The following is a 72,089-nucleotide window of genomic DNA, read 5'->3' on the forward strand; positions in this document are numbered from 1 at the left end:
AATAATCATTGTATCAACAAAACAACATCATGGCATCACCGAGAATAACCATGGTATCAATGAAACAACATCATGGTATCACCGAGAATAACCATGGTATCAACAAAACAACATCATGGTATCACCAAGAATAACCATGGTATCAACGAAACATCATCGTGGTATATCACCATGGAATTAACAAAATATCATCATGGAATCACCGAGAATAACCATGGTATCAACGAAACATCATCATGGCATCACCGAGAATAACCATGGTATCAATGAAAATCACCATGACCAAAGTACTAACAAAACATCATCATGGTATCATCAAAATCACTATGGTATTCACGAGAAATTCTCAATAAAACGACGTAAACTATATCTCTAAAAGAATAATTATACGAGAATCAATGAACGAGTATATCATATAACAAAAGATCATGTACCAACAGTAGCTCGATAGAATTTGGACGATCATCAATGGCTCGACTGAATCGGAACGATATGTAACTGGCTTCTGCAGCAAAGCTACGTCAGTAACAAATATATGATTGATGAAGAAAAAATATAATTGAGAAGTTCTCAATTATGAGAAAAATCAAAAGCAAAAAGTAAAATTTTGCTTTTCAAACATATTCGCAGTCCAAGACGATAACCCAAAATCGGTGCAGAATTTAGAGAAACTTTCTTCTGTAAAGTTATCGACCACATCGATTATAATGGCTTAAGCAAATAGTTTCTCATCGATTCCGATGCCTGCAGTGGCTAGTTTCTGCAAAATCGTTTTCAATCAGGAGAAAAATAAAAAACAAAAAGCGAAGTTGGTTTTAAGGCATGTACGCAGTCTACGAACGATAACTCAAAATCGGTGAAGAATTTGAAAAAAAAAATCTTCTGCAAAGTTGTAGACCACATTGGGTATGTACGCAGTCCGCGAACGATAACTCAAAATCGGTGCAGTATTTGAAAAACCTTTCTTCTGCAAAGTTGTAGACCACATCGATTCCAGTCTCTCTCTAGCGAGTAGTTTCTGCAAAAAAAATTTCAATTAGAAGAGAAATTAAAAACAAAAAGCGAAAGTTGCTTTTCCGGTATGTACGCAGTCCACGAAAGATAACTCAAAATCAGTGCAAAATTTGAAAAAACTTCCTTCTGCAAAGTTGTAGACCACATTGATTCTGGTCCCTCTCACGAGTAGTTTCTGCAAAATCGGTTTTGATCACGAGAAAAATCAAAAACAAAAACGTACTGCTCTGATACCATGTTGAGAGAGAGAGAGAGAGAGAGAGAGAGAGAGAGAGAGAGAGAGAGAGAGAGAGAGAGAGAGAGAGAGAGAGAGCACATGAATAGAACCTCAAAGTGTGTAGAATAAATACATGAGATGATGTATATATAGAGGGGACCTGGGTTCCATATATAGAGAAGCCATATATTGAGTGGCTTCACATATAAGATCAACATTGAATATGTGCATGGGATCCAACAGGTGTTGTATTTTTAAGTCCTTCCAATATGGAAGCCTTAAAAATATGGAATATCTCGACATAGCTTTTCATAGAGGACACGGAGCCGGATTTTTATTGTGGTGTTCCTCCCAAATGGTTGCCCAATCTTCCATTGTGAGCTTTAGAGGAGTCTTCCCATTTGTTGGACCCTTGTTCTTGATATGCCCTTGGGGTAGGAAATAGTGGTTGTTTGGATAGATTACCTTGCACAAGGAATCCAGCCTCTCCATCAACAACAATGGCCCGCAAGTAGGACATGCATTGTGGCCCGATGTGGACAACCTTGCATACATATCATATGGTTAGAGAGATGAGTGAACTAAAGTGAGCTAAAGGGAGCTAAAGGGAGAGAGATAAAGAGAGAGAGAGAGAGAGAGAGAGAGATAGAGGACAGGGGGTTACCAGAAATCTCTCCCAAGCCCAGGATAGTCGTGCATAGTCTACATAAGGATTCCCCTCACTTGAGCCTCTCTCCCCCCCTTTGCAATTGAGACATTGACAACAAGAATCCTCTCCATAACTCCTCCAACTCCTCGATGAGGGGCTCAAGGTAAATGTCAATATTTGACACTTTGTACTTCCCTGGCACAAGTAAGGAACGAAGTATATTGCCCTTCTTGGTTGTTTCCCATGGTGGAATATTGTAGTGGACGATCACCACAGGCCAAGTGCTCAATTAGACTTAGTGCCGAAGGGGTTGACACATCACTTGCTAACCCAAGCCTCAAGTGTCAAGGCTCCAACCCAAACTCTGGCCATTGAGTTTCGATGTGCCTCCATGTAGGTGAATCGGCAAGGACACGTATCATTCCATCATTTGAGCAATGGTTTGCGTGCCAGGCGAGGAGCTTCACAATAGACCTGCTTTTAAACATGTGTTGGATGCAAGGAATTAATGGAAAATGTCTTAATACCTTGCGGGTTATGTGAGATCCCTACCCCTTTTTGAGAGGAGCGGAGTACCTTTGATAGGCCTCCAATCCTGAGAAAGAAAAACCAACGGACATTACCTTAGCTACTACGTAGCCACGGGCATGAAACGTTAGTGAAGGATTGGTCCTATCTCGCTATGGCGGAGCGTGACCACCATAACCCTATCTAAAAACTATCTATAATCAATTATACCTAAAAGTATAAATCTTAGAGTGACCAACGTGTGCGCTTTTTTCCCCATGTTTTAGAAGCACAGCTGCCAAGGTTTGTCTCTTTTAAGATTTATGACTTAAAAAAAAACAATTTCTAGCGTTAGAAAGTTACCCGACTCATCGGGTCCACCCGTCCATAGAATGATACCGTCGGTGTATCATTCTCCCACTTTCCACACCACACTCACCCTTCTTTTGTTATCTAATTACTACCACACCGTTTAAACATACATGTTCCTTTACTTTATTTATGATATTGGTTCGTTAAAACAGCCCTTCAAACAATATTACAAACAATAGTCAAACAAGAAGTCGTCCAATTTTAAACCAACAACCCTTGGATAAGGTTCACTCAAGAATCTCTACTGGCACTATTATGTCCGATCAGTGTATACATTATTCATAAAAACCCTTGTACTCATGAGCGTCCCATACCGCTCGACAAGTACTCATTGTGCTAATCTGGACATACTCCCACCACAGCAACAACGGTGCCAATCTCGGCGTCATCCTCACGCCACGGCAAAACAAAACTGCAGTATCCAGCTGGGCTAATCTGGGTGTACTCCCACCACAGCATCAGCGGTGCCATCCTGGACGTCATCTCACGCCTCGACAACTGCCACATAATAACAATGCTAATAAGTAGACAGACTTGAGAGAAACCATACCGAAGGTTTTGGACAAACATTCTTTCTTATAGCAACCAGTTTAACCAAACATTCTTTCCTACTTGTCAAACATATGCCGAGTTTCTTGGGGTTAAGCCCCTTGGTTTCGGTTCGTGTTTTCTTTTCATAAGGTAAATAATATATTCCTATGGTCTCGCATATGCAATGATACATAACTTGAAACTGCAATACTAACCTGTACCATAGATCCGATTGGTGGAGACATAATATGTTCCGTAGGAGTTCCACCGTTACTTGTACCAGATTCATGATCATTAGCGCAATGGGTTCGAGCACGCTTTGGAGCCATTTTTTTGTACTACACTTATGTTATACACTTAGAACTTTAAATTGGTCAATTTTTCTTGTAATCTCCTTGTTTCCAAAGAGAGTCTGTAATTTGAACCCTCATCAACTCGGATTCACACTTAGTGTTGTTTTTCTACATCTAATTTCTATACATCAAATATTTGCTAATCGGAATTGATCAAAATTTAAGTGTATAAACTATGAGTGAAAGTTTAGGAATGCATTACTTTTATGCTTCACATTTCTAATCCAATTCTAACTTCAATTTCTATACTTCAACTAAATCAATTTTTAGTATTATTCAAAATTCTACTTAATCTAATTGACAATAAAATTGGTGAATGAGAATTTCATCATGTATAATAAGAATATGATGAGTTCTCTTATGTATTAACTTTCAATTAACTATGTATAAGCTAATAGTGAAGGTGTACTAACTAGAGAGAGTACGTATACTTAGAGAGATTAGAGTAAGAGAAAACATACACACACATCTTTTCTAAAGTTAATTGAATCTTACTAATCCATTAGAAAGATTAGAGTAAAAGAGAACACACACACATCCTTCTGTAAAGCTAATTGAATCTCACCAATCTATTAGAGAGATTAGAGTTAAAGATAGCACACACACACACAAATCCTTCTTAAAACTAATTGAATCTTACTAATCTATTAGAGAAATTAGAGTAAGAGATAGCACACATACACACATATCCTTCTTAAAACTAATTGAATCTTACTAATCTATTAGAGAGATTAGAGTAAGAGATAGCACACACACACACATAGCTAATTGAATCTTACTAATCTATTAGAGAAATTAGAGTAAGAGATAGCACACACACACATACACATAGCTAATTGAATCTTACTAATCTATTAGAGAAATTAGAGTAAGAGATAGCGCACACACACACACACACATAGCTAATTGAATCTTACTAATCTATTAGAGAGATTAGAGTAAGAAATAGCACACACACACACACATAGCTAATTGAATCTTACTAATATATTAGAGAGATTAGAGTAAGAGATAGCACACATACATCATTCCTAAAGTTAATTGAATGCTTAATTAATACGCACTTTATTAGTCCACTAGAGTTTTTGCTCTCTTAGTGGTTTGTGGACGCCTTCTCTCTAAGAGAAGTGGCAGTACTTCGTGAGCGTTATAGAGACAATTTCTATCTCTAAAGTGTGAGCATGGATGCTCTATTTATAGCAGAAAAGAAAACGGTCAACTTTTTTTTCAATAAAATTTTTAAAAATTTTATTTTTTTTAAAAAAAAAAAATTCCCCCAAAATCATACCCGCATTTTTGGTACCCTTGTGGTACCCATCAGCTTGACCACTTTGTCATTATCATCAAAAGATAAGGCCACACATGTACAGGTCCCCCTAATTAAGATTAGTCAAGACTAGTCTCTCCTTTTTATGTGACAGTGTGTCCCACTTTGTTCCCTCCTATGTGAGTCCATGTGCCTTCATTTGTCATCCCTATGTATTCTTTTGTCTTTATAATTATTTTATTTATTTCCTTAATGATAATTTACTTTACATTTTTAAGTTAAACTTTACAGTCTTATATTAACTTTACAGTAGTAAAAGAAAATTCTACAATCAGTAATAAATAAGACTTGCAATAAGTTAGTTAGTGATTCATATAGCTAAACATGTCTGAATTGTGTAGCGTAAGTTTTAAATTCTAGGTTTTCTCAACCTACGATTCATAATTTTAACTTGAATATCTTAAATAATGAGTGATGGTTAAAAAAAATTCAACTGCGTAATAGAACTTGTGTGAAATTCAAAAGTAGAGACCTTACAGGTTATGTGTGCCCCGCTCACACCTGTCTTGTATCGTGCCTCCCTGCACACGGGACATAAGGTAGCATGTGCATGCTCATTGCGGTATAGCATGCAATCGTTGATGCACACATGGATGCGCTCATACTCCATTCCAAGTGCAATGACATACGATCTAGCTCGTCAACGATCTGGAGGCATGTGGTGATCAGCTAGTAACATTTTGCCCATCAGACTACAACAAACATGCATATTAGTATAATTCCTAGAAGACAACACCATAGAGAGAGAGGGAGAGAGTATGTAAAAGCCACATTCTATACTTACAGAAGTAGTGCATCGACACTTGCATTACCCCAACCGAATTTTTCTTGCAAGTTGAGTACTTCCAACGATGCTCAGAGCACCGAGTACCGTGCACCGTCGTAAAGAGGTATTCGGGCACTCGTTATCAATCTATCCTCCGTATCGGAAGCCCGTTTAGTGCAGGGCTGACAATCTTCTTCGCACGCCTCACGCTTACGAGCTAGTAACTCATCACACATGTCGAACATGTACTCATCCTCTACCTCAAAGTGTGAAGAAGACGACGTAGAGCCAACGGCAGGATCACCATGTGGTGCACCCAAATTGCCCCGTCGCTCTTGCCTCTGCCGTTCATCCTTGCGCGTCGGTGCACCACCACTGAACAGAGACCAATGGGGCACCTCCTCAAGCGAGGGGCGAGTCGTGCTATCATCTCTCCGAGCGCTTTTTCGAGGATGCCAAAGCCCTTCGTTCTCGACGTGCTCCAAAGCAATGCGCCTCAAGCGAGGAATTGCCCTTTTGCACTTAGCGCAAGGACAAGGTAGTTTTTCCTTGAGCCAACGATCTTGCTTTGGGCCTCCAGAAGACCACGATCACCCTAGTCGATGTCCTGCACACACGAAAGGTTTTTTAATTTAGTCATGTGTCGTAAAAAATAAATAATTGAAAAAACACTTAATTCCATTAGAAACATTACATATAGTTAAAGTCAAAGAGAATAAATGACAATGAGTGTTAAAATTATTTTTTAACTAAAAGAGAAATTAAAATTTGAATTATTAAACATCTAAAAGTACTACAAAATAAAGTATCCATAAAAAATTAAAAGTCTTCATAAAAAAACTCAAAAGGCTAAAAAATGAAATAATGTATAGCTAAGTGTAGGGGGGGTGGCTTGTACCCCCCCTTTGCAACCTCGGATCATATGTATCTGTTTGCAATGACTGGCTGCGGTAATATGGGCGGTAGCAATCACAGCAATAGTCGCGGTAATAACTGGCGCCTAAAAAAAGGAAAGAAGACAGAGTATGCCATGTTTTTGCAGCATACCTATCTTCCTTGTGTTTCTTGCTCTCCGCTATCTCTCACAAGCTTCCCCCTCCTCCCCTCTCTTACTCCCCATCTCTCTCTCCTTCAACAAGCCTCCCCCCCCCCCCCCCCCCCCCAACTCTCCCTTCCCCCTCTCTCCTTCTCCAAGATTCTCAAGTTTCGTCGAAGAGGGTTTTGTGCAAGTTTCGGCAAGGGGGTATTCCACCATCTTCTTTGGACACTCAACCTATTCGAAGCTCAACCGTGCTACAAAGAACAGGTAAACACAAAAGCACACCTTCCCTCTTCCCCTTTTGTTTTCTACTACACACAAACATACACACACACACATTGAAAAAAAAAGAGAAAATAGAGAATCCATTATAACATACCTCGTTCATTAGGAAACGGTTGTTTCCCATGGCTTGTTTGAAATGGTTTTTTTGCTAAGCACGTTTGAAAGTGGTTGCTTTGTTACGCATGTTCGAAAATGGTTGATTTGTCACGCACGTTTTGGAAATGATTGTTTGGATAGTGTTAGATGAAATAGAGAGAGAGAGAGAGAGAGAGAGAGAGAGAGAGAGAGAGAAAGAGATAAATGAAGAAAGAGAGAGAGAGAGATTTAAGGAGAGGGAGAGAAATAGATAAAGAGAGTGAGAGAGGGAGAGAAATGTTAGATAAAGAGAGGTAAATGTGAAATAAAGAGAGAAAAATAGATAAAGAAGGAGAGAAATGTTAGATAGAGAGAGAGAAATAGATAAAGAGAGTGAGAGAGAAAGAGGGATAGAGGGTGATAAATAGAGAGAGAGAGAATTAATGAGAGAGGGCGATTTAAAGAGAGGGAGAGAGAAATAGATAAAGAGGGAGAAAGATATTAGATAGAGAGAGACAAATAGATAAAGAGAGTGAGAGGAATAGAGAGAGAAAGAAAGAGAGATAGATAAAGAGAGGAAGAGATAGAAAGAGGGAGAGAAAGAGAGAGATAGAAAGGGGGAAAGAGAGGTAGAGGTAGAGATAGAGAGAGATAGAGCGAGCGAGGGAAAGAGAGGAATAGAGAGAGTGATAGATAAAGAGAGGAAGAGATAGAAAGAGGGAGAGAAAGAGAGGGATAGAGGGAAAGAGAGGAATAGAGATAGAGAGAAAGAAAGAGAGATAGATAAAGAGAGGACGAGATAGAAAGAGGGAGAGAAAGAGAGAGATACAGAGGTAGAGGTAGAGATAGAGAGAGATAGAGTGAGAGAAGGAAAGAGGGAGAGAAATAGAGAGATGGAGGGAAATAGGGATATGGAAAGAGAGTAGAATAGATAGAGAGAGAGGGAGAGAGGGAGAGAAAGAAAGAGAGGAATAGAGATAGAAAGATGGAGAGAGAGAAAGAGAGGAATAGAGACAGAAAGAGAGAGATAGAGAGGGAGAAAGAGAGGTAGATGTAGAGATAGAGGGAGAGAGGGAAAAAGAGAGAGTAGATAGAGAGGGAGAGAAAGAAAGAGAGAGATAAATAGGGAGAAAGAGAGGTAGAGAAAGAAAGAGAGAGAGAGAGGGAGGGAGAGAAAGAAAGAGAGAGAGTAGATAGAGAAGGAGAGAGGGAGAGAAAGAAAGAGAGAGATAGACAGGGAGAGAAAGAAAGAGAGGAATAGAGATAGAAAGAGGGAGAGAAAGAGAGAGATAGAGAGGGAGAAAGAGAGGTAGAGGTAGAGATAGAGAGAGATAGAGGGAGAGAGGGAAAGAGGGAGAGATAGAGTGAGAGAGGGAAAGAGAGAGAGTAGATAGAGAGGGAGAGAAAGAAAGAGAGGGAGAAAGAGAGGTGGAGAAAGAAAGAGAGAGAGATAGAGGGAGAGAAAGAAAGAGATAGAGAGAGAAAGAGAGGGAAAGAGGGAGAGAAGAGAGAGATAGAGGAAAAGAGGTAGGGAAAGAGAGAGAGGAAGAGAAAGAAAGAGAGGGAAAGAGTGAGAGAGGGAGGTAGAGAAAGAAAGAGAGGGATAGAGAGAGAGAGAGGTAGGGAAAGAGAGAGAGGGAGAGAAAGAAAGAGAGGGAAAGAGTGAGAGAGAGAGGTAGAGAAAGAAAGAGAGGGAGAGAGAGAGAGAGAGAAAGAGAGAGAGAGAGAGAGAGAGAGAGAGAGAGGAGAGAGGGAGAGAGAGAAAGAGAGAGAGAGAGAGAGAGAGAGAAAGAGAGAGATAGAGGGAAAGATGTAAAGAAAGAGATGGAGAGTGGGAAAGAGGGAGGAAGAGAGAGAGAGAGATAGAGGTAGAGAGAGAAAGAGATAGAAAGCGAAGGGCAGCCCATCTCCAAGCTTGGAGGGTGTAGGTAGAAAAAAATGGGTTCCACTTGTAAAAGATGCTGATCTATGTTTCGCAATAACGGGATGAAGCGGCTGCCTCACTTTGTGAGGCAATTCTATGACATGGTGGATGTTCCTGGGGTCGCTCTTGTGGATGTGCATGAAGCTCGAAAAAGTGGTGTCCAAGTCCAAAGCCACCATGACCTTAGGCGAGATCACCATGCCTCCGCAAAAGATGTCGTCCATGTTTGGCTTCTCATCTCTCTGAGTGCTTGATTTACATGGAGGCGCAGACACGACTATCGGATGGACAGAGAGAGATAGAGTGAGAGAAATAGAATTACTTATTGCATTACATTAGAATTGTAATGTTACAATCAACTTAGATGTTGAATTTAGGTACAACTCACACAAAACGATGGCTACATTTACAACCTTAACATATATATATGTGTGTACATATATATCTATTTATGCATGTATGTAGGCACTAAGTATGGGAGCATAGCATCCAAAGGTTAGACGCTTCCTCTTGGGTATAGTTCTTTTTTTAACATGGGGTTGCGGTCATTGATCCACTCATGCATGGATTACTGCAACGTACCTTTGGTTTTACCACAGTTGAGAGTGCACTGATATCTAAAGAGGTGCAGTTGACTTTTGGCACTACTAGCCTCTACTTAGGTCTACTAGTATGTGTATGTATCTACGTGTTTGTATGCTAATATATATATCCTCTGGGAGAAAACTGTAATGTTACGATCAATTGATCACTTAGACATTGAATTTAGGTGCAGCCAACACAAAATGATCGTTACATTAACAACCCTAACATATATATGTGTGAACATTCTGTTTATGCATGTATGTACTCGAAGCCTGAGAAAGTGGTGCCCAAGTCCAAAGCCACCATGACCTTAGCCAAGACCTCCATGCCTCTGCAGAAGATATCGTCAATGTTTGGCTTCTCATCTCTGAGAGTGCTTGCTTTACATGGAGGCGCAGACATGACTCTGGGATGGAGAGAGCGAGATAGAGTGAGAGAAATAGAATTACTTATTGCATTACATTAGAATTGTAATGTTACGATAAATTGATCGCTTAGATGTTGAATTTAGGTGTACCGAGCACAAAATGATGGCAACATTTACAACCTTAACATATATATGTGTGTACATATATATCTGTTTATGCATGTATGTAGGCACTAAGTACGGGAGCATAGCATCCGAAGGTTAGGCGCTTCCTCTCGGGTATAGTCCCTTTTTAATCATGGCGTTGCGGTCATTGATCCACTCATGCATGGATTACCACAACAAACCTTTGGTTTTACCACGGTTGAGACTGCGATGATATCTAAAGAGATGCAGTTGACCTTTGGCACTACTAGCCTCTACTTAGGTCTACTAGTATGTATATGTATCTACGTGTTTATGTGGTAATATACTTGTGTACGTATATTTAGATGAGTGAGTAGGGTGGAAAGGTTAATCTTATAATGCTCTTCGTAATGTAGATGTCTGACGACAAAAAGACTGGTGAGGAGCAGCCATCTGGCTCTTCTTTTGGTTGGTTCAAATCTCAGGTAGGCTCCCACTCGGGGCGGACATCGCCTCCAGTGGACCCGAGTCTTGAGTCGGTGAGAACAAGCAAAGAAATAAATAATGTTTCTACGTAGTTAACCATAAATCGTGAGTGTCATAGGTTTTTTTTTTGTTATTTGGGCATGGCCATCCTACACCTACCCTGATCAGATTTCTGCACCGGTCGTAGATCGTGACTTACAACAGGCTATCTCTTTATGTGAGCAGTACCTTTGTTCGACGAAGGATTTTTTTGGATGCTACACTCCACAGTAGCTTGCGACCTACATAATTTCTCTGCAGACTACACCATGGGGGAGCCAGGGAGGGATTCCTTACCTATAGAGCCTCGCACCGACGGCACCTTCCTCTACTCTCCCTTCCATTCATCCTACTTCTATTCCATTGCAGGGTCCTACTCCCCTTGCATCACGGGGTCCTACTCCCATGGCATCATAGGGTCCTACACCACTCCATTCCACTCCGGCTTTGCCAGAACATCGTCGACGGACTTCCTCTGGCAGTGCACGTCGACGCTCGTCTTAGGGTAGCTAGCACCGTGAGAGACGAAGCGGCGGCAGATCTTGTGGTTTTGCATGTTTTGGTAGTGGCGGGGGAACGGAGTCCCCACTTTTAGTGCGTGCCGCACCTGACGCAGAGGACAAGGATACTGATGCAGCCGTGCCAGACACGCATGGGTGCTACTACAGGGTTAAATATGGCAAGGAGGTTGATTTCGTCACAGCGCATGGCAGGGCATTTCGATGCCATCTACAAATTCTTATACATTCAACATATAAGACTTGTTTTATAAAATTTAGAGACCAACTGCCCGATCATGCACGGTACATTGAGGATGCTCTGTTAGGTAGATTTCCAAACGCCCTCGATCAACGTTTTTCACAACAATGGTTGGAGGGCTACATAAAGACATTTCTAAAAAACAAGCAGTCCAGTGTGCGGTGCACAGCAGGCAAATAGGTCAGAGATCCAGATAGGAGTTACCGTGGTGGCAACATGGCAGACGTGGAGTGGGAGTAGGCAATTCAAGAGAAGAGCGACCAAGCTGCGACGGGCTCATCATATAGACAACAACGCGAGGTCCGCGCAAGACAAAATCCCACGCACTATAGCTCAGGAGGCAAGGGAGATTGAAAGGATAAATATGTAAGATTATTTAATTATAACGTCGATCATTGATTATAAAGATTGTAGTTGATAAATTGGTATCGTTATTGCTAACTTAGGAAAATGTCACTCTCTCTCGACCAACCAAAGAGATGGTCAAGTATCGGGAGCAACATACAGAATTTGATACTTGGTGAATATGGTTGTTTGAAAACAACCACATCTCTCGCGAGCAATTCAACGCGGTGGTTGAACCACTACAAGCGGTAAGTTTAAACAAGTAATTTTGTATCAATTTTTTTGAGCTGTGGATAATTGTTTAATTTTGTTTGGGTTTATGTAGAGTCAAAGTGATCCAACATACGTGCCTCTGGACAACGACGAGGATTAGATAAAAAAATGTTTTGTCAAAACTTTTGTAAAGTCCCAATGTGGCACAATGTATATACAACTATTTACTTTCTATTGTAACTTTTTTAAATAGTTGATCTTCTACATTTTTAATTGTTAAGGTAAAGTAATTTCAATTTCAGTTTTTTGGTATTTTTTATACTTTTCCAAAAAACAATTGATGTTTTATTGCTTTTATGCAGGTCAAAAAATAAGGTGCTCATTTGGGCCACCCAAATTTGGGTGGCCCAAATGAGCACCTTTATTTTTGAACTGGCATTTAGCGATAATATACGCGGTAATAGTAGCGGCAAAGGTCATGGTAATAGCAGCGGGTATATTGCCGCGACTATTACCGCGCTTATTGCTAACAAACCACTACCACATTCATAGCCGTGGTTATTGCCGCCCACACAAATTTTTCTCTCTCCTTTTTCCTTTTTTTTTACGCGGCAATGTTGGCGGTTTTTGACAACTCCTCTTATAGTGTGAAACCTTGTTCACACCATCAACAATGGTTGCAATGCCAATAGTAGCATAGTCCGTCAACAAGAAGGTGCATGCGACATGCCATAGCCAAGACGAGCGATCTTTAAGTGTCATCAACTTTGGATGCGAACAAAATCATAGCAGTGACGGCCAATAGTGACCATATCTCACGGACATTGATCGTCCCCAACATTCTGTTGGCGAGTGAGAGAGAGAGAGAGAGAGAGAGAGAGAGAGAGAGAGAGAGAGAGAGAGAGAGAGAGAGAGAGAGAGAGAGAGAGAGAGACATAAGACACCACTAACTGCATCCCCAAAGTGTGTTGAATACTCACACTAGATATACATATATAGAGGGGACCCAGTCTATATATAGAGTATCTCCATATATAGCTCAACACCCCCGCTCAAAAAAGGGTCCCCTGTTGCGGATGAAAAAACCCTCGGGGACTCAAGGAAAAAATCCATAGCTCTATATACAGTCATCATTTTATTAAAATATTGTTGATTGTACACAAATTGTTCATCAAGAGCTACATAACTCTTGTTATATACAAGGTTGGCCTCAAAGACTCAATCTAAAAGAAATAATAAAATCTCCAATATAGTTTGTTAATCTTCAACTCGTCGTTTGTACTGTTAAGTATAGAACCTGATTTACCCTTGTAATTTTCTGTGGTAAAAACGCACATTTGTAAGGCCCCCATTATGAGGAGAAGCCATCGTGCGTGAAGGAAAATCACTCACCGGACACCAAAATTTTCACGGACAAGAATCGGGGGCAAAAACAACCGGTCGGTTGGTTGGTGGCCGGTAGTCAATGGCCGATGGCCGGTGGTCGGAAGTCAATGGCCGGCGGCCGGTGGCCGAATTCAATGGCCGGTGTCCGAATTCAAAAGCGGACTTGTCTTCTCAAGCGCGGCCACACATGGGCGGATTGGAGGGTTTGATTTGGACTTATTCGCACAAGGGCGGCTACACATGGTTGTCTCTCATAAGAGAGGGCAACCCTTTTGGCCTATAAAAGGAGGCCATTTCTACACACATTTCATAGTGTGAAGTTAATGCAACAAGGTGAGTGTGAGGTGGTGAGAGTGAAGAAAGGCGGGAGCTCTATCAAGGGTTTAATCCCTTTGTAAACTACTTCTTCTTTTGAAGTGCTAAAGTCATTGAGTGGCTGCTTTCCCGTGGACGTAGCCCACATTGGGTGAACCACATATATCGTGTGTACTCTCTCTCTCTCTACTCTATAATCTCTTGTGTGTGAAATCTATCTCTCTCCATTAAGTAATCTACTCAAAAATCTATTTAGCTACGTCTTATTTTCTAACATGTTCTTCTTTCTTGTTTCGATCTTTATCGATGGTACTTCTTCGATGATCTTCATCAATTGTACTTCTACCTTCTTTGCATCTTTGGAGATTGTACATGATGCCATATCAATAACTTTATCTTCTTCTAGATAAGTGAAAACTGATTGTAATCCTGCTTTTATCACAAAAATCAACATTAATATATAATCATAAAATATAAGATATATAAATGATACGATGAAGTGACAACATTATGATGAAGTAACGATGACGATGACGAAGATAATGTAATCATCATAGAGCATCCGCTCAAGATGATGTAACTAGAACCTTATAAGAATGACGATGACGAACGAAATATAATCATTATGGAAACGCATCATGGCATCATGGAACTATAACTCCATGGAATATAGCCATTTTAATTATGAATGAATAGTAGTAACCAGCTTAATTATAACAAATGAACAGTATGAATGATTTATGATCATCAAAGATGAAACAATACAAAAATAAAACCAATTAAATCATACCACATGCAAGATGGGACATACCTTATAAAATTTGATACAAAATAAAACCAATTAATTCCTACCATAGGTAGGATAGTGCATACCATGCAAAGTGTCCCAAGAAATAGTGGCATGCTTACAATGCCACTCAAGTAGTCGTAGCATGTTAAGCATCAATAAAGTCCACAAAGGGATTACAAAATTTTATATGGAATAAAACCAATTAAATCATACCACAGAAAAGATGGTACATACCTTGCAAAGTCTCCCGAGAAATAGTGGCATGCTTACAAAGTCTCTCAAGTAGTAGTAGTATACTAAGCATCAGTAAAGTCCACAAAGGGATTGCAAAATTTGATACGGAACAAAACCAATTATATCTTACCACAAGCAAAATGGTGCATACTTTGATAAACCTCCCGAGAAAATACTAACATGCTTACAAAGCCTCTCGAGTAGTAGCAGCATGTTAAGCATTTCTTTGAAACCATAGATTAAGCATTTCCTTGAAGCCATAGAAAGAGTACTTTGAGACCGCTTTTTTATGTACAAGTAAAACTTCCTTGAAGTAATAAAAGGACAAAACATAACTTCCTTGTTGTGAGAACAATTAGATGGGAGACCAACATCATCGAGATGACGATAAGCAACTAATTGTAGTCTTGTATGAAATATTAGAGAGAATGAAATAAATTCAATGAATATGATGAGATCTAAATAAATCAATCATCACCGAGAGTATAAAAAAAATTCAAATAAATATTATGAGATCTAAATAATGATATCATCACCGAGATGACCATGAGAAAGTAGCTTTAATGATTTTGAAGTCATGAGATAAACAGATCATAACATCAAGATTACGACAAGCATAGAACTGTAGTCTATTCGAAAGATGATCATAACTAAGAATGAGATGACCATCATGGCATCATGGGACAACTCCATGGGATAATAACCATCTCAATAACAAAGAAACAATTTCATGGATTAATAACCATCTTAATAACTAATAAACAATACGAATGATTTGAAATCATCATGAAAATACATCATGGAAACGTACGAAATATAATCATCATGGAAATGCATCATGGCATCAAGGAACAACTTCATGGAATTTATAGTATGAATGAAATATAATCATCATGGAAATGCATCATGGCATCATGGAATAACTCCATGGAATTTACAGTATAAAAAAAATATAATCATCATGGAAACGCATCATGGCATCATGGAACAGCTCCATGGAATATAATCATCTTAATAATGAATGAACAGTGCGAACTAAATATAATCATCATGGAAACGTATCATGGCATCATGGTACAACTCTATGGAATAAAAATAACCATCTTAATAATGAATAAATAGTACGAACAAAATACAATGATCATAGAAACAATCATAAGAAATCATTATGAGTAAAAACCATAAATCTTTGACGTTTATAGTTGGAAAAAATTTTAATACCGAATGTAACCTAAACCTTATAGCGATGATGATCACAATAACGAACAAAATATAATCATCATGGAAACGCATCATGGCATCATGGAACAAATCCATGGAATTTACAGTACGAAAACGAAATATAATCATCATGGCATCATGGAGTAATTAACTCCATGGAATTTACAGTATGAACGAATTTAAATCATCATGAAAATGCATCATGGCATCATGGAACAACTCCATGGAAAAAATAATAACCATCTTAATAATGAATGAATAGAACGAACAAAATATAATCATCATAGAAACGATCATAAGAAATCATTATGAGTAAAAACCGTAAATCTTTGACGTTTGTAGTTGGAAAATCAAAATGTATCTCTTTGATGAATCATCAAAATTTTAATGACGAATGAATAGTACGAACAAAATATAATCATTATAGAAACGATCATAAGTAATCATTATGAGCAGAAACCGCAAATCTTTGACGTTTGTAGTTGGAAAATCAAAATGTATCTTTGACGAATCATCAAAATTGTAATTCTTCAACATCCACAAATAAGGAATAAAATAAAGCACTAAACCATAATGGTTTGGGCTACTTCCATGACATCTTTTTGCACACAAAACAAAAATCTCACATAAAATATCATTAAGTAAACGGCAAACTAACTGGGAAGAGTACTTACCTATACTAGAGTTTGCATATAATAGTGCCAAATACTCTTCCACTAGATATAGTCCATTTATGTTAATGTATGGGTTCCAACCTAGAGCTCCCAATGCAGTAGGACTACAAAAGGAAAAAGTACAGGCAACCAAAGACTTTTTAGAAGATATGAATGACATGCTTAAACTTGCTAAAAACAATATTAAGAAGGCTCAAGATAGAGCAAGAACATATATTGACCTACATAGAAGGCCTCTTACCTTTGAGGAAGGGGAGCAAGTTTATTTGAAAGCACCTGAGAAGTCTAAAACCATGAAGACGTGACCATGTACAAAGTTATCACCAAGGTATTGTGGACCTTTCACAATACTAAAGAGAGTTGGAGATATGGCTTACAAACTCCAATTACCAGAGACAAGTGGTATACATCTAGGATTCTACGTAGCAGACTCAAAAAGAAGTTGGGTCAATCTGATAATCTTATTCAAGATTATTAGATAGTGGAACTCATAGATACTCAATCTCTTCCACATGAACCAGAAAGAATACTAAACACCAGGGCCTAAGGGCACTTGTATTAAAAGAAACCCACATGGGTTAAGAGGGGTAAGTCGAGTAGTGGTGTGAGGTGGTTCCAAAATAGATCTCGAGCTCTGCCTACACATGAGTGTGTGTGTGTGTGTGAGTAGCTAGATTCTTACAATCTAATAAGAAACAACAAGAAGGACAAGGGGAGAAGCAGGGAGTAGGAAACACAAATGAGGGGGAGAAACAAGATGCACAAGGGGGACAAGAAGAGAGAGAGCACCCAGAGAAAGAGCACCATAGAATTTTTGGGGATTTGTAGAATATTCTAAATATAGGTGGTGCCAACCTCATGGCAATATGCACTCCTCTCCCCATTTTCTCACTTTGTAAACCTACACATGAAGAAGAGAACCCTCGATGGGTGTTAGATGAGTAAAAAATGTTGTGAGAAAGCGAGGAGGAGAGAAGACTAGCTGCAACAATGAGAGAGGAGCATGGCTAGAAACATGTGCTAGAGGACTTACGAAGGGAGGAAGAAGTTTTACAAAAGACCCAGGTAGATATAGAAGAACATCAATGGGTCAAAGAGGGGCTGAATCTGAAGGTAGCACAGGAACTTTAGAGCGAGAAACATGCCTCTCAAATGGCCAAATCCTAATCTGCAGAAGACGATAGATAGTAGCAATGGCAAGGGTAGAGGAAAGTTTTTAGAAATGACGTGCCACCTTGGGCCCGTAGAGCATAACCCTCACCACCCCCTCAAGTAAAGAAGAAGAGAAGGTTATGACCATGAACAATTGCATTGAGAGAAATCTGCAAGTACTAGAAAAGCATTGAGCTTATCATAAGTAAAGCTCCATTGTCTTATCTTCTTAGGGAGACAATGGAGCAATTTAGCGATCGGGTGGAACGCCTCAAGGCACTACACTTGAAGCATGCAACAGGCTACGGAGGACATTTTGGTGTAGCTATTTCAAGACTTGGTGCTTTGCCATATACATGCAAAGCGAGTGACCCTGAAGACAAAAGATATGGCCTTAGCAATGGAACTATGTCAAGATGATATTATTAGGAAGTCTAGACCCAATAAGTAGACCTAATTATCTAAATTTTTAATCTTGCTCAAACCAATCTACTTTTGATGTATTCGAAAGTTTAAAATACAATTCTCTTTTCTCTCATGTCTTGAGATTTGTCTATTTTAATCAAAAGTGTAATCTTTGCGGTATTTATATTAATGTCTTCACATACACACGTTGTCTACAAATTTGTAACACATTGAATACTGATGTCTGCATAAGTGTTAGAGAGAGAGAGAGAGAGAGAGAGAGAGACGTGCACCCCAAAAAGTGTATGTTCTACACACAAGATGCACATATATAAACAAAGGTCCCTAACTATGGATGAAAAACCCCTTGGGGACTCAAGAGAAAAAAACCACAGCTCCATATATACACCTCGGGGGGTTCACTACTAAGGAATTTTTTTTATAATGTGCGTTTAGAGGGTTATTTAAAAACCCCTCTTTTAACATGTCTAGATTTTTCCATTTCTTCTAAAAATATTGATTTTTTTCTAAGATGGAATAAAAAACCCCTCCTACTAATGTATTCTATTATTTTTTTTTAAAATTTCCAATTAAATAATCCCTCCTACTAAACTCACGTGGTAAATTAACATGATTGGAAGTGCACCCCACGAGATATACACATCATTATATTAAAATATCATTGGGTTTTACAAAGAATATTATTCGGGAGCTACATCACTCCTGTCAATACAATGATGTACAAAGAATGTTGTTGGGAAGCTACATCACTCATATCACTCCTATCAACACAATGATGGCCTGAAAAGGCATATCGAATAAACGCAATTGACCTTATCATCAAAATTCTCCACTAACTTTACTTTTTCATGTTCCAACAATGTGTAATTTCCAAAGATCTCAAAATCACAGAGCACAATATAGAAATTATTATATTGTTAGATAAATATATGAGCACAATGTCTTTGGAGAAGGTTCACAATGCCGCTCTTTTGACAACATTGAAACAAACGAAACATAACATTACATATAAACCAACACAATATGAATATCCAATGCATGTAATATATGCACGCATATAATGTAATATATATGCACGTATATAATGTATACTTGAAAACAATACAGTGGGGCCCCTAATGTGCATATGCTCTCAATATAAAAAACCAAATATAATCATCATGGAAAAGCATCATGGCATCATGCAACAACTTCATAGAATAATAACCATCTTAATAACAAATGAACAGTACAAATGATTTGTAATCATCATGAAAATACAGCATGGCATCATGGAACAATACAGTGGGGCCTTAATATATGTATGCTCCCTTCAATATAAAAGACTAAATATAATCATCATAGAAATGCATCATGGCATCATGGAACAATTCCATGTAATAATAACCATCTTAATAACGAATGAAAGATTTATAATAACCTTCTAGATCCAATACATATCTCCAAAAATGATGGGCAAATACTATGGGAACACTTGGTTGGAGCTCAGGACAACAAGAGAGCTCGAAGTGATCTACAAGAGACAAAGATATTGCATATGCAACCATATTGGCCTATAATAGGGGATGATAAATCGGTCACACTCCCAACAGCACCTTGGGTGTTGACTAGAGAAGAGGAAAAGAGGGTGAAGAAGGTCATAGCCTCTTTTCGTACACCAACAGGTCACATACATTGCTTAAAGGGTGCATTCACAAAGGATAACAAACTAAGTGGGCTGAAGACTCACGATTGACACAAGTTCTTGCAGTATATTCTCCTAACTTCAATAACAAATTGTGCAGCACCTGAGGTTCTCCAGGTCATCTACCAAATATCTCATTTGGTAAGGTGGATATCTTAAAAGGAGATCACACTAAGGCATCATGGAACAATACTGTGGGACTCTTAATATGTGTATGCTCTCTTCAATCTAAAAGAGGAAATATAATACTATGGAAATGCATCATGGCATCATGGAACAACTCCATGGAATAAATAATAATCATCTTAATAGTAACAAATGAGCACTACAAACGAACTATAATCATCATAGAAACACATCATGGCGTCATGGAACAACTCCATAGAATAAATGATAACCATCTTAAACAAATGAAATTGTAAAAATAACCGAATTGTCAAAATGTACCTCTTTGATGAATCATCAAAATTGTAATTCTTCAATATCCATAAACAAGGCCCACCATGGCATATCATAGCTAAGTCTTCTTGCCACCACTAAGAGCCAAATGAAAAGTTAGCGAACCAACTTTCCCAAGAACTACTTTTCATGCATGACATGCCTTATGACGGAAAAGATATACAAACATTATCACCAAACAAATATAAAACTTGAAACTTTTTGCATCTATAGCTAGAGGTAAAGATCTGAAAAGCCTCTTGATATTGGTGTTTGCTTTGCTGTCTCAACTTTAAGATACAAAGTTTTGGTTAAGTGTATATTGCAACTCATGCTATCACATAAAAGACAAGTTGTAAGTGTTTGACTTGGATCAAGATTTAACACTAGGTTGGTAACCTAACAGGACATAAAAGTGTCCTTTCAGGGTTTTGAAAAAAACATCCAAAACCATAGTAGATCCACTCATTTTGTAAAATCCTTTCATGAGCTTATAGTTCAAGGCTTACTACACATGTAAAAAATAAGAAACTTGTAAAATTTCTCATCTTTTGGTCACACCAAGCCTCCAAAGTTGATGGACCAGTACATTTTCATCAAAACAGTCATTTCTTGCTTTTTATTGTTGAGCTTATATGTGAAGCTACTCAATATATGGCTTCTCTATATATGGCACCACCGAAAATAACCATGGTATCAATGACATATCATCATGGTATCAACGAAAATCACCATGACCAAAGTATTAACAAAACATCATCATGGTACCATCAAAATCACTATGGTATCAATGAGAAATTATCAATAAAACGACGTAAACTATATCTCTAAAAGAATAATTATACGAGAATCAATGAACGAGTATATCATATAACAAAAGATCATGTACCAACAGTAGCTCGATAGAATTTGGACGATCATCAACGGCTCGACTGAATCGGAACGATGTGTAACTGGCTTCTGCAGCAAAGTTACGTCAGTAACAAATATATGATTGATGAAGAAAAATATAATTGAGAAGTTTTCAATTATGAAAAAAATCAAAAGCAAAAAGTAAAATTTTGATTTTCAAACATATTCGCAGTCCGAGACGATAACCCAAAATCGGTGCAGAATTTAGAGAAACTTTCTTCTGCAAAGTTATAGACCACATTGATTCCAATCCCCATAGCGGGTAGTTTCTTCTGCAAAGTTGTAGAACACATCGATTCCGGTCTCTCACGCGGGTAGTTTCTGCAAAATCATTTTCAATAAGCAGAAAAATAAAAAACAAAAAACGGAAATTGCTTTTTAGGTATGTACGCAGTCCGCGAATGATAACTCAAAATCGGTGCAGAATTTGAAAACACTTTCTTCTGCAAAGTTGTAGACCACATCGATTTCGGTCTCTCTTGCAGGTAGTTTCTGCAAAATCGTTTTTAATTAGCTGAAAAATCAAAAAACAAAAAGCAAAAGTTGCTTTTCAGGTATATACGCAGTCCGCGAACGATAACTCAAAATCCGTGCAGAATTTGAAAACACTTCCTTCTGCAAAGTTGTAGACCACATCGATTCTAGTCTCACTAGCGGGTAGTTTCTGCAAAATCGTTTTCAATTAGCACAAAAATGAAAAACAAAAAGCGGAAGTTGCTTTTCAGGTATGTACGCAGTCCGCGAACGATAACTCAAAATCGGTGCAGAATTTGAAAAAACTTCCTTTTGCAAAGTTGTAGACCACATCGATTCTGGTCTCTCTCACGGGTAGTTTCTGCAAAATCGTTTCCAATTAGCACAAAAATCAAAAACAAAACGCGAAAGCTGTTTTTCAAGTATGTACACAGTCCGTGAACGATAACTCAAAATCGGTGCAGAATTTGAAAAAACTTCCTTCTGCAAAGTTGTAGACCACATCCATTCCAATCCCTCCCGCGGGTAGTTTTTGCAAAATCGATTTTTATCAGGAGAAAAATCGAAAACAAAAACGTACTGCTCTGATACTATGTTGAGAGAGAAGGAGAGAACACAGAAGTAGAACCCCAAAGTGTGTAGAATACACACATGAGATGATGTATATATAGAGGGGACCTGGGTGCCATATATAGAGAAGCCATATATTGAGTAGCTTCACATATAAGCTCAACAGTTGGTAGCTCTGACAAAATGACTTTAATGTTACAAAAGTACTCTTCAAGCTCATCAGACCATGCAAATTCTACTTGTTGTGTCAACTTTTGCAAAGGATGAAGCAACTCTGAAGCTAAGTGAATAAAGTGTGACATATACTTCACCTTTTGAATGAATGAGATGACCTCTTTGAGATTCTTGGGTGATGGGAGCTCAATAAGAGCCTTTGATTTTGAAGGATCCACCTCAATGCCTTTATAGGAAACCTTGTGACCAAGCAAGATCACTTCATCCTCACCTATGTGACATTTGTCGGGGTTGAGTTGACCTCCCATGTCGTAGAGCTTCTTTAAACCTTCTTCTACCCTTTGTAGATGCAATGATTTTGAGCTATAAATGCAAAAATCATCAATAAAAACCCTAATCGACTTTCCAAAGAATGCTTGAAACACCATGTTCATGAAACGTTGGAATGTTGAAGGAGCATTTGTCAGACCAAATGGCATGACTCTAAAAGCATAACAACCCCAAGGAGTGATAAAGGTTTTTTTCAACTGGTCCTCCAATGCAATCCCTATTTGAAAGTAACCTGAGTAGCCATCACATTTGTTCTAATGTCTACCCTAGTGGTGTATCAATGCCTATAAACACTTTGCCTTTTGGAAGAATCTCCCCACGCCACTTGGTGGAGTCAAACAAATCATTTTTTCTAGTGAAGAGCTAGACGATTTTGAATGTTATTCTTAGCATCTGGGAATTGGATTTTATGAAGAGCAAAGAATCATCAAAAAATAATTTTACTCTAATTTTTCGCCTCTTGGCAGTGAGAGTACTTGAATCTCCCCTTTTGCAATGCTATCCTCGAGAATCCTCACTAGTAGATGAGCAAAGAGTAGAGGGACAATCTTGCTTGACTGATCTCTTTACTTATAAATTTCTCAAAACCCTATTGTTGAAGAGGAGCCCACCCTTTTTTTGAAGGAGAGATGCATGCAGATGTATGTGTGGGAGAGAGCCGACTACATGTACTGCATATGGTTGGTTGGCCATTCATGCAAGGCAGACCAATGTTGTGCGGTTGGAAAAGAGAAAGAGTAAAGCTCCAAAAGATAGCATAATGCCCAATTTTTGGACTCTTTCAAAGGTATTTTCTTGTGTAGAGAAAGTGGAACCCCTCATACAATGTATTTTTTTGTAGAACTCATATCTTGAGCCTTCCTTAGCTAAAAATGGCCTTTTTTTGCTCCTAGTTTGTCTCATCATCTCCTTTGTGTTATCTATATAAGGTTGTGAAGAATTGTGTCCCACAAGTTTTGTGGGTGTATGCACACACACATAGAGATGAGAGAGAGAGAGAGAGAGAGAGCGAGTGAGCATGTTGAATGAGTGTGTGTGTGTGTGTGTGTGTGTGTGTGTGTGTGTGTGTGTGTGTGTGTGTGTGTTTGGTACTATGATCATGCAAGTGTACAATATGACTATAATTCAAGTTTTTTGGTGTTTGAGAGTTGAATTTTGAGAGGTCGGCTATGTGTGTATCTTGAGTTATAGAGAGGTGTTGTTTATTGTTGGGTATAATCCTTTATTCCCCCATCCATCTTCTAGTGTCCCCACTGAGTAGCCTTTGATGTCTCCTTGGTTGAAGAAGAATTAGGTTTCAAAGGTGGTAACAATGTTTGTGCAAAGTTATGGGCAAATTTTCACAAGTGAGGAGAACCTAGATGAATGGATAGTAGATTTTGAGCTTTACATGCTCTATTTGCATGTGAAAAACATTTAAAGAAAGTACAAATGATGCACTTTAAAATGTGAGGTGAAACCAAAGTTTGGTTTGATGCCTTGGAAGGTGAGCCTAGGCAACCATGACTACCTCTGCAAGCACAATTTCTACATTATCTTTTCAAGGAGGCCTCTCCAATGAACATGGATGTGAAGTTGAAGGCCCTCAAGCAAGATATAAGTGAAGATTTCAGTATGATTCTTGATTGGTTTGGACAAAATTGTCAACATCTATATGCAATTAAACAATGGAAAGTATTTTGAGCTAGACAAATTCATGGCATGGTTGCATCCCAAGGTGGATGAAAAGGTAGATTTTGATAGCACAAAGAACCAAAATGGAATTGTGGTAATTTCTCAAGCAAAGAGCCGCAAGATTAAGAAGAACATTGAGTAAGGTGCTCTAGGCTATGAAGTGGTGGCCTCTACCCAAGCACAAAGTCCACATGGTGAGGCTCATATGGAGGATCAAGCAAACAGAGATATGGCAAGTGCTACGTAATAGTGGTTGCATACTATGTATGACTTATCACAACATATGCAAGGGTTGTGATTAAGTGTTATGGACAAAGGTCAGCCAAGAGGAGAAAGAGGTAGAGCTAGGTCTTTTCCTAATCATTTTTACAACTACAAAGAAAAGGGGCACTATGCTCCTGAATATCCACATGCACAAAGAGAAATGGAAGGTATGTATCTCATGTTGGATAGAGGCAAAGGGCAAGGGCCACTCAATGGTCCAAAAGAGCACCAATTTGAAAATCAAGCACCACCACCTCCTCTAGATAATGAAGATGTGTCTTGTGTTAATATTTCTGGAGTTGATATGTAGGATATGCATGTACTAGGAGAATTGGTGGAGAAAGGTCCAGAAACTTGCAGTTGCAAGGGGAAGGAGAAGGTAGATGCAAGCAAGGAGAATGTAGAGACTAGCAAGAGAAGAAGGCACCACAAGATCAAGCAAGAGGACTTCCAACTAGGTCGAGGTCATCTCAAGAATATGATTTGGTAAGTGACACCAAGAGTCAAAGATCAAACATCAGGGTGAGAAGATAGTGGTCTACCAATGTTGGTACCAAGATTCCATGAGCCAAGAAAGGGGTGAATGTGGTGCATAACATGGCATTGAGGGTGGGAAATCCCAATGATGTGCTTCCTCTTATTGATTCCCTTTTTAAGAGGAAGCACATCATTGGGATTTCCCACCCTCAAGCCTACATTAATGGTGGAGCCCATATATGTGTGATGATGGTGTTTTCTATGAGAGATACAAGTGTTAAGGTGGTTTCTAGGTCTAATGTGTGAATGCATGATTTGGGTTCATCCTATACCTTTGAAGTCATACTAGTTGTGCATGTGGTATCCGATATTTGGCATACCTCAGGAAGGACGCCCTTCAAATATGTTTCTCCTAGGCAAAAACATCCTGACACATTTTAAAACCCTGCTTAGATTTTTTAAAACTCTAATTTCAAAGGCTTATTGATTTTTACCATCGGAGAGTCTACTTTTGAACTTAGATTCCACTCCTCTATTTCTTGGTTATCTGGTAGTAACTAGTCTTGTCTACCCCCCCCCCCCCCCCCCCCCCCCCCCCCCCCCCCCCCTCCCCCCTTTATTTTCCAATGATTCATATTCTTTCTCTATATGTATATCTACTAAATATTTATTGAAAGGATTATCCATGCTAGCTAGATCCTCCTCTTGATCAAATTGTATCTTATTACACCTAGGTATATCTACATTTTGTTGCCTATTACCCATGTGCTCTTCACCTAGTCTAACCTCCCTAGTAGTCTAGTTTTGTTGCTCTCTAGAATGTCTACCATCTAGATTCGCTAATCCTTCACCCAAATTTGAGTCAATGAAGTTTTCTGCACACTTCTATATTTGCATTAAGGCCTAAAAAAGGTTTATTTGTTAACCCATAGATTAAGGAATACACCCATAGGCATTTGACATGTATACAAAAGTATGGCTTCTTGTGTCCTCTATCTTGGGATTTTATGGTCCTATTTCGGTGGAAAAATGGCTAAATGTCTAGGTCTTTTACTTGAAACTACTATATATGGTTGTCAGCATTGTCCTAGCATCAAATTTTGAACCCAAAGTATTGGCCTTTTGCTCTATTCTATATTACACAAAATCGAGATAGAAAATATGAAACCTTCCTTTTTCAGGGTCTAAAAACAACACCATTAACACTAGAATGGTAATCTAACAGGACATAAAAGTGTCCTTTCAGGGTTTTGGGAAAAAAAATCCAAAACCATAGTAGATCCACTCATTTTGAAAAATCCTTTCATGAGCTTATAGTTCAATAACTACTGCATATGGAAAAAATGAGAAACTTGTAATTTTTATCATCCCTTGGTCACTACAAGCCTCCAAAGTTGATGGACCAGTGCATTTTGCCCAAAACAGCAATTTCTTACGGTTGATTGCATATAAATAAGAGTGGAGATTTTTGTTGGACATGAGATAAAATGCCCCATTAACTTCAATGGGTTGGTGGCCAAAACATATGGTTGCTTTTACCTCGCTAATTGTTTTTTGGGCAAAAAAATAGGTACAAACAAGTTGCATTTTTGCCATTCTGCGGACCTATCATCAAAGTTTCTATAGTCATGCTCAATACAGATACTATATACATGTTTTCTTAGTTCCCTTTGGGCTTGTGGATTCAAAAGGAGCCATGGAGCATATCAAAAAGATAATAGATCTCTTACAATTGGAACCTTGGGGGCAATGATAAAGTGCTAAATACAGCAAACATGAAAGAACTGGGTTTAGCATTATGACCTCTAGAAACCCATAGAAACTACTCAATATCTAGCCAAGTTTGTAGTCTATGATTAGATATGGTTACTACCTACAAAATACACACAATTGGCCTAAGAAACTAGCAATATTCAGAAAGTTATACTTGCTACTCTAAAATGTATCGTATTCTTCAGCAAAATCAAAAAACTCAACCATCATCATATACTATGCTATATAGCATATTAGGTCCCCCAAAACTCGAGGAAGATTAGCTTTATGTTATACATTACACTTACACAATCAAAATTGAATTTGGATATCAAGAAAGCCACCAAAAAAATCATAAAAGTGCTAATTTTGGCCAAAAATTAGGATTATGCAATTCTTGTAAATTGGTCATAACTTTCAATTTTAACACTTAGCTCTCCCTACAAGAATCAAAACATGTTGAGAACTATGAAGGCCTGACCTCTAGCCATCTAAACCTCACAAAAAATGTTGTGCAGGAGTAAGGTTAATGGTGAGATCGATAGTAAAAAAAAAATGCTGAGTTTTTTTCAGCTCATAAGGCAACTTTGTGGATATATAGCACCTAGAAATTCATTTTCATACACTTCAAATAATTCAAGCAAAATGATCACTTAACAGGACACAAAAGTGTCCAAGGACATAAAAGTGTCTTGTTACCATTCTAGTGTTAATGATGAATTATCAGTTTTTTTCAAATGTTTACTTTTTTCCATTTCCCTACATTTGGTGAGATATTTGTCTATTTTGTTGCATTTTCACACTCTTTCTTTCCGCTCTCTAAGTTTTCATGGCATCCTTTCTAACATCTTGTGAAATTCATATAATCAGAGAGAATCAACTTTGGAAACTTATTTATTTACATGTATTGACTAGATAACAACACCCCCTTCATGCAAAAGTGCACACAAAGTGAATAGAACCAAGAAAGATGAAGTGAAAAACCATTGGAAATGTCATGCTCTTGATTTCAAAGTGATTTATAGTGGCTGGCTAGCAAAATTTCAACATGTTCTAGATGAACATCCCCTGGTCCATTCTTATGGCAAGGAACACAAAGTATTATCTATTTGATGCAATAAACTTAACACTCAACCATTGTTACGTATTATTTCATTCATTTTTCTCTCTAATTTCAGTTATCTTTTGGTCAAGAGTTGTGGAGTGGAAACATGTGTAAAGCCTAAGTCAAGCCTAAGTTGCACATTGAAAGAAATTCACAATCTTTTACAAAACAATGGGTTTATTTGTTTATTTTGCAGAATACATGATTTCATCAAGAGAAGGTGTACATGGGGACCTACATGCTTTGCATGTCCCCACCACCAAATCAGTGGAATGGTGAGGCCCTAATGTATGTATCATAGCAAGCTTCAAATCCAAAATCAAAGAAGATTTCCCGAAAGCAATGACTCAACAAGGATATATGTTCAATGGTTCTTGATTATCCATGTATTTGTGGCTTGTTTTAAACAATGGATTTTCAAAGGACAAGGAGCACATGACTTAATAGAAGTTACCTACTACAATTGAATTGGACACTATACTTGGAGATGGTTGGGTATCCAGAAAACTTTCCATATTGGGGACAATATCACTTGTAGAGTAAGACCAAACTCTATGTCTACCTCATACCAAATAGTTCAATAGTCATTAGTTTTGGGGTAAAAGCATGTTAATATTGTCGAGCGATATGGGGTTTGAAGGCTAAGCTAGGACATCGCCGGGCTGCTAGCTTTGGGAAAAGAGACAAGGGAGAGATGCACAACACCGCACAATACTTTGCAATGAAAACAAAGCACAAAACTATTGAAACTGATAGCATAGATATGTTTTGATGCACGGTTGCCAAGGCGGGTCGCTAATGGCACCATTAATTGGACTAAATGAAATTCAAGCCTGTTTAAGCTCCTTTATAAAAGTGAAATTATGAAAGCATAAACTAATTGAGTGCTTGATGAAGACAAAGGAGCGCTCAGTGATGATGATGAATCTCTCCTCCTATGTATTCCTCTCTCTCTCTCTCTCTCTCTCTCTCTCTCTCTCTCTCTCTCTCTCTCTCTCTCTCTCTCTCTCTCTCTCTCTCTCTCTCTCTCTCTCTTTGATTTCCAAAAGGAAGAAAAGAACTCTCACAACAAAAACAATCCCCTAATTGCCAAAAAATTTCCATGTTCTTTTTTTTCTAATACTTTTCTCTTATTTCACCTTGCATTTGAATGTGAAGAACCTCATTGTTATGCTGGGCTAGTCTGAGCCTCAAGACTTGCATGGTGTCATCGGTGCTCCCCCATTTTACCTTCAAACGTTTTTGGCCCTTAAAAGTCGCATTTGGTATACATTTAGCATAAATGTGCTTGTTCCCGAGCCTTGGTCACTGCTTTTGATAAACATATAGCCTTCAATTAGGCTTAACTCGCATCCTCTGCTCTTTTTCCCATCATGGAAGCAGAGAGGCATGACATCAACGCCTTCTGAACGTGCACAACCTTTGATCTTTGCTAAATACACTTAATCAACATCATCAAAAGCATCATCACACACATCAAGAACAATCATGCCCTCCCACTTCTTGAACAATTTAATTCTAGGACATGAAGATGAAGATGATGAACGACAACATCAAACAAAGACAAAAACATGAAGATGAATCTACTACAAAAACAACATCAAGATATGGCAAAGACAACAACAAAAAAGTACAACAAGTTTTGCGAATTTGTGCGGGGGAGAAAATCCTCCAAAACAACAACAACCCAATAACCATGGGAATCTGTGTGCACTCAGCTGTGTGTGACCCCCATTTGTGTCAAGGGAAGGTTTTTGTATCTACCCTTGTTATTGGGATACTTGTGTGCTTACCCTTTTATGCCAGGGGAGGCTTGTCTGTGTGCCTACACCCCGATGTTTTGTGTGCATACACCCTTTGTGTCTAGAAGAGGAAAATTTTTGTTTGAGGGGAGATAGTTTGTGTGAGTGGAATAGCTTTTGTTGTATGCACACCAATGCCCTTATTTGTGCGGAACCTGTATGTCAGCCATATGAACCAGAACACATGAAGTCTTTGTAAAATCCCAAGTTTGTCTTAAGGGGGTGATTATAAAGCACATTGAGGTGAGATATCACTTCATACGCACACTTTTGACAGAGGGATAACTAAAGCTAGGAAAGCTGCATCCAAGTGAAAATCCTGTTTACAAAGGTGGTCAACAAGGAGAAGGATAAGAATCTAGGATGAAAAGAAACAAATTTTCTTTGAAGTCTAGAACCATATATAATAACTTATCCAAGTACATTGGTAATGGAGAGTTTATTAATGCTTCAAACCAATCCTTATCATCTTTTTTCATCAAGGGTCTCTCATAGTGTTGTTGCAATTGATCCCCCTAAACATCTAAAATACTATCATCTACATTCTAATTCGTTTGGTCCTTCTGCACCTATTTCTGAACCTATCCTCTGATTCCTTTTTGTTCCTTCCAATCAATAGGACCTTTAGCCTTAGACATTCTAAAAACCACCATTACATCTATCTCTTGGTTCTTCCCACACTAATTACAATCACAAGCCTATTCATCACAATACTCTTGATATGGAGACTCCATATTCTTACCAAGGAACACATCTGATGTTTGTTGCTCATCAATGTCAATTATGATGACATTTTATTGAGTTGGTGGTTGATGTTGGTGATGCTGTTGTGGGTTAGCCTGCTAATTATCTTGATTGTAGGGTACAACTGGCATCCCTCTGTCTTCTCTATGCTTGACCCGCAAAGCACAATTCAGTCCAACCCAATGATCTGGTGTTGAACAATACACACATGACATGATGCTTGGTGATCTTCTCTGATTATTATGTTGATTTCTCCAAGGTGGTCTTCGAGGTCTCTGAAATGGTGGCCTCCCTCTAAATGGAGCTATTTGATTTGTTTTAGCATCATTTCTCTCTCTGCCTACTTGTGGAGTTGATCCACTCATATTATTAGGGATGTACCAACACTGGGTTGTGTTATGGCCTTCCCTTCCACAAATTTGACATTACTACTTTTCCTTTGGAGCTACAACATGATATCCAATTTTCTTCAACTGACTAATCAAATCTTCTTCTTTCTCTTTTTTATCTTATTTCTTCTTACCACTCTACTTCTTCTTCTTCTGTTTTCCTTTCCTGCTTTCAACCTCACTATCAAAGGATACCTCAGAATCAATATCTTCATCAATTCCAGACTCAACATCTAACTCTACTTCTGATTCAGAGCTATGCTTGGTCCTAGATTTTCACCTGGTCATACCAAGTCTTTTTTCATTCTTTGTTGTAGTTGTGAACAAATTGTTGAAGCCACCTACAATGTTTATGCTGGCCACAACATTCTTCAATCCCTTTCTTAGACCTTTCAAAAAATAACCTACTAACATCTCATTTGTGGGTCTCTTATTACCCTATAATCTCTCCACCAAAATTCTGAATGTCTGAGCATAATCTTCCACCAACATACTTCCCTGTCTACTGTCTCTGATTTTCTTTAGAATATCAGTTGGAGCTTTATCTTTTCTAAATATTTGTAGAAACGCTACTGTGAGTGCAGCATAAGTTGCAAAATGTGCAATTCCATATTGGCTAAACCAACTCATTTCTTTACCTTCTAGTGTTGCTACAAATTGTTGCAATTTTATATCATTACCATATACTGCCTGATGTCCACTAGCTTGCCACTTGGTCTCAAATTGAGCCACACGACAATCTGCATCTTCACCAGACTTGTCTCTAAATTTTTCTACTTTAACCTTGGGATTAGGAGGTGGAGGTGGTTGAGCCATAGGGGCTGAGGTACTCTCCTAGGTCTTTTCCTAGTAGATACCTGTAGTGGGTCAAAGTGGAGTCTTCTTCTACTTCTTGCAAATCCTGCTGTCAAGAGTAGAGCGTCGACAAATTGGCCCATCTGTCTTCTTGCTGATGATCTTGAACCCTCCCCTAACTAATTTCCTAGTTGCACTTTTGATTAGACATCCACCTCTACTTCTTCCTCTATTGTATCTTCATAATGGAAAGGATCTGAAATATTTCGTGCTTAGGCGTGAGCCCTTGTGTAATAGACCCTAGATACCCTTATTGGTTGCTCTGACATACATCATCAGTTAATGAAACAGAGATACCCGCAGCAATGCTGACACTGAGAGAATTTTAACCAAAGTCTAACAAAGTTGTAAGCACAACAAGATTGCCAAATGCGTTCGGGTTCAGCAACACAATGATCAATCTCAAAAAACATACTCTCAATAGAGAATCAAAATTCACTCCATGATCAAACTCATTAAAAAAAATAGTTGGACAACTTCAGATAGAGAAAATTCAAAGCCAAGAGAAGAAGATTAGACACAGAAGATCAGACACAGTGAGAAAACTGCATTGATCAAAGCTTGAATACATCTCTACTCTTGTATGTTTGTTACTCGTGACTTCTACCATAAAAAGAGTTACAACTGTCTAACTGAATGTTCTTGGCATACATATCCAACTGAGCAAAATCCGACCTAACCATATTTCCGCTAAGGCTAATTCGGACCAGCATGACATAATCTATTACCCTTTCAACCAACTCCATCATAGGTTTTGGATCTTGATAATCTACTCTCTCTCAAACATAAGGACGCAAGCAAGATATAAACTTTTCGAGTTTAAAATATCCCGCATTGGTTGCTTGGGTAGCACCACTCAAAGCCCAAGTAGCCAATCATTGGCCATTTAGAAAGCCCTACCTATAAAGTCACAAGCCTTATTTTGAAACATCATTATGGTTATTATCTTTTGTAAAAAGAAGAGGCGTTATTGTATGACTATCAAGCAGCTACTGTACTCCAATGTGTAAATCATTTTTCTCTTGATTCAATAATCCAAATTCAATTTCAAGAATTGCATTGTGTTTCTTGTCTCTTGGTCTTTCAATTAAGTGTAAACATTTTAAGTTTTGTCGTGGTTTGTGACTACACATTTGTGAATCTTATCTTTAGTTTTGAGTGCTTAAATCACAAATTTATGACATTTTGATTGTAGGAGAGCATTATAAACCTTAGGGCGACTTGTTATGCTATTTTGTTGCAATTTATGTGACATGCAAGGTACATGATGGATAGTGATTTTGGTACCTTTTCATATGGACACCAAACTTTGTAGAGTTGTCTCCTTATACCTAATATAACTTCCCTTAAAGTTTCATGATGATCCGAATCCGTTTAGTCATCAAAATGGCATGGTGACCTAGAGCATTGAGACACAACATATGCAAATTTTGTGATCCAAGAGTAGTGGTTAGCTTGTTAAGTTGGTGTGTCTTGTTGTTAGGTTTATTTTGTTGAGGATTGACAACCTCAAAGAGTGTTTGTGCCCCATTCGAATCACTTCCCTGAGTATTGACATTATTATGTTACTTTTAGATAGTTATGATATACACGTCCATTGCGGAGACCCGCTAACATTGATGCCATTGCTGGGGAATGATACTTAGGTGGTGAGTGACCTAGTGCATATTTAGAGAATTCTTTTTCAAAGATATGTCATCTATCCCATTTACACTTTAGCAATAAAGAAGCTAGAAGTGGGCTTAGTGCTTGATAGAGTCTAGACATTAGGAAAAATGTGGACTCTCCTTGGGCCATATAGGATTAAAGTTAATTAGGCTCCAGCCAATAGGAAGAGAGCAATGTATATAAGTCTAGAACCTAAGAAAGTAGAGAGAATAATAGGGTTGTCCACTCATTTATTGCTTTGTATCCTAGAGGGAGGTGGATGGGTAAAAGAGGGAGGGGGAAAAAGGGAGGGGGAAAAAGGGAGGGAGGGAGTGGTGGGTCCACAGATACGTTTTTGCAAAAACCCTAAAATTTCAAAATTTTCAAAAAAAAAAAATTCAAAATATTCCATCCAAAACTCCCCCCAAACCTACCCTATGATCAAAAAGTCATTTTCTCACTCTAGAACCTTTTTTCCAAGACTCCCTTCCTCCATAGCCCCTTTCCATAACACAAAGCTCTCACTCTCTCTCTAAACTCTTACACCTTCCTCCTTCTTCAAGCTCTCCATTGCAACTTTAAGCTCCCACTCTCTCTCTAAACTGTCTCCCTCCTCCTTCCTCAAGCTCTCCATTGTAACTTTAAGCTCCCACTCTCTCTCTAAACTCTGTTTCCCTCCTCCTTCCTTAAGCTCTCCATTGCAACTGTAAGCTCCCACTCTCTCTCTAAACTTTGTCTCCCTCCTCCTTCCCCAAGCTCTCCATTGCAATTTCAAGCTCCCACTTAAGCATCCATGGCAAACAATGGTCAAAATAGACGCCCCAAACCCATCATTCAAAGTATGGTTCTCCACAACTCAAAGAATGAGGAGCAGCAATCACTACAAGAGGCTCTTCATATTAGCGACGCTCACACAGCGACGCTCAAAAAAAATTTCCCGGCGTCGCTATGAGCGTTGAAAATTTCTTTGTAAATTTGCGACGCTCATAGCGACGCCGGCTGGGGTAAAAAAATAACCGAGCGCGCCCAAAAACTCAGATCTCAGATCTGAGTTTTTTGGCGCCCTCAAGCAAGGAGCAGGTAACGCTCTCCCTCACTCTCTCTCTCTCTCTCTCTCTCTCTCTCTTTTTCTTCTCCACACACACACACACACACACACGAGGAGAGGAAGGAGAGCCAGGTATGCTCCTTCCCTCTCCTCGTTCTCATGTTCCCTTCCCCTCTTTCTCTCTCCCTCTCTCTCTCTCTCACACACACACATACACACACACACATAGTGTTTTTGAGAGAGAGAGAGTACAAACAAAAACAAAAACGCACACACACATACATAAACAAAGAATGCACACACACATTGAGAGAGAAAAAGAGAGAGAGAGCATGCATAAACAAAAAACGCACGCATTGAGAGAGGAAAAGAGAGAGAGAGAACATGCATAAACAAAAAACGCACACATTGAGAGAGGAAAAGAGAGAGAAAACATGCATACGATCCAAAAAAACGCACACACATTGAGAGAGAAAGAGAGAGAAACTAATTTAACGTCGTAGGAAACTAATTAAAATTAAAAGACCTAAAGATCTAGCCAACGAGGAGTTGAACTCAAGACCTATTATTCAAGAGGGAAATGGCATAATCAATCTATCATACTTGGCATGGGTGATAGAAAGGTTATACCATTTATCTCTTTTTATTGGCACACACATCCACACACGCGCACACACACAAGAGGAAGAGAGTTATAACGTCGTAGGAAACTATCTTAAAAGACGTTAAAGATTAGGTTATATGTAGAGTTACATTAAATTAGATTTAGGTTTATTTTTAACTAGATTTACGTTTATTTAAGCTAGATTTAGATTTACGTTATATTAGATTAGATTTAGGTCTCCATAGACTGCGATGCCTGCATGAAGCGGGTGAAGAAAGCCCTCAATGGAATATAGGGTATTGCTGCCTTCACTCATGGTGGGCTCCGTCGATCCAAAAGTACTGGTGAAATGTGTTCAGAAGATAGGGAAGAAGGTGGATCTTCAGGGCGGCAAGAGTCACTACATCCCCGACACAATGACCATCTAGACAACCTCTAGTCATTAGACTTACGTTAAATTAGATTTAGCTATATTTTTAGTTAGATTTACGTTTATTTAGATTTACGCTTATTTACGTTAGATCGAGTCCACGCAAGAATTACTTACGGTTTAGGGTTTAGAGTTAGACGAACAGTGAAAAGATGTTAAGATGAAGTGAAGTGCTACAGCTAGAGAAGAGGCAAAGGGGTTTTGTCCACTACATGCAGTATCATGTAGACGTGGGTGTGTAGATTTCTTGTACCCACAAATATAGGTATTGACCAATAAAGACGAGATTATAACCCGGTGGTTCTGATCTCCGTGCACCTCTAGACCGAGGTGTGCGGGGATTGGACATGACTAGAGAATGTGAGGTAAAGAGAGAGAGAGAGAGAGAGAGAGAGAGAGAGAGAGAGAGAGAGAGAGAGAGAGAGAGAGAGATAAGATGAAGAATGCCAATAGAATATTAAATTTGTTGTCCAGGTTATAAGTTTTTTATCCTCATTATGAGTAGCGACGAGGATGTGGGACCGTCCAACCGAAACACCTATCTCTCAACGAGGGTCTTATGTCCTTGTAATCAATGCAAGCATGATGTGCGACGGACAAGACGTGTTTCTTTGCAGCACGTTCGCGAATTTGGCGAGTTCGATCCATCTATTATAGATCGAGTTGTTGCCAATTATAACTCGTTGGACTCTAACGCTGGCCAACAAGCAGCAATCTTGCAACCCAATAGATGTGTTTGCAGGTGCTTTGGTCAAGCAGCATATGTGAGGCCACAAGATGTAGCCTCTGACAGCTCGGGGGATGATCATGCAGAGCACATTCCCAACGAGGCAATGTTTGAGCCCGAGATTGATGAAATGATCGAGACGATCATGGATTCAGAAAGGCTTATCTATGATGATATGAAAAGTGAAGCCGATACGCCATTGTATAATGGAGCACGTATGTCTAGATTGAAAGCACTCCTGGTTCTTCTCAACATGCAGGCAAAGTTTGGATGGAGTGACACTAGCGTCACAGCGCTTTTCAGGTGATCTATTACAATTAGTTTCCTTGAATAGAACTCCAAATGTACAATGATCTGATAGATTTTTACACGACTGTATCATATTTTTATGTTGTGTAGATTGCTGAAAGAGCACATACTACCAGCTGACAATGTGATGCCAGATTCTCGAGATGAAGCAAGAAAGATTTTGCGAAACTTGGGGATGGATTACAATTCTATCCACGCTTGTCCTAATGACTGCATTCTTTTCAGAGGGGAATACACAGACATGGAGAAGTGTCCGAAATGTGATCCCGAAAGATATCGAGTAGATCTCCACGGGACAAAAATTCCACAAAAGGTTTTGCGACATTTTCCTCTGCTTCCTCGCATCAAGCATTTCTTCGAATGTAAGTCCATGGCCGCCCTAGCATCATGGCATGAGGAGAATAAATCTTCGGATGGTGTGCTACGAATTCCTGCAGATTGCGCATGGAACATGGTCGGATTTTGCCAGGGAAGCTCGAAATTTGCGCTTAGGCCTGGCTATGGATGGCGTAAATCCATTTGGTCAAAGATCAACATCTTACAGTGTATGGCCCGTTGTCATCGTCAACTACAACATTCCCCCGTGGTTGACTATGAAGAAGGGGCACCTATGGCTAAGCTTCATTGTGCCAGGGCGATATAAAGTGGGGAATATGGATGTGTATCTTCGTCCACTATTGGAAGAGCTACAACAATTGTGGATTGGCATAGAGGTGGTGGATATGAGCCGACACACAGGACGATGGAATGCTTTGATCAGAGGCATTCTAATGTGGACCATGCATGACTATCCCGGGCTAACAGAATGCTCAGGTGATCTATTGACACTCCTCACTCAGACACTGTAAATATTGTTTTTTCCCATAGTTGATCTATTATCATGTGTATACATGCAGGGCTTCAAACAAGCGGATATAGAGCATGTGTCACATGTGGACCTAGACTGAATGCACGTAGGGCACCCTCACTGAAGAAGAAAATCTACGAAGGTCATCAAGCGTATCTTCTAGAGAATCATGTGTTACGCGACGGCTTTTTGGGAAGAGAGCCACCAAGGATGTCTGCACAAGCATGGTTAGAGCAGAAGGAGATGTGCGATGACGGATTGCCTCCAGGGATGAAGAGACTATCTCTATGGTACGAGTTACCATACTGGCCCCGACTCATGATCAATCACTTGCTCGATCCAATGCACATATTCAAGAATGTGGGTAATCTACTATGGGACCATTTGACCGGCAAGAAAGATACTTTGGGAGCCAGAGTTGACCTTAGAAATGTGGATCGTATGGAGCAATATTGGCCACAAACAGCGTCTGATGGATCGATAAAACTCCCTAAAGCACCATGGATTTTCACAGGAGCCCAAGAACGCAAAGTAAAAGAGGCCATTCGATCTTTGCGGACCCCCACTGGCGTAATGCACTCGCTCCGAACGTGTTTTACTAAAGAAGGAAAGCTTACCGGTTTGAAGTCACACGATTGGCATAAAATGTGTCAGGTACGTTCATAGTGGTCTTTAATATCATTGCATAAAATGTGGACTTTAATATCATTGCTGCACATACTTTACAGTTTATTTTACCGGTTGCCATTGAGGGATGTTTGTCTCTCGACATCCGTAACACAATCTACAAACTTGCAAAGCTGGTGCAATGGATCTCACAAAAGGAGATCAACGTAGACTCCATACCATTCGCCAAACTAAATGCTGCGGAGCTTGTGTGCATGTTTGAGAAACATTTTCCTACTACCATGCTAACCATTCAGGTGCATCTTCTTGTTCACATAGTTGATGAGGTGGAAATAGTTGGCACAGTTCATTCCAGATGGATGTTCTTCTTAGAGCGTTTCATGAAAACGCTTAAGGGATATGTGCGTCAAAAGGCACGTCCGGAGGGTAGCATGGCAGAAGGTTGGTTGGTATCAGAGTCCCTAGTGTACATTGGAGAGTGGCTAGACGGATTTGATAAATCCCGGGATACGCTATGGCGAACCATAGATGATGAGCGCATATCTGGGATTTTCATGTGCAATCTCGGTGTTGAGAAGAAGATGACGGAAGATCTAGAGGCTAAAATCAACCGATTTTGCATGCTTCACAATCCAGTGATGCAAAAGTGGATTTCACAATATGAGGATGCAAAGCAAGAGCGACAAAGGGCACGAATCGAGTGGAGACGGGGAAGACGACCACCGATGCACTATCCAGCGGTTCTGGATAGCCTACCAACCTTCATGAGCTTAAGATGGTTGCACAACCAATTGAAGCAAGTGACTTTATTTATAAACGTTTGAACGGCCACTCATAATCTTTGTTCGTTGTAGTATAAGTCATACACAGCAGCATGGTGTAAAGGTCGACATTTTAGGGTGGAACGAATCGACAAAAAGCGTTTTACTCAAGATTGTGGAATCATGGCAAAATTTGAACAGTCTAGTCGACGACGTTCCTCTGATGCAGATCCTTTGGTGGCGGAACTCACTTACTTCGGCACGCTGCAAGAGATTTTGAGGATCGATTACAGAGGATTTTTTGTCGACTTGTTCGACGTGCAATGGTTCAAGATAATCATGGAGGGTCTCAATGCTACTGTGCGTAGAGGAGAGTCTGGTTTTCTTGAGGTGGATTCTACTAAGAAATGGACTGACCTAAGAGACACTTTCGTACTACCCGAGCATTGTGAACAAGTAAGTATATAAATAGTTAACATCCCCCTTTTACAAGTTATGTGCTTGAAAGCTCTCATGTAAGTTATGTGGCTCTGGCTGGTAATATTTCATCCTACAAAGTCTACATCAAACTGGTGGTACGTCATAGAGGTAGCCCCTCGTAGTGCAAGGACGTATGAAGGCTACCATGTGCCAATCACAACGACATTAATGGAGGAGATCAAAGAAGATGCTCAATCAGAAGCTGCTGCGGTGGTGCCAGACGAGCATCAAGATGCTACTACTCTATATGGGGTGCATGCAGAGGAGCTACAAAATGAAACAGAGGATATGTGTTTAAACGGAGAGCTCTATATAGATATAGGAAGTTATGCTGAGTTATGCGAGGATGAGAGAGAGATCTCTTAAAGCCACAAATATTGTATTTGAACAATTTTGCTCCGTGTTGTAAAAGCACTGGCTCTCTAAGTACCTTCCATGGTGTATAACGCTCTTTTCTACTCGCGCTCACATCTTTTGATTGAAAATTCTGAGTTTTCGACTTGCCTCTTCTATCACTCGATTCATTGCGTCATTGTATTTATATGCGTCATTACGTCATTGTATTTAATGGTCTTTGCGTCATTGTCTACTCTATTCATTCAATATTAAGTTTAAATATTCGTGTGTTTAATGCAGGTATGGATGATGAGGAGTTTCTTTCTTCTTTGTCACCGCAACAGAGACAGTGGTACGTGGAACGTCATCGCTCTGGTGCATCATCACGCGTTCCTACACCATCCGCATCTCCCTCTCTTTCGGAGCATTCGGCGTCGACGAGACGAGCTTCACACTCGTCTAGACACCGGCGCTCTAGTGGTGGCGGTGGCGGTTGTTGTGGGGATTCCGCCACCGATGCCTCCAAACCGCCTCGTGTTCGACGAGGCTCTTTACCCTCCCCTTCTTTGCCCGCCCCCACACCAGCCACAGCATCGCCATCTACGCCAGGTTTTGCACGGCTGACTGTTCCTAGAAGCTACACACCTCTACCTACTCCGCCAGGAGCCACCCCACTCGACACTCCTCGCTTCGGGGCCCAGACGCTGGTGGAGACACCTGACGTCCGTACCCCCATCGACACGCCGCTAGAGACCCCTGCCGGGACACCCAGGTTCACGCGTCACCGGCCAGAGGGCTTGCCTTACTCCGTCGACATCAGCGGCGGCATCATCATGGATGATGACGGCAAGAAGGTGATCTCGCGCATGCGTGGTCTTTGCTCTCAGCTGTTTAGACACTACATACTAAACAAATGGAGTGAAGTACCGAGTGATTTAAAAAACAGAGTCATCAGCATACTTCATGATGAGTTTCCCGTTCCAACACGGGATCAACACTTCAATGAAGACCTGATGAAGATTTGAATGCGCGAATACTGCAAACACAAGCGTTCCGAAGTGCAAAAAGCAATCAAGAATGGGTGGAATAGGCCAGATTGGCTGGCCAAAGAAGATTGGAAGAATGCTAAGAAAGCAGCGCGCGAGAATCCCGACAAGTGGAAGCAACAAAAGGATGCAGCTAGAGCGCGAGTAGAGGCAGGGAGCTCGCACCACTTGGGGAGCGGTGGATGGGCATCATTTGAGGCCGATTTTGTAAGTCTTTTCACATTGCTCTTTATGCATGTTCGATAGTTTAGGGTTTATGAGTTTTTTAGTTCTAACATAATGAAATCTTTGTATGTTTTGACAGTGGTCGATGACAGGACGTGATCCCACACCGCACGAGCGCGAGTACGCAGGCAGGAAGGGCTTAAACGCCCTGATGGACATTCTCAGTTCTCGCGGCGGCATGGTTAGTATTAGGGTTTACTCTTTTTTATTTTTTGTATTGTTTTATAAATGTCGTTATATGTTTATACTTACTGAAAGCTGTCTTATTGTCTTTTTTTGCAGAATCCGACAGATATGCCGCTTGGACGCAATGAGACGTCTGACTAGACGACGTCAGTTTAGCCGTAGCTAGATAGCATTAGTTTAGGGTTTCTCATAGCTTATGTATCATGAGACGGATTTTATACGTCTTTTTGAACCATGTATATTATTACATTTTTCACCGCAGTTCCTTTTGCCAATCAATTCTTTATGCCTATGATGTTGTACAATTGTCATTATTACATTTGCCAATCAATTCATTTTGCCTATGATGTGTACAATTGTCAATTTTTCAAACAATGCGTCTCGTGGGTGACTATTTTGGGTCTATTATCTACCTTTGCACTTTTTTTAAAAAGTGAATCAAGTACAATATGGTTGATGGGTGGCAGGGCATTCAATGCCCTGCCACCAAAAAAAAATTCTCTCGGGCGTCGCTATAAGTGTCGCTATTTATGGCTCTGTAGCGTCGCTATGAGCATCGCTATAGTCTTCCGTGAGAGCGTCGCTATAGGCATCGCTATAGGCGTCGCTATATGCGTCGCTATATAGCAACGCTCATAGCGACGCATATAGCGACGCCTATAGCGACGCTCTCGTAGCGACGCTCGTAGTGACGGTTTTAGCGACGCCGGGGGTTATAAAAACCCAATGTATTTCCGTTGCTAACAGCGTCACAAGAGCACACAACCTCTTGTAGTGAATGGGAACCTCAGGTTTTTCAAGAAGGTGCGTGGGTCTACATGCAACCTTCCGCAATCGATCCCCATCGTGTTCGTGAAAGAAAAAATGTTGATCTCCATTGGAAGGGAAGACTACTAGGCTTCAATCAAGTAAGAGACAAGGGTATGGTGGCAATCGTTCAACATGTTTTCATGTTTGGACACATGCGTCTACGAGGGATCACCAACCCAAGGGATTTTCCTTGTAATTGTATGTCCCTTGTACTTCAATGGTTTTGGTGGTAACAAAAAAATGGACTTTTTACATCCCACGCACTGTTTTGTTTCTATGTAGATGTTTTTCCTTCTAGCCTTGTGGAGGAGCAACCACTCTCATGCCTTTCAGGCACATTTATGGCCATACATGCAAGTCTTGGGGATATTCTCTTCTCCAACACAACTTCATCAAACCTTGCACGAGAGAGGGTGTCCTTCTACACCCACAAGTACATTGTACCTACAGATGAGGAAGGCTACGGAGAGCTACAACCTTTGGAAGCTACAACCTTGCGTAGCATGGAGTGGCCAAAGCCAGATGCATTCACTGTAATGTCTTTGAAAGCCAAGATTGTAGCAGATGTGAGAGCATCATTAAAATTTGGAAAAGCCTCACGTTCCATTGGGCTTGGATGGTGTTGTCCTGCTCATGTCTTTGCTAGCATCTTTGGATCTTTGCCTTTCCATCATACAAATACTATGTATGCTTGCAAAGATCTACAATACGATACATTGGAAGCCATCCTTTGCGAGAAGTGGGGGTATCTTGAAGGACTTCACAACGGAGATCGCTTTCGGTGTCAGGTTGGAAGTTTTGGCATCGCTATCCATTTCATCAAAGTGCGCTCCACTCTTTACGTGCGGTACTTCTATGAAAAGTGGATGTGCAAGCTTGGTGAATGGATTCCATTGCAATCCACCAATGCTACAATTGAGGTATTTGATATTGCAATCAAATTGTCGAGTGGTGCCGTTGAAACCGTCCAAGTGAACAAGCATTGGACATTGGCCAATGTGCGGGAGCACTTAGTGATAATGGGTTTAGAACATGGAGAAGATACAAAATTTTGTATCGGACAATGTAAGGTGAATGATTTTTCTCTCTTAATTATGTTATATTTATGTTATTTTGATTATTCCCTTCTCTAAGTTGGGTGTGCTAATTTTTATTTATTTTTGATAGATTGGTAGCCTCATGGAGAGCACGCTTCAAATTGAAAAGGAGTGGATGACGGAAGAGAATTATATTTTATCATTATAGTAGTTATGTTTTGTACTTAAATTTTTTATAATATCACAATTGTAAGTTCAAGCAGATGGTTGCATCAAATTTTGGCAATGCACATTATCTTAAAGTTGTAGTGATGTGTTTTTTGAGTTAAATGATTGTAATTTAGTTTGTAAGTTTTTTATAACTTCTTGTTATTTGTGTTACTTTATCAAATTTGTTTAATATTTTAATTATTGTTTTTTTTTTTTTTTGGGGGGGGGGGGGGGGGGCGCGTGCTATATAAAGCCTCCTAAACCCTACCATTTTCACACTCTTTGACTGTTCACACTCTCATTTGAGCTCCAACACTCTTTGCATTCCTACTTTAAGAGCTAGCATTATGGCATCCTCCTCCACCCCTCCCGAAGCCACGGCGTTACAACACTTCCAAGAGTTTTTACAAACAACCGAGTGGCAAGATCGTGACGATCTTCACAATTTCTTCACCCAATTCCCTGATGTGAATGCAACTATTCACCTAAACAGCCAATCTTTTCAGCCTATCTTAGAATTTTTTGAATTTTACATCGACAAGTATGTTGTACCAATTGTCGGACAAGGGGAATTGTGGATTCCATGTGATTTGCTTCGCTACATACACAAAGGTGATCGACCTTTCACCCAGCGACTTCAACGATTTTGTGTAATTGCGGGTGAGGCAGGTGAGTACATTGAAGATTCACGTTTGAAAAAGAAGAAGGTCGGCACCCAGTTTCTAAGTCGCTTGGCGACTTTTGTGTTCCTTCTTGCGGAGGAGCCTGAAAGATCTGAGGTGAGTTTGCCTCATTTGCGCCTTGGGGGTGTCGTCAAGGACACAAACAAGCCCATTACAACGCCCTGGGATGCAAGCAAAGAGGGAAATATTCTTGCCCTAACCTACCCAGGAGGTGTCATGGATGCACCAAATCCATGGGTGATGAGGGTGTAGAAGCATCCTTTAAGCCCGCTGCAGATGCGCCGGAAAAGACATTACTCCGAAGGTTTTTTTTTAACACCTCTCCCCAATTGTGATAGATGGGGAGGAATATTTTTTTTTACATGATCTGGAAAAGACTTTTGACATCCGCATGGATGAGTGTCTGTCCATCCTCTGTGCCACTGTAGAGTCCTCTGCCATTGACCCCTCTTCCGATCCTTTGGATCGAAGCCTCCTTCCCCTTGGAGAGAGTGTGGTAGATACAATGGAGTTGGCAATGGTGGCAGTGACAGATGCACCGCACTCATCTGTGTCGGAGGATGAGTTTGTAGCTACATGCGCATTGCTTGAAGCCCAACGCACTCCTATGCCTGTTCATATAGATGAACTTGAGAGTGTCACTATGGCTCCCAATTCATCTATTTCTCTTAACAGCAAAGGCAAAAACGATGAAGACGACAAAAAACAAAAGGTATTAATTGATTTTTGTTTTGTGATTACGTTAATTTTCATTGTTGCATTCTGAAATCTTATTTACCTATTGATTTGTTTGTAGAATGTTGTGGAGTTGGATGAGCATGCAGGTCGGGGAGGAGATGGTAGGCGCCAATCTTTTGGATGGCAGTCGTCTCTTGCGCATTACCTTGGCAAGCTCCCCTAGGACGGCTTTCCGATAATCCACAAGGAGTACACTCCTTGTGGTCAATTTTGGGTGTCAATGATGAAAGCAATGAGCCGCATCCTATGCCTGTCAACCATATCTCAAGCCTCCCAAGTTATATATCTTGTAAATAAATATCTTCCCAGTGCTGCATTTGCGACACACATTCGTGGTCGTGTGCTCTGTAACGTGGCCTTAAGCCAAGCTGTAGGTCTAATCAATGTGGAAAAAATTGCTTGGGATGTGCTGCACAAACAGCTTCCTTGCGCCCAAGAGCGTCGAGAAAACATTGCTCGCCATATCTTAGATGGCTCAAGCAGTCAATAGCTGCATAAATCTTGTAATTAACTCCAAGTATGTAATGAGATATATCACATCTTTGTACTTTGTTATTTCAAAATTTGAATGGAAATTTATTTTAACTGCTACTTTCCAACTTTTGTATTGAGTTTATGGTACGATAGATAGTATATGATTGGTTCTATCTTGTGATACACTTGTATAACTCTCTGAATCAAAATATAGAGTTTTTTTCAGATAAATAACATCAATAAAAACATAATAACATTGTATTCTTATAATAATAGCATAAAAAAGCTTTAATTAGGCTGTCTAGAGGCCTACCGCAGAGGCGCGCGAGAAGTCAGAAGTAACATTTACTTTTGACTTCTCGCGCGCCTCTGCGGCAGACCTCTAGACAGCCTAATTAAAGGTTTTTAAACAAAAATTATAAGAATACAATGTTTTTTATTATTATTTAATCAACCAAACTTGGTTGACAGCTCTTTTATCCACATCTCTCTCTCTCTCTCTCTCTCTCTCTCTCTCTCTCTCTCTCTCTCTCTCTCTCTCTCTCTCTCTCTCTCTCTCTACTTAGTTTTACTTATCACTTAAAACAAATGTACACGACTCGTTATATTTGAAAAAGCCATGACTCGTTATATTTCAAAAAGATATCTTTGCATTGGCAAAATTGCCTAAAAGTCAAATTCAATCTCTTTGTCCTCTGATTCGACGCGCAAGAGCTAAATCCTTGGGCATTATTGTCACCCGTTTTGCATGAATAGCACACAAGTTGGTGTCTTCAAAAATAGAAATTAGATGATATTCTGCCGCTTTTTGCAGAGCTTGTACGGCGATACCTTGAACTCGAAACGCCATTCGATAACTTTGCATGATCTCTTTTACCAAATGTGTGAATGGTGCCTTGCGTATGAGAAGGTCTGAAGTTTTTTGATAGTGACGAATCTCTTGCAATGCCTTTGGAATGCGTCGCTTCACAACAGGAGCCCGTTGTTGAGGGATGGTAGGATCTGGGACATGGGCCTTGCGAGGGCGAACCTTGAAAAACTTTTTCTTTTTATGAGAGGGCTTGCGAGGGGGAGCTTGCGCATCTTCAAGGACACCATGTGCTCCGACTGGCTCTTCAACTCCACCCTGCGCTCCAACTATCTCGTCTGCTACATCCTCAAAATCCTCTTCATTTAGTAACCCATGATCACCTCTAGGCTGATCTGACGGCAGAGCGCCGAAGCCATGTGGCAATGTCTTCCCAGTCGGAACTCGATGATTGCTTGGGATCTCCTGTCCGCTCCATGGTGGGCTTTGTGCTTCGTTGTCCGTTTCGGTTTCTGTGTCTGATGTCACTACCCGTTTCTTCTTGCATGAAGGTTGTCCATCTTGTTGCTCTTCACCTGACCATTCTCTCTCCATCTCTTCTAAAAGCTCTTGTCCGTGTATCCAAGGTGGTTTTTGAGCACCTTGGACGGTTGAGTGAGGGTGAGCAAAAAAAGGTTGATCTTTTCTTGCTGTTTGCTTTGTGCGTGCCATGGTGTAAGAAGGGGCAAGATTGAAAATGAGACTCCTTCTCTAAAAGCCCTCTATTTGTTTTTTAAAGGACTCTTCACACTTGACCAGGCCACTTAAAAAAACTCTTAATAGATACAAAGATAGATAAATGGAGAAGTATTATATGCAACTCAACAAAGACATCTACAAACATAAAGATTACATTGCATAGCATCATTTGTTTTACATGTTGGGTAACCAACGCTTGCCCACTCTATGGCGATTTTCACGCCACCTAGCATGATTAAGGGGTCTGATGGAGTTTCTCCATTTCTCTTTAGCAGTAAGTCGAGATTGTCTCCTAACCTCCTTGGCAAGACTTGACTTTCACGCTCGCTCTATGGCATGACATCTCCCCAAAGAACAACGAAAGAACCAATCAAACATCTCCTTCATGTAGTTGGATCTCGTAGTTCCACCACCATGACGTGTATTTTTAAAGTAAACACCTTTGGCTCGATAATGTGATTTTTCCATTCCTTGAGTGCTCCACATGTCTAATGAACCATATTTTGACATAAAGAATGCTCCATGCGCATACAAAATATGTTGCATCAAGAAAAAATGCTTAGATCAAATAAATATTTATGTATAGCATCAAAATTTGAACTGAGCAAAGTAACTTACCATGTAGTGTGTGATATTGCTCTCTCCCCACGCTTGCACAAATGATTTAGTGAAATTCAAAATGTGATCTTTGAACAAATTTTGTTGCTCGCTCGTGGTTTGGGGTTTCCACATGATCTGAAGCACTAACTCCAAGTGGTGCCACACTAGCCTAGGCAGATTTACAAGCACAGGATTTGAATCTTGATCGATCGTAAACTTGCAAAGCGCTTTCCATAGCTCCCATGGAGCATCCTCTTCACCCCTCTCCTTTCGCATCTCTGGTTTCTTGAAAAACCTACGTGCTTTCACACCATTCATAGATACGTTTTGTGGCACTTCATGCATATTATCCACCTCACCAATGATAGAAACATTTCCACCATGACATCCAATCGATTTTAGAATTGTTTCAACTATTCCAATGGCTTCCACGGATCTGGAAAGTGGTTTCATTGTGAAAGCGTACTCTATGTGAAGCTTTAACAAGCGATCAAATATACGCATAAGGGCATGCAAAGTGAAAAAGTGTACATTTGTAAGTGGAAAATTGATAATGGGATGCCATGTTTTATCTTTTGTCGACCGATTGGGGACCTCCATGATAGGACACTTCAACACCGAGCACACCCAATCCCTTGCATCATCATCCATTGACCCTGTTGCCTGACTTCCCTTGACATTTTACTTTGAAGACGTGGAGCCACGAGTACTCTCCTTATATCCTTGTACACAATATGGACAAGGAAGAAGTGATGAAGCACCTTGTTTACACCCAAGTATACATTTTATTGTTTTTAGATCACCTCCTAAGTGCCACTCAACATCAAATGTACCTACTCCATCTACTTCTAGCTTTTCTCCCTCTAGTTGTGCCTTAATAACCTCTGTGATCCACGGGATCATAGAGAAGACCCATGCCAACACCTCATGAGTCTCCTTCGAAACTTCAAAAACTCCTAACCACTATATTTCTTTTTCCGATTGTACACTAAATGATGGTTTCTGAGAATGATCACCGATAGCATCGACTTTTGCAAAAACAATTGCCTCATTCATGAGTGTCACACTCATACGTTCCAATCTCCGTCCTTTGAAAATTTGACATTCATCTAGCTTAAGAATAAATATGAGCTTCTCTCCAAGTACTGAAACAACACAAGAATTGAATTGTTATACTAAATGATATTCAATACAAATAAAAAACAACAGTACAATTTGTATTACCTTGTGGAGACAAAGCATAAAATTTAACCATAGCTCGTTGTAGTCGTTTCAAGTCAGCAAAAATATTGTTGAATTGATGATAACTAAAAGACTTTGTTCCATTAGGAATAGTATTGCCTCCCTTTATATTACCACGTGACTTGGCACTCGTGGAAGAGTACACCATGGATCCTTCAATGTGTTTGTATTCTCCAAGGGATTCCCAAACGAGATCATTGTTTGCTTTTTTTGCAAGTCGTACCCTATGTGGAATAGGAAATAAATTCTCGGTGATGCTTTGCTCTCGTAATGCATCTTTCATCAATCCATGAAGTGCATGGTATGCATTTGTGCTGATCCCAACCTCATCCCAAGCTTTCTGGACACCATCCTCAGACACAAGGTTAGAGATCTTTTTTAGGATCTCCTTTGTGATGGCATCTTTCATGTGTTTGGCCTTTTCACAACCTATGATATAAAGTATATCTTCCTTTGAGATGCATCCTAGGAGAAGGTTGCAACGTTCCTCTTGTCTAAAACTACCACACACATCTTGTATATATGTCCTATTTCAAAAGGTGAACCGAGTTACAAATTGATGAAAATTATTTGAGAGTTATGAACACTGTGAATTTAAAAAAATTCTCGGTTGTCATGATCCGCTTCTTACATGCCCCTCCATTAGATGCTAAGTTTTCAATGGAAGAGAACTCCCTCTTACGCTCACTCATGCCAAATGGAGAGGCTTTTAGGTGCATCATTGCAATCTGTAGCTTAGTTACCTTTGTTTCTGTAGCTTTCATCTCCTCTTTAAGATCTTTGAGTTGTTTCTCAGTGGAATGTAGTTGTTGTTGGAGATTTGTGGAATGAATGTGTAACACTTGACATTGTTATCGGAAATATTCCGACGCACCTATGTGATTGGAGTCCAATCTCTTACAATACCCAAGAAGACCACGTTCTCCTTATCCCACATATTTGATTAATCTTGGGAGTGTACAAAATGTCGGATGACAGCCCACGAGTGGATCTTTTGGATGCAACCCTCCATCAAGCAACAAGTCAACATTGGTTTCTCCTCGAAACCGTCGTACGAATGCCGATTGAGATGATTTCTCGTCATTTTTTTTTATGGGAGCAAATTCGATTGGTAGACGCAGACTGACATTAGTTGACCTAGTAGATGACGGTGCAGGTGATTCATTGGTTATGTCGCGAAGAGACATGGTGAAAAGTTATGATGGGGAAAAAATTTGATAAGATATACTTTTTGGGATAAACAGACAATTTTTGGGATAAAAAGACTTAAAAATATATTTTTTCATGTATAGGTTCAACTTTTGAGCTCAAAGGAGGGAAATTTTTAAATTTTAAAAATTTTAATTTTTAGGCTTTATTAGATGGACGTTTTGATGATGTGGCATTATCTATTTATTCTTGGAGTTAATGTAGAGAGGGACCCAAGGAATTTTAGATTTGGAGGTTATAAAAGCTAGATTCTTCTAAAAAAATATTGTTTTATATATATATATAGGGACCTTTTGAAAGCTTAAAAGATCCATTTTGAAGATTTTATTAAAAAATCATTTTTTGGGGGTAAATTGATGCACGAACAAAAAAATGGCTTTTGTCATAACTACTTACTCTCTTTGTTTGGTGATAGGTAGAGAGAGAATGGTTCTGCTCTCTACTTTTACTCCTCTCTCTCCTACTTTATCCCCCCTATTCCTCCTACTTTCCCCCCCTCATTCCCTACTTTCCCCCCCTCTCCTATCTAGAGAGAAGTTATAGAGAGAGCTACAAAAGTAGCCCTATTTATTGTCTTTGTTCCCTCCATCCCCTACAAAATTAACTTGAATCCCTTAAAATTAGGGATCCTTACATGGCCCCAAGGGGGTCCAATTTTTTCCTAATGAGTTGATAGAGTCTAGAGTTGGCTAGATCTATCCTTGAGGGTCAAAGAGAGTTGTGAGTGAGATACCAAAATCATTTCATTCCTCAAATCAAATTACGTTGAGAAGATCACGAAAAAAAAGAAGTAAAAACCATATTTGGGTAAAAAATACCATTACTTTGAAATTTTGTAAATTTAATGGTAGAGACATAAAACCTGATCCAAACTCAAAAAGTTGGTGTCCAAGGGCCTCACAAAACTCACAAGAAGCAAACTTATAAGTTTCATCAGATTCTATGGTGGAACATGAATCACAATCCATGTCCCATGAAGACAAATTGAACCAAAATTGAGACCATTTGACTAGTGCTGGCTCTTATCAATTGAAACCAAAGTTTGGAATAAAATTGAAATCAAAATCACACTCAAATCAAAGAAATTGTTAAAAAAATAACCTAAAACTAGTGCAATTGACCAGAATTTGGAGATTTTCAACTTTTTGTGATCCAAATTCAAAACGATGTGGGAAACAACTTATAAATAGCAAAGACTACACGCTGACAAAGTGTCATGTAAAAAGGAGGTAAAACATGGATCACAATCCATGTATCTCATCAAAATATCAACAATTTTGACTGAAAAGTGAGCAGTGAGAAGTTGAGAACTATAGAAACACAATTTTCAAAGGCACATTTACAAAAAAGTTAAAAAAGGGTGATCACAAGACTAAAACTAGAAGATAGCCAAAAACCGCTCAAACAGAACCAAGATTTCACTTTGGATTGATAAAATATTATTCAAATTCAAATAAATTTTGGGGATAGGTACACACATCATAATCTATCAGCTCACCAAATCCCAGAAGTGATGCATTATGGATCAAGATCCATGTCCCCCATCTGAGATTTTTAAATAGAGGCTTCTCTAGGCGGACTTGAACCTGCAACAAGGAGGTACAAATTCAAGATCTAACTACCCATGGCAAGATCTTTTAATTGCATTAGAGCTTCAACAAAACCTTGATAATGTTCAAATTTCCCACCAACTGCCCCCCACTACACGCTCAACTAGCTACTTTGACCGGCCACCACTGCATCATCGGATCGTTTGTTGTTTTGCGCCATCCCGCACAGAGGGCAATCCCAACTCTTTGGAGCTTGCAAAAGGATCCAAATTCACTACATCCAAACAAATCCCTAAGACTTGAGCACATTCACACCAAAACCCTCAATCTCAAACCCTTTACCATTGATCCTCTCTTAGAATGGGTTTTCCAGCCCGCTGCCTCTTCCCTTGAGGAGCTAGATTCACCTCAAACTTCCAAGAGGATTTTTTTTCAAAGGGTAAGATTTTTGAGCATATAAAGCCAAGGCCACACCAAAATTCAAGGAGGAGCTTGAATTTTGATTTTCACAAACCACTTGCATCCACATTTGCATGGATAGAAAGCATGACCATGATTGGCTTCACAAGAAAAATTTTTGTACAAGGATCAGACACTGCCAAACAATGGGTAGAACCATCCTCATTAGCACATCTTTGGAAAAAACTTGGCATATATGCCATGCTCACATCGGCATCTAGTTTGATGATTGTGACGACACATTTGGAGGGAGGAAGAACATCACTTTGTAGCGAGAACTGACAAAAAACAATAACACAAAGTACTTCAATGATTTGCAATAGGAGTTTACCTTTGATATTCGACATTGGAGAAAGCTCCATCTGTATTTGACCTACCACCTAGCTGCCTACCATTCTCTAGGGAAGTTGTATTTTGATCCTCTACAGAATTGACAATTCTGTGGAGAGGATGTTTGATTTTGGTCCTACAAGATGCTGTTAAATTCTCCAAGGGAGGATACCTTTGGACTTTTGGGTGCTACTATGACACACACGGGGAGGGTTGTGGGAGTGTGTGACACATCCACACCACCAATTAGTGAGAACCCTCTCTATATTGGAAGCCTACACATCTGACATCAATGCTTGCATCAACTCTATCAAAGAAACGTATCCATCTCATACCCACTCATAACCATCACTCTAGCCTACTTTGTACACACCATTTACATTTAGATTATCATTAATCTAATCATGATTTGCTAATTTCATTAATCTCTCTCTCTCTCTCTCTCTCTCTCTCTCTCTCTCTCTCTCTCTCTCTCTCTCGTGTAACTAACTTGCTAATCACACTATGGGTGGCTTGTTAACATCTTTTCCATAATCCCAATCCCTTTCATTGAAGTAGATGTTGAAATGATCGTGTCTTCTTTGGCATGAGGAAGGGCAACTTTGATTCTTGTTGTCTTAGGTGCATCAACACAGTCCCATAAAACTAATTGATGTGAAGCATTATATTGTCAAAAAATAAGGATGTAGAGAACTTAAAGCTAGCCAATTAGGGGATACCTATCACTAAGAGCCTGATAAGATCCTTAGAATAGCCTTAGATTAAGGTGAATATACATATATGTGCATACACACACATTCACACACACACTTGATGAATAGGGTGTGTGTGTGTGTGTGTGTGTGAGAGAGAGAGAGAGAGAAAGAGAGAGAGAGAGAGAGCGAATGGTAATAGCATACATTAGCATTAGGAGTACTTAAGACTAAATGCATTACTCTTGACTTATTGAGTACAAAGCACTAAAATTTATTTGAGTTGAGTACACAAAAAATAAATTGAGTGGAGTGTAGACATTTAAATGTATATCGTAACCTCTTTAAATGCCACTACCAAGAGTGGAACTTACCCTATCACTCTACTCCTCTCTTATTAGGCAGCACCTTCTCAGATTCCATTTGTTATGATCCCTCCACTTGAAAAGTTGAAGGGCAAGGAAATGCTTGGTCACGGATACCTTGATGCATTGATCTCACTAGTAGAACAACGGCGGCATTCCCCCCCCCCTCTCTCTCTCTCTCTCTCTCTCTCTCTCTCTCTCTCTCTCTCTCTCTCTCTCTCTCTCTCTCTCTCTCTCTCTCTCTCTCTCTCACACACACACACACACACACACACACATACACACACAGAGGCGCGTGCCAAGAGACCTTCATAATTGAAATGCTTTCACCCATTGCAAAAGATCTCTCTCTCTCTCTCTCTCTCTCTCTCTCTCTCTCTCTCTCTCTCTCTCTCTCTCTCTCTCTCTAGCGGGCGCTCAGTCCACTATCATGCTGGCGCTAAGGGCACAAAGGCCGGATCAAGGAAGTTTCACCATGTGTCAAGGGGGGGGGGGATCCCTCCCCCTATCATAATTGTACAAAAAGATAGAGGCATGATTTTTGTCAGAAGAAGTCGTCTCTCTCTCTCTCTCTCTCTCTCTCTCTCTCTCTCTCTCTCTATCTCTCTCTCTCTCTCTCTCTCTCTCTCTCTCTCTCTCTCTAGTGGGCGCTCAGTCCAAGCAAAGAATGTAGAGAATGTGCACACTCAAGAATTTCAAGAACGGCAAAAACTCTAAAACAACATCGTCATTCGTGGAATCAAGGAGGAAAGCATCGAGATACCTCAATCTCTTGCGATTGCTATTGAAGAGTTTTTTTCTACATACTTTGGCATGTCTCGACTTATGGCTTATGGTGCACATCGATTTGGAAAACAAGGAGTCCCTAGATTGGAAGGACGACCTGTTGTATGTACCATGGGTGATGAGGTAAAGAGAAATATCATCCTTGACAATAGATGGATCTACCTCAAAGGAACGGGTTGTAATGTATATGAGGATCGCACTCTTATGCAACAAAATGTACGTCACAAAGCATATGAGGAAAGAAGCAAGAAGGTTAAGGTTTAATCTCGAGAAGAAAAGTCACTCGAGGAGGATGCAAGTCCACCCAACAAATAGGGACACATGATCTATGAGACGAACTCACACTTGCGAATAAGCTTTTGGAATTGTAACGGGTATCCATGGAATGTGCGAATTGGCGATGATGAGCTTACCAATGACTCTGATGTGATACTTCTTATCGAAACATGGGAGCATGATGCACAAAAAATTCTTAGATTTGACAAATACAATGTGCGTTATTTGATGTGGGCCAAAAATGCAAAGCAACTTAGAGGCCAAGGAGGCGTAGCATGTATAATCAAAAGGGGTTTGAAAGATGTTTCCATTGTCAAAGAAAATAATTATATACACTATTTATGGCTGAAAATCAGCCCACCAAATGGTCAAGTCATGTTTGTGTGTCTGGTTGCTACATTCCTCACTATGAGTCCCTCCAACTTTTATGATCGCTTGGATATGGATAAAGATCAACCCTTTGTTGAACTAGAGGAGGATATTGCTCATTACAAGGACCAAGGTGAAGTCATTGTTTTTGAAAACATGAACGCTCGCACAAATACGTTACAACACAACACACAACAAGTCTACATGCCGCATGTCTCAAGAAGAATGGATGACTCATACATGTATAATTGAAGTCCTATTGATGCAAAAGAAGTGGATCACTATGGAAAGTCACTTCTACATATGTGCAATAGTATCGGAATGCTCAGTGCAAATGGTTTATCTTTATGGCAAGGCACCAATGACTTTAAAGTAGAAAGCACAATGGTGATAGCGTGATTGACTATATGTTGTTTTCTGGAGCCACTCTAGAATGCATACAAAGCTTTACACTTGGTGAATGGAATCTGGAATCGGATCATAGGATTGTTATGTATTGACCTCAAGTGTGGTAAAAAGAGCCAAGCAAATGGCCTCCACTCATTATGTGAATCATTTGTACCTACGTCTAGACTTCAAACGAGCACTTATATATGCTGATATGGTGGACCAAACGTTAAGCATGACAAAGCATAAAGAGATCCCATCATTAGATTGCAAGTGGATAGTTTTTAAAGAAGTAATTTTCTCTTGTGCGAAGGAATTCTTTTCGGTGAAACACATGTCTTGCAAAAGGTCTAAAAAGGGTAGCACCAAGAAGAAATGGTTTGACATGAAATGTAGTCAAGCCCGAAAACACTTGCTAAGTTTGGATGTAAGCAAAGACAAGGAAGTCTACTTGGAACTTTCACACACATACAAAGAACTTGTTCAAAAAAAGAGGAGAAGGTGGGAAGTCAAAAAACAACTTCTTTTAGCACGAGAAAGCACATGCATGTGGCTAGTTTTGGCAAAATCTAAAAGGCAAGCGTGTTGAGAGATTTGGTGACTTGATTCTTGAGGATATGTATACACATTGCAAGAACCTCTATGAGCAAACAAATGCTGATAAGATAGAGTTTTGTAGCTCCCTTTTGTCTATGCCTCCCTTCTTTACCATTGAAGATGTATGCCTTGTGCTTGAGAAACTTGCTACTTGCAAGGCAAGGGACCTTCAAGGTGTCAAGGCTAAAATGATTAGATCGAAAAGGGAGAAAGCACGGTATTGAATATGCGATATTTTTAACTTTGCACTTCAACATGGCATGCCTCACAATTGGAGTACAAATTGGATCAAACCTTTTCACAAAGGAGGAGATGTAAACAATGTGAACAACTATCACACTATAATGGTTGGTTCTTTGATGGGAAAGTTATTTGGATGTATCATGGAGATAAGATAAGTGAATGGAATAAAAAGAATGGAAACTGTGCGCTTGGTCAAGTAGGTTTTTGAAAGCATCAAGCCCTATGGATCACGTTGTCACTCTTCGAGTTCTTATGGAAGTGTCTCGATTGAAAGGAAAAAAGTTGTATTGTTCCTTTGTGGATTTCAAGAAAGCTTTTGACATGGTACCGCAAGAAAATCTTTGGACACGTATGCAAAGCCTTCAAGTGCCGAGGAAATTTATGCATAGAGTCTTTTCCATCTAACAAAGTGATATGTTGAGTATGTATGGGAGGTGGAATTTTAGAATTTTTTGCAAGCACCATTGGTGTCAAACAAGGATGCGCACTTTTTCCAACCCTCTTTGGGCTACTCATTGATGAATTGGAATGCATGGTTCTTTATTTTATGTAGCAAGAAGCCATAGAAGAGTTTAAGTTTGGATTGCTTTATGCCGATGATGTATCCTCTTGGCACATAATTTAGAAGATGTACAAAAGCTTAATGCTTTTGCCTACATAGCAGTCTGATTCTGAATGGATCCAAAACCAAGTATATTCTTGTTAAGATCCTCAATGAATAAAATCCATTCATTGTATACAACAATGAGCACCTTAAAGTAGTAGATAGCTTCAAATACCTTGGCCTTGAGGTTCCATCCAATCATAAATGGAAGGATTGCACAATGCATCACTTGAAATCCATAAAGAAGGCTTATTATGCATTTGAGAACATGTGAAATGCTGGAGAGATCAAGTGTTGGACTCTCAAAAAGTACCTCTTTGACACATTGGTGACACCAATGCTTCTTTATGGAGTGGATGTGTGGGGTGGTAGCATCGGGAAGTCTACTTGGAAAGATGTTGATAATGTCCAAAAGCGTTTTCTCACCAGCTTTCTTCTTTAGTCTGGATCGCTTCCCATTGAGGTCTTGGGCATGCAAAGGGTTGTGGATTATATTCTTATTAAGACACAATGTATCCCTTTGTATTGAATTCCTAGAATGACATATGAAGCAAGTCAAAAGGTCCAAAATGCATGCAAGAGCAAAATACTAAGTTCGGGGTGGATGCTTGACATCAAGAAATGCTTTGGAAAATGGGATGCATGTCACTTGTTTAAGGATGCTCAATCAACTCTCAAGTCAGTGAGGCCTTCGTACAAGGTCAATGTATCACGGCTTTGAAGAAATCTGGAGGTCTTTGCTTCAGTCATTACACCACACACGTTTCCCTAAACTACAAGTCTCTCTTCTTCTCCGAAACGAGGTAACCGAATCCATCCCTAGATCCTTGAGCCCATCCTGTTGAGTGAAATCTTCAATATTGCCTTCATTTATCCTAGTTGCCATTCTCTACATTGTGAGACAGGATGTTGGGGCACTAGTGAGAAGTCTCAGTGACTTTGCACCTTATTGCCTCGTCAAGTGCGAGAGAGAAAGTACCACACACTACTTGAGTGTTCAGCTTCTAACCACATTGGGTCCTCTTTTCCCCTTATATTTAGCCAAGGGCTCTCCCTACATACCTTCCTATCCCAACAAGGATGTGAAATCTCTATTATGATGCTCATTGCATCCATTGTTTAACATCGAATGTCACTTATGACCTCCACTCACACCACGTGATATGTTCATTTGGTCCCATAGATCATATTTGACCTTCGAGGATGATAATAAAATTCTCTCTCTCTCTCTCTCTCTCTCTCTCTCTCTCTCTCTCTCTCTCTCTCTAGCGGACGCTCAGTCCACTGTCATGCCGAAGCTCAGGGCACATAGGCTAGATCAAGGAGGTTGTGCCATGTGGCAAGGGAAAAGGGGAGAATCCCTCCCCCCACTATAATTGTATAGATAGATATAGATACCTCTCCCTCTTTTACTCTCTCTATAACTGCTCGATAATGGAACTACTCTCTTTATTTCTCTCCTCACAGATCTCTCTCTCTCTCTCTCTCTCTCTCTCTCTCTCCAAGGTAGCTACAAGTCAACGAGCTCCAAGAGTTTCCAAGGGGTGCTACAAGGATTCAACGTGAGAGAGAGAGAGAGAGAGAGAGAGAGAGAGAGAGAGAGAGAGAGAGAGAGAGAGAGAGAGAGAGAGAGAGAGAGAGAGTTCTATTATCATCCTCGGAGGTCATATATCACCTATGGGACCAAATGAACATGTCACGTGGTGTAGTGAGTGACTCTTGATGCTCAAAAATGGATGAAATGAGCATTGCAATAGAGAGTCCACATCCTGGTTGGGAGAGCTCATGGATGAAGACATGGGGAAAAGAAGGCCTAATGTGGTCAAAAGTTGAGCACTCAAGTAGTGCGTGGTACTCACTCTCTCACACTTGACAAGGGCATAAGGTGCAAAGTCGATGAGACTCCTCGCTAGTGCCCCAACGTGCTGTCTCATAGCGTAGAGAATGATAGCCAAGACAAATGGAGGCAACTGTGTGAGTCGCACTCAATAGGATGGGCTCAAGGATGTAGGGATGGGTTCGGTTACCTCGTTTAGAGAAGAAGAGATATTTATAGTTTGTGGCAACATATGTGGTGTAATGGCTGAAGAGAGAACCTCTGAATTTATCCCAAGCCGTGATACATTGTCATTGTAAGAAGGCCTAACTAACTTGGGAGTCGATCGGTGCATCCTTGACCAAGTGACAGGCATCCCATCTTCCCAACCATTTCTTGATGTCAAGCATCCACCCTGAACTTAGTATTTTTCTCTTGCATGTCTTTTGGACCTTTTGACTTGCTTCATATGTGATTCTAGGAAGTCGTTACAAAGGGCTACGTTGTGTCTTAAGCATATACTCCAAAACCCTTAAATGCATGTCCAAGACCTCAATGTGAAACGATCCGGACTCAAGAAGTAAGAGCATGTAGGGTGTTTGTGTCTTGACTTGGAGAAAATTAGTGAGAAAACGCTTTTGGACATTCTCAAATTGTTTCCAAGTAGACTTCTCGATGCTACCACCTCACACCTCCAGTCCATAAAGAAGCACATGTGCCATTAACGTGTGAAAGAGGTACTTTTTGAGAGCCCAACACTTGCTCTCTCCAGCATTTCACATGTTCTCAAATAATAATAAGCCCTCTTTTTGGCTTCCAAGCGACACATTGTGCAATCCTTCCATTTATGAGTGGATAAAACCTCAAGGCCAAGGTACTTGAAGCTATGTACCACTTCAAGTTGCTCATTGTTGTATACAATGCATGTATTTTTGTCATTGAGGGTCTTTACAAGCATAACCTTGGTTTTGGATCCATTCACGATCAAACCTCTATATAGGCAAAAGTGTTCCAAGATACTCATAAGCTTTTGTGCATCTCCTAAATTATGTGCCAAGAGCACTACATCAGCAGCATAAAGCAAAACTGTGATCACCGCATTTCCGGTCTTAACCTCTTCTATGCCTTCTTGTTGCATAAAATCAAGAACCATGCATTCCAATTCATCAATGAGTAGCCAAAAGGGGTTGGGGAAAGTGGGCATCCTTGTTTGACATCAATGGTGCTTGCAAAAAATTCTAAAATTCCATCTCCCATACATAGTCGACATATCACTTTTTGGTAGATGTGAAAGACTGCATGCATAAATTCTCTCGGCACTTGAAGGCTTTGCATTCATCTCCAAAGATTTCATCGCGGTACCATGTCAAAAGATTTCTTGAAATCCACAAAGCAACAATACAACTTTTTTCCTTTCAATCAAGACGCTTCCATAAGAATTTGAAGAGTGAAAAGGTGATCAATAGTGCTATGATTCTTTTGAAAACCTACTTGGCTAAGCGCACGTTTGCCGTTCTTTTCAGCCCATTCACTTATCTTCATCTCCATGATACATCCAAATAACTTTGCCATCAAAGAACCAACCATTATAGTGCGATAGTTATTAACATTGTTTACATCTCTTCCTTTGTGAAAGGGTTATATCCAATTTGCACTCTAATCATGAGGCAATGATGAAGTGCAAGGTTAAACATATCCTGTATCCAATATCATGTTTTCTCTCTTATCCATTTAATCATTTCAGCATTGATAGCTTGAAGGTCCCTTGCCTTGCCACTACCAAGTTTCTCAATCACGTGGCATACATCTTTAATGGTAAAAAAGGGAGTCATAAACGGAAGGGAGCTACAACACTCCAATTTATCAACATTGGATTGCTCATACAAGTTCTTACAATGAGTACACATATCCTCAAGAGTAAAGTGACCAAAGCTCACGCTTGCCTTTTAGATTTTGCCAAAATTTACCACATGCATGTGCTTTCTCTTGCACTAAAAGAAGTTGCTTTTTGACTTCCCACCTTCTCCTCTTTATTTGAACAAGTGTTTTGAATGTATATGAAGGATAAAGAGAGGGAGGGAGGGAGAGAGACGATATCAATATCTTGTGTAGATAGATAATCGCTCTTCTTCTAAAAAGCTACTAATGTTTTTATCTTTAGAGAAATTTTATCTACGATCATGGATATTTTGGAAATTTGAAGGACTTTTTCAAAATTTATGAAAAAATATTGGGGTATTTTGGGAAGTTTTGAAATTTCATGGGTGTTTTGGAAATTTCCATAAATTAGAGACAAACCCATTCATTGAGATGTACAAAAAACAAAGCCAAGCCATGTCGAGTCCTCTCTCTCTTTTCCCGCCCACGCTCTCTCTCTCTCTCTCTCTCTCTCTCTCTCTCTCTCTCTCTCTCTCTCTCTCTCCTTGTGAAGCCCATTTGAGCTCTGTGGTCGGCCCGTGAAGCCCTGCTACGCCCTGGCCCTATGAAGCATGTTTGAGCTCTGCTATGGCAGGGGAACCCCATTCGAGCTGCTACGGCCTCGGCTTTGCTCTACCCTGCCAAGCTCTGCTCCGGCGACCTTGGCTGTGCTACGGCCTCGGCTTGACCTCGGCCTGTGAAGCCCATTTGAGACCTACTACGGCCTCGGGCTCGGCTCACATCAGAAACACTTTGCCAGCAGCATACCGGCATACCCACCCAATCCAAGCCCAAGCTAACCTCACCCAACTGTTTGGCCTGTCAATTTGACTGAGATCTCAAAGTTAGACTTTGGGCCTCGAAGAATATGTTCCCACCAAAAACTCCAGCCAAGGAGAAGATGACGACCAACAGCCCCAAACCATCGGGAAGAGTACCGGGTAGTTTTGCCGATGTCCTTGCGGCTCCGAGCAAAACAGATCGCATCGCACAATTACAAGCTGCCCTCGACATGGTCATGGATGAAAACCGCGACCTCAAAGCGCGCCTTAGCACGCTCGAGGCACGATTTGACTCCATGATCGGCCTCACAACAGACAAGGTGAAGGAAGTCAAAGAAAAAGTCACTCAAGTTCACACGACCGCACTCGCCAAAGTGGAAACCTGTGTGAAAACAGAAATGCGGGAACATCAGCTTCAAGAAGAGAATGCCCTCAAGCTTCGTATCGGAGGGTTTCCCCAAGCTTGGGATGAGTGCCATCAAGATTTTTGCAAGTTAATTGATCTCCTCAATGAAACTCTTACACCAGTCCATGTCGACTACGACGCAGTAGAATGTATCGTCAACAAGTTCAACACCAAGTGGACATGCTATTCTTGAGTTCAAAGACAAAGAGGAGCGGCTCCGACTACTCCAGCAATCACGTCTCCTTCGAGACACTGGGTTTTGGATCGCCGAAGAACTCACCCCGACACAAGTCAAGCACAAAAGTAAAGAGCTAAAAAAAGTGCATGAAGCACGAGCCAAAGGCAAGTGGGCAGTATACTGCGGGGGGAAGGCCATCATCCAGGAGTTTCGAACTCCTAAACCGGTCCCTACCCCATAGGAATCCCCTTAGGCTTTTCTTTTTCTTTTGATGGACCCTCAGTCCCTAACTGACATGTATCGATTGCTCTCACTTAGAAGAAGCAGTTTGTAATGTTTTGATTTTGGTCCCATGGGTCATATCTGACCTCCGTGGACGATAATTGAATCTATCTATCTATCTCGCTCTCTCTGTGCAATGGAGAATGGCACTTTAAGAGTTCTTGTTGTGGAGAATGAGCAACTCAAGAAGGTTCTTGGAATGCAAACGACACGCTTGATGCATCTTGAGGAATCAAGTTGAAGAATGTAAGCAGTCTCTTGTTGACATGAATGTAATGAAAGAGCACTTGAGCAAAGTTGAGAGTGATCATGTATTGAAAGAGGAAACGATAGATACAACACGACATGATGTATGTGAGATGAGAAATGCATCCAAATCATGGGTTGATATATGTAAGGATAATATGGTTTGTACATATCCTATCACGCATACAAGCAAAGAATGTAGAGAATGTGGACACTCAAGAATTGCAAGAACGGTAAAAACACTCAAACAACATTGTCATTTGTGTAATCAAGAAGGAAAGCATGGAAACACCCCAATCTCTTGCGGTTGCTATTGAACAGTTTTTTGCTACATACTTTGGCATGTCTAGAATCATGGATTATGGTGCACATCAAGTTGGAAAACAAGGAGACCTCACTTGGGAGAAATACCACGGATGATGAGGTAAAGAGAAAGATCATCCTTGATAATAGTTGGATATACCTCAAAGGAACGGGTTGTAATGTATATGAGGGATCGCACTCTTATGCAACAAAATGTAGGTCACAAAGCATATGAGGAAAGAAGCAAGAAGGCTAAGGTGTCATCTCAAGAACAAAAGTCACTTGAGGAGGATGCAAGTCCACACAAAAAATAGGGACACATGATCTATGAGACTAGGTGCACATTGAGTTGGAAAACAAGGAGACCCTCGCTTGGGAGAAAGACCTATTGTATGTACCATGGCTGATGAGGTAAAGAGAAAGACCATCCTTGACAATAGTTGGATCTACCTCAAAGCACATGAGGAAAGAAGCAAGAAGGCTAAGGTGTCATCTCAAGAAGAAAAGTCACTTGAGGAGGATGCAAGTCCACTCAACAAATAGGGACACATGATCTATGCGACCAGGTGCACATTGAGTTGGAAAACAAGGAGACCCTCACTTGGCAGAAATGTTGGAGCTATATATGGCTCACTCTACTCAACTTGGTCTCACCTATATATTTGTATCTTGTCCTCAATGTGAATCAGTCTTTGGGAGCGTATATGGTGTGTCTCTTGTCTCGTCTCTCTCTCTATTTCTCTCTACATCTCAACATGGTATCAGAGCGGTAACGATCACGCACCGATTCAATTCATGGTGACAAAACATTATGTGTATGTGATTCGCACGTAAGATTAAAATTGCTACAAATTTTATTTTTTGAGCATTGATTCTTGTTAACTGTGGTTGTTTTGTGTTTTGTGTGGTGTTTATTGCTAATCAATCTAATCGTTGATTACGTTTTCTTGTTGATGACACCGTGAACTTCATCTCAATTTTTGGGGGTGTTTTGCTCAAAATTTGGAGAAACGGGAAAAGCACAATGGAGCGTAGCGCAAACCACAATGACATTTTTCATCCAAAACTTGTTCGTCTCCTCGAGCTCTTCGATTTGAGTTCTAGGTTTGCGTCAATCCGAGTTCGCAGCAGAAAGTTATGCTGTTTTTACTGCAATTGAGCTTGACGCAGCTTTCTTCGTCCTACTTCTTCATGAAGCGTTCGCGATCATTTTTCTAATTTTGGCGTTAACTTTTTTGAGAAAATTTAGCTTTTTGCTATTCGTATTTTGTCCATCAATCTTGTGTCTCACGCCACTCTATTTTGAGGAATATTTTATTATTAATGTCTCCTTTACCCTGCCTTTTTGGGTGCCGTCTCTCACATCTTTGGACGTTCCTTGAGTATCCTTCTTGCGTTTATCGTTGACAGAATGCAGTCCTCATATTTTTCTCATTCTCAATTGCGGCCGACTTCACCATATATGGTGTGCAGATTCTGCGATCTTATCTTATACATCTTCTCGCAACAAGATATGGCTATGACTATTCTCGTCAACGGCTTTCCTTCTAGCCAGCGTTTTGTTCCTCCTTTCCAAGGCCAAGGATTTCCAGGCTGGAAAGCAAAGAAGTTGTTAATTCTTGAAGGCGGTGAACTCTCTGAAGTTGTTCTTGGAAATCGTGTTTTTCCACCTCATCCTGTTGATACGGATAATAATAACGTGCTTATCACCTATATTTGAAGATTGGAATGTTGCCTATACGGATTGGCAACGACGTGATAAAGCATCTCGTCGGTATATTCTTTGTGCTCTTACTGATTCCCTTTTGCTTGATATGTATGAACTACCTACTTCCCACAACATATGGAAGTACCTTATTGCAAACTTTCAGAAGAAATCTGTTACAGAAATACTTTATTTGAGAGGGTTGCTTAACAAGTTACAATATGAAGTTGGTACTGCCATGACGGGACATATTGAATCTTTCAAATCTATTATTAATCAACTTGCTGCTGCCGGTGATCCTGTTCCACAAAAGCAACTGATTATACTTCTCCTTGATACGGTGAAGGACTCTTCTTATGATAACATTGTTACTATTCTCTCTAATAAAGATGTTCTTGATTTCGACCAAGCTTGCATATCTTTAATTGAATACTCTCAACGTCAAGAACGTCGTAATGCTGGTCACAATGCAGCTATGATTTCACAACAAGAGACTGAGTCACAATAGATGGAACGTGCTTTTATGCTTGAAGGCGTCCATTTCAACTAGGAAACCGCAGAGGTGGCCGTCGCGGTAATATTTTCTCTCATCTGAAATTTCCTAATAAGCAATATTCTTACTGCAACAGAAATGGCCATATTGAAGATGATTGTTGGGCACGTCAATATGATGAAGAACACAATATTACTACGAAACAACCACGTTTATCTAGAGACTCTTCTTCTTCTTCTTGTGAATATTGTGGACGATCTGATCATCCCACTCATATGTGCTATAAGCGTCGATTCGACACAGATCGTAATAGAGCATATGCTACTAAACATTGAAACAACATTTTACCAGAAACAAGCTGCGTCCTATGTTCAGTTTCTCCAGACAAAATACTTCATGTACGTGATGGATCACTTTTTATTGTTGATTCTGGTGCTACAGGAAATATGACATATCAGTCTAAGTGGCTCCATAACTATCATCCACTACCAGATCAACGTGTTTTTTATCTTACTGATGATACTACTTGTCAAGTAAAGGGTATTGGAGACTTTTATCTTGGTACCTTATCTTCTTCCACTCGAATTTTGCGAGGAGTATTACATGTACCAGATCTTCAACGTAATCTTCTTTCAATTGCTAGACTTGTTGATCTTGGTTTGTTTGTTGGATTTGATCATACCAAATGCCGAATTGAGAAATATGGACAGACTATAGCAACTGCTCCTCGAAATGGTAATTTGTTTGAACTCTCTCTCAAGGATGCTGTAGCAAATGTTGTCACTGCTCCAGGTGATCATGATTGCAAAGTATGGCATCACTGTTTTGTTCGTGCTGATTTCTCAAAACTCCTTGATCTTCAACTTCATGATCTTGTTCATGGCTTGGATCTTAAAGCCCATCCCCATATGGGAATTTGTGAATTTTGTGCTCTTGGGAAACACAATCATAAACCCTTTCCTCTTTCAAATGCAACACATTCTCATGACATATTGGATCTTGTTCATACTGATAAATGTGGACCTCTACCTTCTTCAAGATCACAATATCGCTACTTCATTACTTTCATCGATGATTTCTCAAGGTATACAACTTTATTTCTACTTAGACAAAAATCTGAAGCCTTATCTGTTTTCAAACAATTTCACAAGGCTGCAGAACTTCAAACTGGTCATCACCTTAAGAAGCATCGTAGTGACAATGGAGGCGAATATGTTTCTTGAGAGTTTGTGAGTTACTGTGCTGACAGTGGAATTCATCATGAACACACTATTCCATATTCTCCTCAATAGAACGGTGTTGTTGAACGAAAGAATCGCACTATTCTCAATTCTGTAAGATGTATGCTGATTCATTCTGGCTTATCTCGTGTTTTATGGGCTGAAGCTACTTTGATAGTAGTGTTTATTCAGAATCATCTTCCTACTACTGCACCCTCTGGTAAGATACCCATCACAGCATGGACAAGTGGCACTCCTTCAGTATCTAGCTCATTTTCGAACCTTTGGATGTATTGCTTATATTCATGTTCCCAAAGAAACACGAACAAAGCTTGATGCTCCTGATCTTAAAGTTATTTTTATTGGATATTCTGACACTTCCAAAGGCTACAAATTCTATGACCCTTCCTCCAAGAAAGTAATTGTGAATTGTGATGCAACTTTTAACGAACAACTTATGGGAGGCTCATGATCCATGGATGATTTTGATGATACTAAATCATTGATTCAAGCTTTTCCATTTCTTTTAGATGATGAAACTCTTCCTATAGAACAACTTTCTTCTTCACAACCATCCATTCCGAATGTTGCCAATGATGATATTGATATTTTTGTTGATCTACCTATTGAGTTTGAACATGGCTCATGTCATGTTTATGATGACGATATTGCTAATAATGCTTTTTCTACTTCTGAAGATCCGGTCAATTATCTTGAAGCTATCTCTTCACCACAAAAGGATCAATGGCAAGAGTCTATGGAAGCACAGTACGATTCTCTTATCTCTAAAGGTACATGGATACTAACTGAATTACCTCCTGGTCGTACAACTATTAAATGTAAGTGGGTGTATAAGAAAAAAGTAAAAGCAGATGGATCTTTTGACAAATTCAAGGCACGTTTAGTTGCAAAAGGTTACTCCCAAGTAGCCGGTGTTGATTATCAAGAGACTTTTTCACCAGTTGTTCGCATTACAAGTGTTCGAGTTTTATTGGCATTTGCTGTTCAATTTGATTTAGAAGCTCATCAAATGGATGTGCGAATTGCTTTTCTTAATGGTGACTTGGAAGAGGAAATTTATATGGAACAACCAGAAGGGTTTGTTATTCCAGGTAAAGAAGAACTTGTTGCTCAACTCCATAAGGCACTCTATGGTCTCAAACAAGCTTCATGAGCCTGGTATACAAAATTTGATCTTTTTCTCACCTCTAAAGGATTCATCTCTTGCTATTCAGACCCCAACTTATACATAAAACGCCAAGGTAGCAGTTTTGTAATTCTTGCTCTTTATGTGGATGATACCATCCTTGTTTCCAATGATTTGGGATTTCTTCAGCAAGTGAAAAAGTTATTGTCTTCTGCATTTGATATGTGGATCTTGGAGAGATTCACTCATGTCTTGGCATTCAAGTCCAACGGAGGTATTTTATTCCTTTGACAGTCAAAGTTTATTGCAGATACTATTCAAAAATTTGGTATGGAATCTGCACATTTAGCCAATACACCTTGTCTTGCGAGGTCTACGAAGAATACTTCTGACAATGGTGGTCAACTTGTCACAAATCAACCTTATGCTAACTTGATTGGATGTCTTCAGTTTGTTGGCATGAACACTCGTCCTGATATTTTGTTTACTGCTAATTATCTTGGACAACATCTTGCATGTCCTTCTCTTAAGCATTGGTTTGCTGCAAAGCGTTGTGAGCGGAATGAAAACACACACAGCGCCTCTATAACTACCCGACACACACTCTTGGGAAGAGACACACACACACTATGGGGCACCACTCGGCTTAGACAACGCACCTGGCCGAGACAGGGAACACACCTCTAGAGTGAGAGGAGAGAGACTATCCACTTGCCCACTCCACACAGACACACACACACACACACACACACAAAAACTCAGCTCAAAAGAGGAGAACTTCTGATGTTTTGATACAAATGAGCTTGGGCCAACACCAATGGGGCAAACAGCTCACACAATATGGGTAAAAGATACCAGATACAATCACAAATTGAAGAAGAAGTTTCACTCACCGGAGAAGATTACACAGAAAAACAGCAGAAAAAGAGTGAGGAATTTGGCAAAATGGACAGCGCCATCGCGTCCGGAACGGCCCAAAACCCCAGTCTACAATGTCAAAGTGCTCAAATCCGACCTCGGATGAGCAGTTTACGGCCAAAACAGGCTCCAAAAACCCAAAAAACACACTTGCGGCTGTTCCTCCTCTCTTCTCCACGTTTTTTCTGGTCTTCTCTCAGTTTTTTCAGTTTCCACACTTAGCTTTATTAGTTGGGCACCCTTGGCCTTTTAGATGACCTCAAACGGACCCCGAATAGGCCAAAAACTGACCTCGCAGTGCATAGTTGTCACCTTTTTGCATCATTCGCACACCTGGCACTCAGCTTTTTTCCAATAATGCATCTCGCCACCACGTGAAGTGGCCCCAAAAAGTGGTCCTAATAATGACCTTTCTGCATAACTCTCACAAGAAAACACCCACGTTGTGTCCGTCCTCATCCGCGTGCAAATATTGACCTCGTTCGCCCTCCTGACGCCACTAGATGCCATCTGACGCACCTGCTGACCTCACGTCGTCGGCCCGCGGATAGCTTCCTCGAGAAGTTTTACGCGCTACCAACTCCTCCTTACTGTAGAAAAACACAATGGTACTAGTAACGATGAAAATCGATGCACTATGTACATGGTGTCCTACCTGTACACATGTGGGCCCCACGTAACCACCTGGCTCTGGAAAATGGGCAATACTTTATTTGATGCACCATGCATGGGTATGTACATATGCGCAATCCCTTGCTCCAAAAAACTCCTAACATAATTTGCCCATCCCCTAGCCTGCTAGATCATTCATGATCAGCAGCAGCAAAGAGCGATATGAGACTCGCCGCATCACATGTCTCCTCATCCTTCACCAACATTGCTTGCTCCACAGACAGTTCATCTTGCTCCACCATCATCAATCTAGCATGATACAATTTAAGACGCAATCCATTTATCCTTGACTTATGTAGAACACCATCCAGGTTAGCCAGCTGATATGTGCCATTTGGAAAACACTCTACTATCTTGAAAGGGCCTTCCCACTTAATTTGAAACTTCTTTTGGAAGGTGTTGTCCAGCTTACTGTTGTAGCGCAAAACCAAGTCATGTTTCTTGATACCCTTACTTTTGACCTTTTCATTTATCTTTGTCAAAGCCTTATCCTGCATCTGCCCATAATGCTCCAATGCGCTCATCCTATCCAACTGGACCTCTTGTAACTGCAAGAGCCTCTCTTTGAATGCATCACTAGGCGGCCCAAGCAACTTCTCTAACATCTTGACCGCAGGCAACTCTACCTCCACAGGCAATAGTGCTTCCTTTCCATACACCAAATGAAATGGAGTAAACCCTGTACCTGTCTTCACCGAAGTACGGTAAGCCCATAATGCACTAGGCAATTCCAAATCCCAATTCTTTCCTTGGTGCTCTGTCACTTTCGAAAGAATCTGTACCAACTCACCATTGAATCTTTCATTCAAGCCATTACACTGCGGGTAATAAGGAGTGGTATGCTGGTGCCTAATCTTCATCTTTGCACATAAAAAATCTAGCAGTTTAGCTCTAAAGCCAGGCCCCTTATCTGAAAGTAACTCCAGTGGCACCCCAAACTTGCAACATATTTCATCATACACAAATTTTGCCACATCCTTTGCAGTGATCTGTTTTACTGCTATAGCCTCTGCCCATCTAGAGAGATAGTCCACTGCCGTCAAAATATAGCTTTTGCCCCTGCTTGTGATAGGTAACGGGCCTATTGCATCAATTCCCCACTTTTCAAACACATCAAACGCCATAATGGTTTTTTGTAGCTCTGGCTTCAACACTCTCTTCCCAAATGCTTGACACCTATTGCAAGACCTACACCAATGGTGAACATCCTTGTGCAAACTAGGCCATACATACCCCTCTTGCAAAATCTTATGCAAGGTGATCTTTGGAGCAAAATGGCCACCACATGCGCCTTCGTGATTCTCTTCCAACACTCTGTAAAGCTCCTCCCGCCAAGGTACACGTCTCAACACGAGATCAGCCCCTTTCATGTATAAGACATCACCAATCAATTTGTACCTGTATGCTCTACGCACAAAGCCATACTTCTTAGACTTCTGAATCTCCTTTGGAATGATTCCTGTTAGCAAAAACTCCTCTTCTTGAGCCAAACTTTCCCGGCCATGATAAAGAGGTAAAGTGGTCCTCAACACAAATAGCTCCCCAATCATGCCTTGAGCTGCTTCATGTGCCTCTCCATTTAGAGCACGTTCAATGTGTCTGATACTCCATGCTTCAAACTTTTTTAAAAGGCCTTTAATTCTGAAGCACATTTCCTTCAATGAGGTGTTCTTGCTCTTCCACACACCCAACACTTGCTTCACCACTAACAAGGCATCACCTTTTATGCTCAACCTTCGAACCCCATGCTTCAAACAAATGTGTAATCCGGCTTCCAATGTAGCATATTCAGCCTCATTGTTACTATGCGCATCCAATTTGAACCCTCTCTTGCATACTAGCTTCCCCTCTGGATCATAAAGTGCTATACCCCCTGAAGCTGCATCATGGCTCTTTCTGTATGAACCATCAAAGAACAACACATGTGCATTGCTGATCTGTGGCACTTCTTCAACTACCTTTCTCACCGCCTCTTCCTTAACAATAAGGGGATTCTCCTTGTAGGTCAACAAATCAGCTAGGGTAGCCCTTGTACTATCTTCAACTATCATCCTTGCCTTGGACTCCAGTGACAAGCCCTTGGCGTGAGCCTCCCTCTCTTCTAAGGAAACTATCGTCATACACTAGCACCTGGTAGCAAAAAAAAATGTTCATGATATTTTATCACTCGGCCATCTCTAATACCATCTACATGATCGACAAAAATTACCATCTGATTCTCGTTCATTTCCAGCATCGACCTCCCCCATAAGTGAATAAACTGACTATTCATTACATGATCTTCGAGTGCCACGTGTCTACCCATGTTTTCCAAGACGGTTTGTTTTGTTGTCAATTCAAATTGCTCATCTGTTGGCAAATTTGCCTCTCCGAACTTCGCCTCATTGAACATATCTTTAATCAGTTGCGACCCTCAAGTGAACTGTGAGTCGCGGACAGTTGTGTTAGCAATAAGATATTGGTCCACTCCATCATCGTCCACAAACCCCATGTCTGTCTCACAAAAATTTGCAATTGCCACTAGGCAGTAGTCCTCCCATATATTGAGCTCATGCATGATATCTGTGAGCAGAATATAGTGGGCGTCTCCCGCCATAGCAAAGCTGGGGGCACAATTGAGAGGCAAAGTCACTTCCATACTTGGGCTTTCTTGCCTGCACCCTATTGCTGCATCTGCAAGAGAAACAAGAGTTAAGCCCGCATCAAATGTTTCCTTTAGTACCTCTTCCCGCTCTTCTTCTGGATTGAATTGCACCTCCACATCCTCTACCTCTTCCTCCGGCACCAATGGACAGCTACCGAAAGTTGTTGACTGCGAAGTCTCTGACTCGCCATCCGTCTGCAAGTATAAGTAACAGACAAACCCATGGTAGAATTCCAATAATCGACATTTTTTTAAGTGCTTTATACAGCTGTCTTGTACAAGCAGTGCATTGGAGGGACACTTTTCAAGACAGCGATTCAGTCTCCTTGAAGCACTCTTGTCAGGGTCAAGGTCGGCAGGGTGCACATATCTCATGCCATCAACTGTCATGGAATTGTCACAAGTGACTACCTCATACTATTGCAAATGGTTTTGTAGGTACTCAAAGGAGCAATCTATAATCCTCTGTATAGAAACCTCTGGATTGAACATTCCTGATAGTTCTCGTGCACGGTGAGTTAGAATGTGAATAGTTTTTCTTCACATATATCCTTGCTCACGTCTGTCTCCAGGACTATGATCCCCATGACTGAAAGAAAAAGCAAGCCAAAACTATTTGGTGTCATAACAAAGCGAATGTTGGGCCTCGAGTACCCGTCAATGTCCTATTTTTCTTGGTTCGGCCCCGTGCGCTCATGTCATAAGAGGTGATGTTAGTTGAGTCAGAACCAAGCGAGTAAGGTCCCCAAGAATTTCCGAAGGACTCTCTTCGCTTGGTTTTGTCCCGTGTGCTAAAGTCATAAGAGTTGACGTTAGTTGAGTCAGAACCAAGCGAGTAGGGCCCCCAAGAATTTCCAAACAACTCTATTCGCTTGGTTATGTCCCGTGCGCTAATGTCATATCGACGGGTTATGTCCCGTGCGCTAATGTCATAAGTGGTGATGTTAGTTGAGTCAGTACCAAGCGAGTAGGGCCCCCAAGAATCTCCAAAGGGCCCTATTCGATTGGTTATGTCTTGTGGCATTCGAAACAGGTGGATAAGAACGGAGCATATTATGT

The 72,089-nt window shown here is 40.2% G+C and overlaps 1 protein-coding gene across 1 annotated transcript; it reads left to right on the plus strand.

The window, feature by feature from the left end:
• Positions 1 to 24,857: 24,857 nt before the first annotated feature.
• LOC147453019 (uncharacterized) lies at positions 24,858 to 43,149 on the plus strand. The gene is made up of 4 exons (XM_086519334.1): positions 24,858 to 24,864; positions 25,008 to 25,076; positions 42,187 to 42,974; positions 43,072 to 43,149. The coding sequence occupies exons 1-4, from the start codon at positions 24,858 to 24,860 to the stop codon at positions 43,147 to 43,149; spliced, it is 942 nt and encodes a 313-aa protein (XP_086375460.1).
• Positions 43,150 to 72,089: the final 28,940 nt, after the last annotated feature.

This window comes from Adiantum capillus-veneris, chromosome 8 (genome assembly GCF_014529385.1).
Source record: "Adiantum capillus-veneris isolate H3 chromosome 8, ASM1452938v2, whole genome shotgun sequence".
In the NCBI taxonomy this organism is placed as follows: domain Eukaryota; kingdom Viridiplantae; phylum Streptophyta; class Polypodiopsida; order Polypodiales; family Pteridaceae; genus Adiantum; species Adiantum capillus-veneris.

Coding starts and splice junctions, on each gene's coding strand:
- LOC147453019 (XM_086519334.1), top strand. Junction 25,077..42,186: donor GTTGCAAGGGGAAGGAGAAG/GTAGATGCAAGC, acceptor GTTTCTATGTAG/ATGTTTTTCCTTCTAGCCTT. Junction 42,975..43,071: donor TTTGTATCGGACAATGTAAG/GTGAATGATTTT, acceptor TATTTTTGATAG/ATTGGTAGCCTCATGGAGAG.